Source organism: Piliocolobus tephrosceles, chromosome 3 (assembly GCF_002776525.5).
Source record: "Piliocolobus tephrosceles isolate RC106 chromosome 3, ASM277652v3, whole genome shotgun sequence".
NCBI lineage: Eukaryota > Metazoa > Chordata > Mammalia > Primates > Cercopithecidae > Piliocolobus > Piliocolobus tephrosceles.
In genome coordinates, this window is record NC_045436.1 from 61,090,238 (window position 1) to 61,162,326 (window position 72,089).

The window sequence follows — 72,089 nt, forward strand, 5'->3', positions numbered from 1 at the left end:
GGACTTTGTGAAAACCCTGTTTCTGTCTTTAAGGAAGTACACAGACACACTAAGGTGTGTCTCTGTTGGGAATTGTAAACTGTGTGAATATATAGAAAATGTAAGCACTTGAATTATTACCAGTGCACATGAATGGGCAAGGCAAAATTTTCAAAGAGATGCCTAGCACAAGAGAACATTCAGGAGTAATGGAAATGATCTATATCTTAGCTCTGGAGTTGGTTATGTGTATACATGCTTTTGTTGAAACTCTCAGACTTTTCACTTAAGATCTGTAAGTCTTTCTCCAAGGTATTACATTGAAAAGTGCAGCAGAAGCACACAAAGTTGGGCAGCAGCAGACCTGTTCTATCACTAGTTCTGTGAGTTTAAGCAAATCATGTAACTTCAGTTTCCTCATTTGAAAAACAAGGAGATTATGATAAATGATTTCCTAGTTCCCTGCCAGCTTTAAGAGTCTCAATGAAAAATTTTTTTAAATAGTAATGGTTTTATGGAAATTATTAATCTGATTTAGGACTTCGGCAATTTTAAAAGTTTGCATTATATTAAGTAATACATGGATACATTATAATTATAAAAAGAAATTCAAATGATATAGATAAGGTCAAAGTTTTCCCTGGCACCCTTCCCGTGATCCTAGAGGAAACCTGTCTTACCAGCTTGCAGTGTATTCTTGTAGGTTTCTTTGTTGTTATTGCTGGAGAGGTATTATGGCTCTGTGGCTCTTAGCCTTCGCTTTAGTCTCTGTGACTCTTTAGTCTTAAAGACTGAAGAGTAATTCTACCCAGATCCAGAACCCAGTGAAACCATTAGCCAGTGTAGAACCCTGCTGAAGTCATCCAAACTCCCTATGCTTCAGTTCTGAACTATAAACAGCAACAAAAATGAAAACCACTAAGGAGGTTGTTGTGCCAATTAGATATGGTACATATAAAACACAGAACAGGCCTGGCGTGGTGGCTCACGCCTGTAATCCCAGCACTTTGGGAGGCCGAGGCGGGTGGATCACGAGGTCAGGAGATCGAGACCATCCTGGCAAACACGGTGAAACCCTGTCTCTACTGAAAATACAAAAAAATTAGCCGGGTGTGGTGGCGGGCGCCTGTAGTCCCAGCTTCTAGGGAGGCTGAGGCAGGAGAATGGCATTAACCTGGGAGGTGGCGGAGCTTGCAGTGAGCGGAGATCGCACCACTGCACTCCAGCCTAGGCAACAGAGTGAGACTCCATCTCAAAAAAAAAAAAAAAAAAACACAGAAGAGAGCCTGGCAACCAGGAAGTATCAGTTATTACTGATAAACTTTTAGCTATTTTGTAATAAAATATCTATACTTACTTCTTCCCCAATTCATTTGAAGAATAAGTAATTTAAACACATATCCTAACTCAAGAAAGTCACTCAAAGAGCAACATGAAATACAAATGCACTCAGGAAAATAGATCTCTTCTCTTGGAATATTTAATCATTGATCTTGAGACCAAAGTCTTCTTTAATATCATCTGATACACCTTGCAGATGAGGGAAGTTACGCTCATCAGGTTATGTTACTAACATTTCAGATTTTTATTTAATATGGAAAGTATTTAGTAGGTGGGGGGAGGGATGAAAAATAAAATTCAAGAGAGTTATGTCCAGCCTTGTCTCTACAGTTGTGTCCCATCACTGAAAATCATTAAGCAGTCATGATATCTAGGGACCCGAGGACACTGAGAGCCTAACATGGCTAAACACACTGTGATGAATATCTGAGCTTTGTTTCTAACTTATGAATGAGGGTTCAATGTGCTTGCTTTATATTCATTTAGCATTTATTCTATAATAGATTTTCCTTTCTTAATTAAGAATCCTTTAATCAAGGAGGCCGAGACAGGAGAATCGCTTGAACCCAGGAGGCAGAGGTTGCAGTGAGCCGAGATACTGGAGCTCTGCACTCCAGCCTGGGTGACAGAGCAAGACTGTGTCTCTGGCTGGGCATGGTGGCTCACGCCTGTAATCCCAGCACTTTGGGAGGCCAAGGCGGGCGGATCACGAGGTCAGGAGATCGAGACCATCCTGGCTAACAAGGTGAAACCCCGTCTCTACTAAACATACAAAAAATTAGCCGGGCATGGTGGCGGGCGCCTGTAGTCCCAGCTACTCGGGAGGCTGAGGCAGGAGAATGGCGTGAACCCGGGAGGTGGAGCTTGCAGTGAGCCAAGATGGCGCCACTGCACTCCAGTCTGGGAGACACAGGGAGACTCCATCTCAAAAAAAAAAAAAAAAAAAAAAAAGACTGTGTCTCAAAAAAAAACACAAAAAAATCCTTTAATCAAGGCGGTGGAAAAGCCTGCCTGGTTACATTTGGATTTTACTATTTTCTTGAGACAGAAAGACACAGAGACTAAAGTTTCAAATGAGAAAGAATAAAGTATCACATTTTCTTCCACTTGAGCCTAATCAAGTTTTTACCTTTACACACAGTGATAAGAACCTGTGCCAAAGGTTCTTGATTCTGTCTACGTGAAAGGGCTATACCTGACAGCCACTTAGTCCACAAGTCAACAGCCTTCAATAATGAAAAATCAAGGGCCCTGACTCCGGGTTTGCACCATTCCTGCACTGCTCCAGGACAGATGCTCCCTCTGCTGGGGTTGCCCCTACTCTGGCAGATGATCCGTTTGCTCCCATGACAACCCACCGTGCAGAGAGCACACCCATGCAGTGCCCTGTTGGAGATGAGAGAGATGAAGGGCAGAGTGAAAGGCCGGGGCTTGACCTTTAACCAGACCCAAGTGTTTCCCTGGCCTTCTTGGCTGAATGCTGTTATCAACACATTTCCAAGAGCAACAGCTGGCCTCAAGAAGCAGTGAACTATGGCCCTTGTGTGATTTAAAGATCCCTCTGCCCCACACTTCACCTCACTTTCCTTTTAAACTGTCTGATACACTGTATTTGAGACTTATTCCTTTAGTTTAACAATCACATCTTAAGATATAAATGTCCTTGAGACCATTTGCTAATGCAGTAAGATCCATCAGTCATTCCTTCTATGGCATGAATTTGTTTCATCCATCCCTTTCTTTCTACCAGCTAAGATTATCAAATCTAAAGGAAGAGAGTTGGGTTATGCTTTATTGTTCTTATTTTATCTTTTGACTCAAAAGATGAACTTACGAGGGAAGGAAGGGTGATTCGGGAGAACACGGCCCTGCTGGGAAGAGTGGGGAGGTGAGTAAAAAGGCTGGGCTTCTGGCAGACAGCAGGAGGGCCTGGATCAATCTGGGTGAGTGGGGAATCCAGCAAGGAAGCATACATCTAAAACAAACCCCATTATTTCACAATTATGGGACTAGCCTACTTCAGGGAATATCACTCCAGATCTTGGCCATGACCTAGAGTTGCATAAAATCTGCTTATCTTTCAAATTAATACCACAATGATTGATGAGACAGCATTTTTTCAGTAAACTGAATTTAAAACCCAGTGATCACATGAAAAAAAGCATAACAAAAAATTACACACACACACACACACCCCGTCATGTACAAATTATAATTTAGATAAGGAATAGAATTCCCAATTACAAAGTGAAGGCTGTGGCAGTATTATGTATGATGACCTTGATAGAGAAGATCATCTTCCCACATTGGCCTGCCGCCCCGTCCTACATTTTGTATAGCCATGGCCATGCCGTATTTAGGATGGAATAAAGACAAAGGCCTACACAACCGTCAATCCCCCGAAGATGGAACGACTGGCCACTTTTCCTCAAAAGTGTGCTAAGCACATGTGTGAGCTGGTAGCTATGGACTGCCTTCAAATAAACAACTGTTTCCAAATCTGCCTGGATTGTAAAAATCACCCAAGGTGCCTGTTTAAACCAAGCCATTCCTCAGAATTCTGATTCAATAGGCCTGGAAAGGCCCCAGGAAATTGTGTTTTTCATCAACACTTCAGATTACTTTTGTAATCAGGCAAATGCTATAAATACCAAGATAAGACGTCTACAATTTCAGGAAAACTAGAAAGGGAGAGAGGCCAGAGGGAGTCATTTCTTTCTTGAGCTTGGAAATATGCAATGCTGCCCCGTTTAGAAGATAGAGTATGATTTCAGGCCCAATTCATTGCCTGTCTTGAGCTAAGAACTTTCCACGATGTCAACAGAATGTAAGAATTCCAGATAAAGAGGGAATTCAGCTCTTACGTATGAAGGCCTATTAATATCCATAAACTCACTAACTTTTTGGAAATATGCAATTAAGATCTAGTGTTGACCAGGCACAGTAGCTCACGCCTGCAATCCCAGCACTTTGCGAGGCCGAGGCAGGCAGATTACTTGAGGCCAGGAGTTCAAAACCAACCTGGCCAACATGGCAAAACACCATCTCTACTAAAAATACAAAAAAAAAAAAAAAAGCCAGATGTGCTAGCACACACCTGTAATCGCAGCTGCTCGAGAGGCAAGAACCGCTTGAACCTGGGGGGCAGATGTTGCAGTGGGCCAAGATCATGCCACTGCACTCCAGCCTAGATGATAGAGCAAGACTCCATCTCAAAAAAAAAAAAAAATCTAGTGTCGTGCAGCTTATTGTGATATTCCTTGATATGCTGGTGGTAAAGGCCCCACCACTGACAAAAAAAGATGAATGTTGATACTATAATGGTGCAGAGTTCTGAGATAATAAACTAAAGCTGGTTAACACAGCAAGTTAAAACGTGGGTAGTGCCCAGAGCTAGTTTAAAGTACAATACACAAATGGAACACAACTTTTCACAAGAATTCCTTTACCACAGAGCTGTATTTGGAGCTCCATTCAGTAGCCTCCTCATACATGGCCTAGGCCTGAAAGGGAACACAGGAAAACAAAAACAGTAATTATGTGGAGCGATAGGATTGTAAGTGAAGCTTTTCTATATTTATTTTCTGTATTGTTATTTTAATATGAATGAGTACAATAAATAAGAAATCAGCAGTTGTTAATGCATTACTTGCTATTCACTCATGACTATTTTGTCAAAAAGCAAATGGAAGTATTTCTTAATGACAATTGAGCCAGTTTACTAATGCTTCTATTCATGAAGACATTATATTCCATCAACACATTTTTCTGTCATAAACTTCATTTTCAGACATGAAAACAATATAAGAGGCACTGAGAATCATGTCCCAATTTTGGAAAAAGCATTTCATACAGTATGAAAACAGTTCAATGTTTATTAAAATAGCACTGGACATTCTGGAAAACTTAAAATATGCCACAGAAGCTTCTGTGGTAAAAAGAAGGGAGAAGTTAGGGTTGAGAGGGTGAGGAAGTAAGAGCACGGTAGAAGAGACCAGCAGCCCAGGAATTTCCTTGGTACAGGTAGGCTGTGGTCTTTTTCACTGCCTAAGGCTGGGGCCAGAGCCTCCGGGAAAGGCATTGTAGTTAGTCCCAGGCACCCCAGGACAGAAAGGCTCTCTGGTGGAAACAGAAATGTACACTGGAACTATTGCATCTGGGCCTCATGGTCCTTTCATGCTTTGATAGAGAGAAGGGGTAGAACAACTGTCTAATGGTGGGACTGGGAGAATGATCACAAAAAGGATGCCAGGCTCCTGAAAGTGGAGTGGGAACGGCTGATATCAGAGGGAGGGGCTAAGACCAGCCTTGTGATGGTTGGAGGAATCCTGGCTAAGTGAGGGAAAAGGAAAAGATAAAAGCCCCAAGGAGAAACCACGAGGACTTGCAGCCCCACTGCTCTGTAGCTGATTGCAGGCAGTTAGGCACCCAGACAGACAGACAGACTAAGGCTGTTCTCAGGCATCGTGGCTGAGCTCAGGCTACCCTGCTTTGCGTATCTCATGAGCATTTTTGTGTTTGACCACAGCTGACTAAAGTATCTTTGCTTCCAGAGGATTTGCTAACAGAGATACAACTGCAAGAGAAAGGCAGATATTTCAGTCCAGGCCAATGGGAAAAGCTGAACTTTCACCTTTCTCTTAGAGTTTATGATGAGGTTTGGAATTCAGACTTATGTTCAGAAGATTTTTTCTTTCTTTTTTCATTTGAGTTTCCAAAGGATGGCAGGGACCTTAGATGACAATTTTCAAACTAATATTTTCACCAAAAAGGATTAAATAAAAAATAACTAGTAATCTTTCTTTTTATATTTTGGTTTAAAGTTTAGTATTCTCCTTCATGTGGAGGATGACCAGTTTTACACTTTACTGGAAAAAAAACAAAATATGTTTTAATTTTATAATTTGCTTTCCCAAGAGCCCATCAGATTTCTCCAAATACTCATCTAGAATATATCCTTCAATTTTTCATGAGACTCTGGACATCAACAGGTAAGATTGCTCCATGACATCATGACACCTTAGCCCAAATACCCTCTCCCGTGGTTGTATTTCCTTCTACAGTCATGTGCTGCCACATCACGTTCCAGTAAAACAACAGATCGCACATATAACAGTGGTTTCATAAGAGTATAATGGGCCAGGTGCGGTGGCTCATGTCTGTAATCTCAGCACTTTGGGAGGCTGAGGCAGGTGGATCACCTGAGGTCAGGAGTTCAAGACCAGCCTAGCCAACATGGTAAAAACCCTTCTCTACTAAAAATACAAAAATTAACCAGGTGTGGTGGTGAGCATCTATAATCCCAGCTACTTGGGAGGCTGAGGCAAGACAATTACTTGAACTCAGGAGGTGGAGGCTGCGGAGAGCCAAAATCACACCACTGTACTCCAGCCCAGGCAACAAGAGCAAAACTCCATCTCAAAAAAATAAAGTACAATGGAGCTGAGAAACTGCAACACCAGAGTAAACAAACTTAACTGCAAACAAGAGAGCCAGGATTTGAACATCCCTGACTCCAGAGCCTGTGTGCTGAGCTACCAAGCCTTTCTGCTCTCACCAGTGTGATATACTAAATGTTCTGGGATCACCTCCTCCAAGCAGCCTTCCTGGCCAGCATCTCCATCCCACCTCCTCTGCTCTGGGTTGCATCTGCCCTTAATGTTCTCATAGCTCTTCATCAATTGTCTCCCAACAGGGACTGCATATCCCTTGAAGACAAGGTCCATGGCTTATTATCTTTATAATCCCAGCACCTCACATGGTGGCTACCAGAGAGTGGGAGCTCAAGGAGTGTTGAAATAAAAGACACCTAGAGAAGATGCCAGAATTAAACATCTATTATTCTCATGTTGAATCTATTATATATATTTATACTTTCATCTTATATAATGGCATTACTATAATTATCCCTTTTATAACATAATATTGATGGCTAATTTAGATGAATTGATTCTATTTTCAAGTAATTCTGCTAGAGCTCTTTGACTATGGTAGGCAGCTAAAATATTCAAGGTATCAACAGTGGCCAAATGAATCAATAAAAGAAAAATAAAGGTCATATATTAAATAAAGTAGAATCAAACGATAATTGTTAAGAGTGAAGGCCAAAATGTAACCAACCATGATGAATATTTAAGAGCTCCCATTTTAGCAATCGATGCCTTTCCCCCACAGGAACTCACTATAACGCACTGCACAGATCCCATTGAAGGGAAGAGTTCCTGTCACCTCTCTTCCAGACTCCCTGTCAAGCCAGGCTTTCTCCTCTTGAAAGCACCCTTAACTCTTGACTTCAGGAGGCTGCTAGCAAAAGTCATGACACAGAGAAAATGTGCACTAGCAGAGTCCTTACTAGGAGCACAAAGTTAGGAGCCCAGCTCCTGAGCAAGTGAGCAGAAAATCATAGTGGTAAATCTTGAGCCTATACCTACTAGCATTTATCTTGAGGAGGTTACTTAACTTCTTCAGGTCTCAGTTTCCTCATATGTAAAACAGAGGTAAAACAGCCCCTACTTCATAAGGCTGCTGGGAGGATTTGGTAAGATGATGTATATAAAGTACTTCCCACATTACCTGGCACATCGTAAGTGCTCAGTAAATGTCAGCTACTGTGGTCTAGGCAGATTGGTGAGTGATAGCATCAATGTCTCACACAACAGAACCAGCCTGAGGGATAGCTTTAGCACAGGTGCCAGGACTGGAAAACTTCGATCCTCACTGAGTCCTGCAATAATATGTCAAGGGAACTGATATGGTATAGACTGCCTGGATGCAAATGATCAGCTTCTAGCTGTGTGAGCTTAGAAGAGTTTCTTAACGTCATTGTGCCTCAGTTTCCTCATGTGTAAAATGGTGACAATAATTGTACCTGACCCATACATTATCATGATTAAAGGTATATTTATATGTGTGTGTTGTGTGTGTACGTGTATATCCATATATATATACACATATATACACACATGTGCAGTATGTATGTGTGTGTATATATATGGATATACACGTACACACAACACACAGACAAAAACATATATGAACAGCTTTGGTACAAAACAATATAAATAAGCTGTTATTATTATTATTCCAGGCTACCTTCAGCCTTCACTTTCTACCCAACAGCTCTGTGTTGAAGTAGATAGAGAAATGACATTCTCTGTGGTCACTGAGGGAAATTTAACATATCTTCCTACATTTGTTCAAATAAGCTGAGAAATCCTTGCTACTCAGTATTTCTACTGGACAAAGTTGGAGTCCAATATTTCAATAGGACCCTTTCTGTTTTTAAATTATTTATTAACCAGTTTGTGACAATGCACCGGAATTCATATTTTTCCTATAAAAGTCTGATTCCCCTGCCCCTAAGTGTTTCAGAGAGAAAAAGAAAGAGGTCTGGCTCAGGAGAACAGTTTTGTCGAGTAAAAATGGCCCCAAAACTCTTTACAATTCTCATTTGATTACTCTTACCATAGAAAACAAAACAAAACCAAAAAACCGGTTATGAGGACTTTAAACAAAACTCATTATACGAAAAGGAAATGGCACAAGTCGCACACAAAACTACTGCATAGTTTCTGAATTAAGTCAAATGAAGTAAGGAAGCATCCAAGATAAGGCTGAAACACACCCTTCCCACTAGCGATCTGTTATTCTCTGATTAAAAAAAAAAAAAGCAAACAACTGTAATAGAAGCCAACCCTGGGCTACGTGAGGTCCTTGCAAAAGGTACCTTCTCTATTTCCTCCTACCAATATCCACAGCAGCGCTGTACCAAGACATTTCTGCCCCATAGTGCTTTCATAGTCACTAGATCTCTCTTCCACCCGCAGCAGCACCCCCCTCAACACACAGACAATTACATGGATGGTTTGGGGTGAGGGTGAGGAAAGAGAAGACTGAACAGTTTCTGATTCACTGCACACACAGGGTCCTCTTGTAAACACCTGGATACTCAGCAACCACTAGCTCTCCCCCATTATCCTTCCCCAGCACTTGGTTTCCAAATATGGAAGAAACAGCCCCTCCAAAAGACTGTATCTCAAACTCTCACAATGCCCACCCTATACCCAGCACAATGCAGAATTCATCAAAATCATATTTAACAGGCCCCAGAAATTTCAATCTACTAAAATTTTTCTGGTAGTGCTATCTGGATACATGCCTGTTGCATTTTAAGCTAGATGAGGTAAAATATTTGAAAGAATCCTATATTCTAGCTCTCCTAATATGATAATATATATCATTTATTATCTAAATTTGCCACATGTCAGAAAGCCACTACTCTGGTGGCAGCTCAGCAGCCTATGGAAAATGAGCCAGGACACTCAGTCTAGTTGCAGACAGCAGATGCCTGGGTCACATATCACCCATACAGGGGACAGCTCTAGAACCAGTGTCCCAGTGAGGCTCAGTCGGTGGCAAGACAGGCCAGAACAGGGAAACCTGTGACCCCAAGTAGTCAGAGTCCAGGATCAGAGCTGGTGTGGGAGAAAGATTCCAAGGGAGACAACTGGTACTAAGGAGTTCACAGAAGAAAAAAGGAAGATTTGGGGCCTGAGGCAGCACACCACCCCAGGGAGCAGACCAGCTGAAGCTCAGTCACAAGGAACGGGACAAAAACCAGTCACCAGTGAGCCACACCAGATCCTTTCAGGAATTAGTGGTGTTTGGATATACAAACACACATAAATACACCTAACTATGTATGAGAGAGAAACTCTAGTTAAGAAAGTATAGAATTAGGTATCTAGTCTCAGATTTAAGCCTCACAAGCTATGTGACCTTAGGCAAATCACTTACCCTCTCTCAGCCTATTTCAGCAGCTGTAAATGGAGACTTCATCTTTCACACCTGTTGCACAATGTTGTGAGGACCTGATGAAAGAACAGATGTGAACACAGTTTATAATCCACAGTACTCAAGAGCCATAGCAGGGGCTTCTTTTCTTCCTTATTAACATACCTGAGGGATGCTCTGGAAGGATCAGATTCTGTGCAGCCTTTACAAGCCCCCTTTTGCCTTGCAGTCTACTCTCACTCTCTCTCTCTCTCTCTCTGTCTGAAAAATCATTGCTCTAGACCAGCAGTGAAGCAGACATTTGATTATTCTAAGTTGACACTGGAGGCCTGGATGCCACGAGGCTCACAGATGTGCTTTCTTTAGCCTGTAGTTTGGCCTGCACAGGGTACCTCTTCTACTCCTCATGCTCCCCAAAATTACAAATATCCTGTACAACTTCTAATATTTAAAAATCAGTAGATTTCCATAAGGATATAGCTTTACAGCTTTATAGCTTCCCTTGAAAACATCAAAAGATCTAGCAACAATGGATCTAAATTCCCACACGGCAACACTATGTTACAACAGTGGTTCTCAAATCGCCAAAGCGTATTAAAGCAGAGACTGCAAGGCTCCCACTTTGAGAGTTTCTGAATCAGTGGGCTGAGACGGGGCTGAAAATCTTCCATTTCTAACAGGTTTCCAGGTGATTCTGATGCTGCAGGTCCAGGGACCCATACTTTGAGAACCACTATGCTTGATCATTGTATGGGCTTCTCCCTTTACATAGGGTGTGCAACTCCCATTTGCCATAGCACCCACCACCTCCTATTGTCAGTGAGACAAGTAAGAATCTGATGTCATTTATCTGGCTTACTCTGTTGTTTTTCTTACACATGCAAAGCCATGTGACTGACTGAATCTACCTGGCCTCCTAGGCAATTGAGTTAGCAACCTCTGCTCCTTTGAGGCAAGAACTCTGACTTACCTAATACAGCACTGTCTTCTCTTTCTCCCTCTCTCCTCTCTCTTTCTCTCTCTCTCTCTCACACACACACCATCCCATGCAATGTCTTACACATAGCATTTAAATATAGTAATTGATTTTAATTTCTGCCTACAGTCTAAAACTTTCAAGGCCTGAAGATAAGGGACAGAAAGGCTTTTAAGCAAGGAGTTGGTGTAGTCATCTCCTCTTACCTAATAGATCCAGAGCTAAGAGCAGGGCCATGCTGCCTCAAATTTCACAGAGGCGGGAGGTAAAGAATGAAACAGATCAATGGGTCAGCCATGAGTTCTCCTGAGATCCACTTGTCTAATTAGCGTCTCAATTAGTACTTATCTCAATCCTAGTACTTATCCCCAAATCCCCTAAAATTAGCTACCATCCAAGAGTATTGTCAACTGAGCAATTCAACAAACCGCCTTCACTGATTGGTTTTGTTATTCACCAGCCTGAGGGCATGGGGGACACCTGGGTAATAACTTCATGTCTCCTCTTGCTTTATTTTCTATGAGCTCATTAATGAACCTGGAACAAATTCTGTGTGTGTTCCGAAATCCACTAAGTAAAGCCACTATGGAAAACAATATGGAGGTTCCTCAAAAAACTAAATATAGAGTTACCATTTGATCCAGCAATCCCACTTCTAGGCATGTATCCACAAGAATTGAAACCAGTATGTCAAAGAGATATCTGCACTCCCATGTTCATTGCTGCAGTGTTCACAATAGCCAAGTTATGAAATCAACCTAAGTGACCATCAATGGACAAAAGAAAGTGGACAAATCCAAAAGAAAATATGGGATATAAACACAATGAAATATTATTCAGACTTTCAAAAAAGGAAATTCTACCATTTGAGACAAAAAGGATGAACTTGGAGGACATATACGCTAGGTGAAATAAGCCAGGCAAAAAAAGACAAATACTGAATAATCTTACTTGTATGTGGAATATAAAAATGTTGAACTTATAAAAGGAGAGAATGGTAGTTACCAGAGGCTGGGAGTCTAGGGAGTGGCTGAGGAGATGTTGGTCAAAGTATATACAAAGTTAGACAGGAGGAATAATTTTTTGAAATTCATTATATAATAGCATTATGTATTATTAACCATAGTTATAGCAATGTATTTTATATATCAAATTTGTCAAAAGAATGTATTTTAAATGTTCTCAATAGAAAAAAATGGTAAGTGTGTGAGGTTATGGATATGTTAATTCACTTGGTATAATCATTCCATAACGCATACATATACTGAAACATCACATTGTACCCCATAAAGATATACAACTATTATTTCTCAATTAAATATAAAGATTTAAATTTTTAAAAACCTACCAAAATGCAGGCCAGACTCTTTCCCTTGTCCACTCCCAACTCACAAGATCTATCTCAGTTCCTTGTACCAAAGCCATGGTTTGTGTAAAATGACCCCAAATTTAACTTCCATGAAGAGTTTAAATGTTTCTCTTCTCAACAGTGAAATTGGCAGTTCATTCTAGAAACTCTATAAAAGATACCAGTCATTAAGGCAAACAAATTTTATCCTTCTTTCATGGGCTAAGAGTGAATGAAAAGGGGGTACACCAAGGTAATTTGTGAAGGCTTGAGCACAAGTGTGACCAAAAAGGATGAAACCTCTAAATTAACTGTTAGAGTCCTCTCCTGCACTGTCAAAAAGTAGCTTCAGAGCAGTATTATTATTTTATGGAAAATGGCCCGGAGGCCTATTACAACTTCCCAGGATTATACAGTTACAATCAAAGACAGAGATGAACTCATTCTCAAACCCACAGCCTCAAAACCAATTATCATCACTCTCCATAGGCCTTGTATCAAGGACATACCTTCTCCACAAACTCCAAAAAGCTTAAGGACTCCAAGGCTGAAGATGGCTCAAAAACGAAATGGAGCATGATGATTACTCCTCAAAACAAGGAGAGAGAAACAGAAAATTAAAACATAGTGTATCAGAGAAAAGACATGCAAACACACTTTTACAGTGACAAATCATTCCCAGCCCAGAAAGACTTTGCTTTAATCTAGTTGAAAGTAATAACAAATTCCAAGAAAGAATAGATCTCTCAGAAGGAGATTGGGAAGTAGAAACAAAGGTAAAAGAGTCTGAGACACAAGTTTTCAAAGCCCATCAAGCACCTCCAGGGAGAGCCTTGGCCAAGCATCCCAATCCTTAAAGAACAGAGACGCCTAAAACCTGTGAATTCCAGGAAAGCCAAAAGGAAAAGACTAACAGATTTGACCACATAAAAAGTAAACACTTCTATAAGGTAAAAGATCCCATAACAAATTCAAAAGGTGAATGAATATAGACGAGGAGAAAATATTTGAACCTATGTCAGAAAAAGGGTTAATATTATTTATTGTATTATAAACATCCCTCCACGTACACACATATCATACCCTCCACCAAAAATGATCAAGGACAAACAATCCAACAGATAAAATAGACAGGAGGGTAAATTCATAGACAAATCATGAAACAGGAAATGCAAACATCCCAAAAACATGCAGAAAAATTCACAATCTCACCTGTAGTCAGGAAACATGCAACTCAAAATAAAGATGTATTGTTTTTATTAATCACACAGCTAGGTGGAAAAAAAACAAACTAAAAAACTAAAAATATCAGCATCACTCAGAACTGGTAGGAATATAGGGAAACAGATATGCCTCTATGTTGCTTGGGCTACATAATCCTTGGAATATAATTTAGCCATGGCTAATAAAAATAAGTATGTTCTTTAATCTCAAATCCCTCTTTGGAGAAGTGCATATTGAGGTTATGCAGTGCCAAAAAATAACCTCAACATTCATCAACAAGAGAAATAATTGAATAAATTCCAGACATCCATATGAATATTGTGAAGTTATTAAAAAGAACAAAAATAGCATTAATTTGGGAGATAGTAAAAGGCAGTGGTAGCACTTTGGACTCAAAAGCCAGATTGCCCAAGTTAAAAGCCAGATTGCCCAAGTTCCAGTTGCTGTTCCCACAATCACTAGCTGTGAGACCTTGGGTAAATTAATCACATGTCAGTTCCTTATCTACCCACTGGGGACAATAGTGCCATGGTAGTTGTAGGGTAAATGAGGTGAAGCACAGGGCCTGGCATGCAGCAAGTGCTAGAGTGATGTCCATGAGATTCTGTTGGGAGACAGAAAGACGGCACAAAATGAATAGCATGAATCATTTAAGTTAAAAAAAATTGTTTTATACAGTGGACTCTGTGTGTGTATGGGTATGGTGTTGGTGGTGAGAGGAAAGGATGAAGTTTTAACTTTTTCTTTCCACATCTCTCTGTTCTTTGGCTTGTTACAAAGAACATGTCTTGCTTTTGTCATTTGGAAAAATGATTCAATAACATTTTTTGGAAGTGGGGTAGATGAGCATGCTTCACAAGTACAGAGGATACAAAGGCATAATTAAAGACAGGGAGTGAATCTGGAAACCGACAAGTTTGGTGTGTCTGGAGCACAGACCATGTGATGCAGAGCAGTAGGATATAAGGATGGAGAGTACATATAAAGGGTCGTGTGTTCAAGGGAGGGAGTGTAGACTTTAGCCAGATATTCATGGAAAGTTCTTAGGAAGAAAGGAATGCGAAGTATCAGCTGTGCTTTGGCAACCTGAAAAATAGATTCCACCTCCCCACTGAAACAAAACTTTCAGTGGCTCCTCTTTACTCTGTATGGGGATAAAGTCCAAGCCTAAGTCCACGAGCCTTATCTGCAGCCTTCTCACCTCACCCTCCAGCTCTTCACTACCACTGTGCTCAGCTACCTGTGTTTCTTAGAAAACTCTGCCCTCTCCGCGTCCAGACCTTGGTTCAGGTCACAGCTTCTACACACAGTGCCCTTCCTCCTCATGCTGCGCTAACTCCTCAGAGCTCACCTCAATCCCCTGAGGCTGTTTCCCATCTAGATCCTCCCAGATTACACCAAGATTATCCTCAAAAAATACTTATACATTGATTTATAATTGTCAGCTTATTGTCAGCCTCCCCAACTAGACTGCAAATCTTTAAGAACTGGTACTTGATATGATTCCCTGTTGACTCCTCAATACCCAGCACAGAACACAAAGGATAGAGATCTTGAAATATTTGTGAAATAAATGAATGCTTTTAAATACATGAGCCATCTAACGAATTTCCCTTTCTAGTATTCAATGTTTTTCAAAAAGCTTTCTGATTTAATTCACTATCCTATATATGTTAGCCCATAGGCAGAAATTTTTCAACACATCGTATCAGTGCAACTCTGAGTCCATGTGACAGTTATATTGCTCATTAGAAACTAATAAATTGGCATAGGGATTTTATATGTCACTCTTGTAACTCAGTTCATGAAAGTTCTTTACTGGAGAAAAAAAATTTCCATGTGCTGGCAAAAGCAGATTTCTTAGCATTCAAAACGAAGGGCCACAACTCTGAACAATGAAAAATTAGTATGATGAAAGGCCTTTTCTGGGTACATCTGGGCCTTGGTTTAATAATTTATTCAGCAAATATTTAGTAATCCCACCAAATGCCAAGCTTTGTTCTAAGCTTTGAGGATAGACCAGGAAACAAGACAGAAAAGCTCTACCACCATGAAATCACATTCCACATTCTACTAGGGGCTAACAGACAAACAGATAACAAACATGTAAAAAATAAGATAATTTCAGGTAGTGCTAAATGCTATGAAGAAAATTAAGCAGGACAGAAAATGATTAAAGTTGGGGGAGAGGAGGTGAGAGCTCTTTAGAGAGGTGGTCAGGATAAGGCTTCTCAGAGGAGAGGATATTTGAGCTGAGACTTGAGGGATGAGAACAAGTCAGCCAAGAGAAATGGGGTAGAGAATTCCAGACCTAGAGGAAGAGCAAATGCAAAATCTCTAAGGTGGGAATGAGGTTAGAGTATTCAAGCAAAGACAGAAAAGCAATATGACTGGATAATAATGAGCAAGGAAGGCAATTTGAAAGCAATCAAAGGGAAGGTATAGAATAGGTCATATAGGCCATGATAAGGAGTTTGGATTTTATTCTAATTGCAAGGCAAAGACATTAGTGAAGTATAGGAAGGGAAGTGATAGGTCTGATTTGTATTGTTAAATGGCTAATAACAGAGAATGAACTCTGAGAAGACAAAAGTGGAAACCAAGACGCCAGTCAAGAAGCTGTTGTCATGGTTCAGATGAGAGCTGCTGATGGCGTGCACTAGGATAGTAGCTATAAACATGGTAGGTGGTCAGTCAGATTTGGGCTAATATCTTGAGGGGCCAACGGAACTTGATAGATTGGATACTGGAAAGAAGAGAAAAAGAAGAATCAAAGTTTTAATCTCTTGGTTCTCTCATCAGAAATTTCTACACCTGCATACCGCTAAAAGTCAATTGTTCTACTGCAGATCTTTCATTCAGCAACCATCACAATGTAAAGCTAGTCAAAATTTCTGCTTCTGCATGACAATACTCGAACTATGTGTGCCAATTTATTATAGAGGATTCAAAAACAGTTTATTTTGCATTAAACTAAGGCTCTTAACTTCTGAGGGTTTTTTTGTTTGTTTGTTTGTTTGTTTGTTTTTTGCAATCTGAAAAGCAGCTCATTTTCTAAAGACCAAGTACTTATAAAACAACATCAATTTGTACCCCCTTTAAAAAGCACCATTTCTATATTAGAGATCTATAGGCACATAGCTTCTATTACAGTAATCACTTCTTCATTTTGCTTTTTAGTCTTATTTTCTCATATGATGGCCGTGTTTCATATCACAGTTTTATGAACATTAAAACCAAGGCTTAGCAAGCCAGACCGCTTACAGCACAAGTAGAAACAGAATGGCAAGCTAGCTTCCTTAGAGTCAACCCTTAATGTATTCATTCATCGTCTGTGAAACTCCAGCAATAGTGAATCTCAAAGAACTGTTCAAGGCTGTAGAGCAATTTTCTTTCTCCTGAACCTAACTCTTTTGATACTTTATATATATTGCCCAGTAACAGACTCTTAGAAAACAATATTTTGAAAATATAATTACTATGTACAAATCTATGAAATGTATATAAAATATTATTAAAGGGAAAAATCAGGATCGAACATACGCTCATAGCCAAAAAGAACTTAGGAAAATTCACAGTACTTATTGTATTAATATGCACAGTACTGTTAAGGACTGAGAGTATTTAGGGCTTGGAAGTAAACCACACTCCTCTTTCCCATCAAGGTATAAACCACCTGAGACACTGCATTGGATACTGGAGAGAAGAGAAAATAAAGAATCAAAGTTATGATCTTTTGGTTCCTCTCATCTGAAATTTCTGCACCTGCATGCTGCTAAAAGTCAGCTGTTCTACTGAAGAACTTTCACTCAGTAATCATAATGAAGTAAAGTTTGTCAATATTTTGTATACGTTTCATAGATTTGTACATAATTCAATCTAACACAAAAGAGTAGACAGCTGAAAACTACTACGCCTACTGATAAAGCTGATGCTGGAGACTGCATGGCAACAATGGGCCTCCCAACATCAAACTGTAGGATGAGGCAGGCTTACACTGAGGTGCTAACCCGCAGTGCAGAGCAATGGCAATCCTCCCCTCCCTCACTCCACAGGCCTATCCTGTAAAATCTGCAGCACAAAGAAATAGGCCAGAAGGCATGATTCCTGAGAGAAGCCTGACCCTAAAAGTAAGACTGGCCAAAGAGGCCAAAGTTTCTCACAGAGTTTCTCACCATCAGGTATCTTACTTCACGGAGAAGAGGAAGGGGTGACCCAAGGGGCCAGGAGTATTAACAGGAACCCCCGTAACTACATCACATTCCCCACTCAATTTTATTCTCTTAGCTTAGTAGTCTTCACACTGGCGTAAGTCTACCCTGGGATTCCATGAGTACTTTCTAAGGAGAATACAGGCATAGGAAATTTTAAGGAAATCTATTCCTTTATTCAACTTTCACCTATTCTTTTCCAAAATTGAGCCGCCTGAAACATGACTGAGGTTGAGATGTCACATCAATTCTATTTTTACAACTCCCTTTAAAAATCATTCTTTAAGCTTCAAGTCAGTGACAAGTTAAAAAAAAAAATCATCTTTTCCCACTTATAAAAGACAGGCATCTTCTTACCCATCCCAGATCCTTCTATAGCAAATTGCCCTAGTGTGCAAAAAAACCTCTAAGGCATACAAAGGAACAATTCCAAATACTGTCTTGAAATCCATATTTGATTTAATCAGGGTATAAGAAACCTACATGAGGATTTCCTGGCTTTCCTCATATATATTTCTGTTAAGAGAAAAGCACGGTGCTAGAAATTGGGTATTTTGGTCTATGTTGAGGTGTTCTGAGTTTAGACACACTGGGGCAGGGCAGGGGCTGTGCTAATTTTTGTCTAATGCCATTTCCTCTTCCATTTCCTGATGATGTCAAAGAACGCGGTTGAGAGAGCAAATAAAAATACTAAAGGAGATTGTACCCTACTTCATCCAGATAACAAACTCACAGTCAGTTTCCAGGCTCCACATATACATCTCAGAATTCGGATATGCAAGATTTGTGAAAATCATTCTGGGAAATACCAATTAGCTACAAGGCACACCTGCTCTGGAATGAGCGTATTTGATGTAAAATCTCATTCTCCTGTGTCTCAGTTGCAAATTCCACATGATTTCAAGGAAAAGAATGTAAAACAATTCCAAATTTCCTTGCAATAGATCAGTGTCACATGAAAAAGGAACATATATAACTAGAAAGTTAATGTTTCTTATTTTCTCGACTAGATATTCAGATCTTAGGAGAAAATATTCTAATTAATTTTTGTCAAAAGATTGAATACAGTAAATCTATATTCACTTTTTTACCCAAATATGTCTGCTCACTGTTATTTGTTAAACATTTCTCACCTCATTATTCATTCCTACCATTCATGTAATAGGCTTAGATTTAGATACATTCTTTTCTATTGTAAACAATACATTTAACAACAATCATTTATTTGCTTTTGTAAGCCCTACACCTAATTATCTTCCATCATATTTTCCCATTTTGTTGCCAAGCAAAAAGTTGTATTTACCTATAAATACATAAACTAATTGAGGAGAGGTGAGCTCCATTCACTTCATTGAAAGATATATTTCCAACAAAATTTTAGTTCTCTTTGTTTGGACAAACGGAGGCAGGATGGCGCACTTCCGGGTTCTTCTTCACCACCAACTCTTCCCCCCGCGCGAAAATGCAGCCGGCACCTGGGAAGGTGCAGATCAACTGGGCATGCGCCAGGTGACGTCAATCCGTCAATCCGAAGATACCAAGATTTACCTGGTCGCACCTGCGGAACGCCCCCCGACACGCCCGTGCCCCACCTATTGCCCTCCCACTCCTAGAAAAGCCGCTCTTGGCCAGGGTCCCACACGGACTTCCCAGCCCTACTCCTGTCGGGATGTCGGGACTGCAGGAACTCCGTCTGAGAGCCCCACCGGGGGACTCTGCCGGCCTTCTTTGCCGGAGGCTGACAGACCTCTTCCCCACACCTTAGGTTACCAAAAATAAACTTGCAGTTTTGCTCCTACACTTGCCTACGGCTGGTTCTTTTGCGCTCGCTCGGCTGGTCTTAGAAAAACAAATCACTCTTTAGTAATTACTTGTAAAAATTTATAATGTAGGTATGATTATTATGTACTAACAATAATTGTAATTATAATTCAAAATAAATTTTTGCCACTTAGAACCTTATAGTCATAGGAATTTTTTTAAATTACAAACTTTTTTTTTTTGAGGCAGTCTCTCTTTTGTCATCCAGGCTGGAGTGCAATGGCATGATCTCAGCTCACTGCAACCTCCACCTCCCAGGTTCAAGCAATTCTCCTGCCTCAGCCTCCCAAGTAGCTGGGATTACAGGTGTCCACCACCACATCCAGCTAATTTCTGTATTATTAGTAGAGACGGGGGTTTCACCATGTTGGCCAGGCTGGTCTCAAACTCCTGAGCTCAGAGGATCCACCCACCTCAGCCTTCCAAAGTGCTGGGATTACAGGCATGAGCCGTTGTACCCGGCCTATAAATAACTTATTATTGTGGAAAAGAATAATAGAGTAAGCAATAAAATACATTTGGGCACAAAATATATTAAAATAAAATTCTGTTAGGGAAGTAGAATGAAAATACAAATTCAAATATGAAAAGGCATAATGTAAAATTTCTGTGAAAATAAATGATGGTGAGTATTCCTTTTCTATGGATTTAGATTTCATTTAGATTGCATTTTAAGTAACAATCTTTTTTATTTTAAAATATTCACATTTATATTATGCAAAAAATTACATGTTTTGCAACTAGGGTCACAATATTTTACATGTCAACTTAAAAACTATTTTAGGGATGTGTCAGCAAAAGTATGAAGACCTTTACCTTAACCCTGTGGGCTTATCCACTGAGATCAGGTTGGGATACGGTTATTTCCTAGAGTGAGAAGTCAGCAGTCAATTGGAGTAATCCTGCTGTCATCTTCATGAGACCACTTCTCCAATACTGATTTCACCTGTTTTGTAGGACTTCCTGGGGTCACTAGTAAACTGTAGAGTCTGTCCCCAAAATGCCCTGAATGGGTCAGAACAATATATCGATTACATCAGCTCCAATGCTATTCTGTCCCCAAGGCTGTAATTCACAATATGTTCTATTGCCATCTCAAACTATGTTCTGTCAGCTTGTCCAACGTTATCAGAATTTCTAAAATGTGATCAAATACTTCAATAACTAAGAACCAAGATGTTCTCAATTTGATTTTGACCCTCTTCCAGTATTAATTTTCCAGAGAGAAATTAAAAGTTCAGAGATTAAATCACTCCATCCTTCGAAATTATGGCCCAAAGTAATCACTACCAACTTCATGTTAAAGTCCAAAATCATTAATGGCCAACACTGAACTCTTTCACTCTGTGAATTAAAGTTCAAACAGGCTTTGTCACTCTCTGGAAGTGAACTTAGCTCCAAACCTGAAATTTCCCTTCCCCCAAGGAGCTGACGCTGTTCGGCTTACCCCAAGCCTCCCTTGGCAGGAGCAAGCTCTTTCAAAACTTGTGTGAGGTAGCAGAGGAGAAAGCACACTTTCCATGATCAGGATGGCTCCCAAAAGAAAGCGGAGAAGAAGAAGGTGGGCTGCCCAGGAGCCAAACTTACATGTCAGTAAACTCACTGGTGGCCCTGGAACAGAGCATCAAGTAATATGTTCACGGCACTCCATGTTTCAAGAAACATGTGATATGGAAAAAAAAAAAGGTTTTTCCCTAAAATAGGGAAAAATTACAAGAAACAATCTCTCTTATTTAAGAATTATTTATTGAATATCATGGTGTAAACTTCTGAGCTAGGTTCACTGGGAAATGCATAAGTGAGTCAAAGCTGGATGCTGCCTAACAACCAACCACTAACATTTCTAACACAATTATTATATAAGTCAGTGACTCATATTTTAGATTTTTGTTATAGCCCCACCCTATTTCCAGTACCAATTTTTATATTAGTGTGCAAAAGTTGATATCAAACAACTCCAAAGAGCTAAGTGACTCAGGACAGCAGAGATGTATATCTTATTCATATACCTATGTATGGGTTAGCAGGGAGCCCTTTTCCACTTTGTCCTGTCTCCGAGACCCTGGCTGAAGGAAGCCCACACAATTTGAAACATCGCTGGAGTAGTGATTAAAGATGGCCACATTTTCTTGGAACTCTGTGGTTGACAAAACTGTCTGTAATAAATAAAGATGCCACAAATTCTTTGTCACTCTCCCTCCACCCCTATCAAGTGTTTATTTCCTCTCCCCTTAAAATTGAGCTGGCCCTGTGACTGCTTTTACCAATACAACATGTCATTTCCAGACCTAAGACTTACAAAACCTGGAAGTTTTTGCTTTTTTGCATTTAAGAATCCTAAGCCACGATGCATGAAGTCAGGCTACTCTGCTGAAGAAGCCATGTGAATCAGAGTATTTGTAACCGCATGGGTAAATAGAGCTCAGCTACTCTATTAACCCACTTGAGCCTCCAAAAACTCCAGCCCCAGACAATACCAGGCTGGAACCATGAGAGACCCTAAGTAAGATTAGACAACTGCCCATGAGCCTAGTCAACCCACAAAACCATTACAGATAATAAAATGGTGACTGCTTTAAACCATTAAGATTTAAGGTGCTTTGTCATGGAACAATAGATAATTAAAATATTTCATCACTGTCGGCAGAAAGAGAGCAGGATAAATGTTCACAGGCTCTTAAAGCTTTTATTTGGAAATGACACAAGTCACTTCCAAACATATTTCATTGGCCACTCTTGAGGTAAAAGGAGTAGGGAAATCCAAATTACTATGTGTGTGGAAAAAGAAATAGAAATATTTTATGGCTAGTACTAATATCTTACAGAGAAGAGATTACAAGTAAATCAGTAAATAGATGAAGTGTCTGGGGGAAAAAGCTAACAATAGGAGAAAAGAACGTAGATGACAGATTCTTGTAGATATCCTCTAGGCAAGGTAGGACGTAAGAGGAAAAGGAAGGTAGAAAGAAGTCCCAAAAAAAAAAATAAAGAAGCATCCACAGAGAAAAGTAGAAACCTTGGGATCTAAAGGACAGTTTCAATAACAGAATAGTCAAGAACCATAAAATGAAAGGCCAAAATGGGTGGTACAGACAAGGAACACATAGAAATTCAAAGAAGATAGGTTAATGTGGGCTGATAGAGACCTCAGGTGGAGGTAGAATTAAAAGAATGGAAAGGCAATGGAATTTGTATGGTTGGAAATAAGAAGGGCATGCTCAGTGAGGAAACAGCATGAGTCAAGTCCTAGAGTGGGGAATGCACATAGCATATATGGGGCAAGGGACTAGGTATTGTAAGGGGAAATGTATCATTTAATAGAGGGTATCCAAGGGATTGTTTGCTGGAGAACGGGAAGGCAGGGAAGGGACTTACGGAGGCCCTTGAGTGCAAACTGAGCTTTCTGAGTTGTCCTCTTTAAATTACAGAGCACCCCTGGAGATTGGTGTCTGAGCAAAGGAAATCAGAACACAGGTCTAGTCTCTTCGTGTGGGAATGAAATAGGAAAAGACTGACAGCAAGTCACCAATCGGAAAGTTATTGCAGTACTCAAAGCAGGAGTATCCTATTGGGACAAGAGCTTGTTACTTACAGTGGAAAATAAGAACTCCCAACTAGTCCAGTTCAAGGGGCTTACGAGAATCAAAAAAGCTGGGGTTTCCGGGAGGCTTCAAGTGTGAAGAAGTTGAGACGCTATTTTATCAAGGGTATAAAGGAAAACTTTTTACTTCACATGGCAGCCAATGTTGGTTAGCTACCCAACATTCCCCACCTCATTTCCTTGACAACAGAACTTTAATACTGTCCAATTCCTCTCTTCCCTCCAAACCAATTGGAAAAGAAACCTACACACACATAATTCAGCCCCAAGGTAAATCTTGAGGTTCTAAGCTAGTGGTTCTCAACCAGTAGCACACATCTGGGGGGTGGGAGGGGAAAGGGTTGCTTTATGGTGTCACAATGCCTGAGGTGTGCTACTGACATTTACTTGGAAGGAACCAGAGATGGTAAATGTCCAGCAATGCTCAACACAGTCCTGAATAAGAACTAGAAAAATCAGATTAAACACTAGGCAATCATGGATGTCCCATGCTTCTTGTCTGTTACTGCTCTAGGGACAGCTAATAGCCCAGTTCTGGTCAATAAGATATAAGGAGTGGTCTGCTTCTGGGGTGCTTTCTTCTTTCCTATCAATGTTGTTCCAACTGTATATGGCTCTTGGGACTGCTATAGCTATCTTCTCCTCAAAACCAGTTTCTTCTTTATCTTCCTATTTCCTTCACTGGCACCTCCCATTTTCTGTTACTAAGTCCTAAAGCAATTTTGACTTCTCCTAACCCTTAACCTTAAGGTGACTATTCCTTTAGGTTTGCCTGGGATAAACTGATTTAACTCCTGTTCTCTAGCTGTAATTATTAATGCCCTACTTTACTTCCAAAAGTGTTCCATATTGAAGGATAGAGTACATGTTTATTCATTACCAATTGTGTCGCTCCCCTCAAGTACCTCTAATGCAGGGCTCAGCAATATGGCTTATAAGTTGTTTCTGCACCTTTCCAGGACTAAAAAATAAAAGCTTTTACATATTTAAATAGTTTTCTAAACATCAAAAGAACAGCTGGGCGCAGTGGCTCACGCCTGTAATCCCAGCACTTTGAGAGGTGGAGACGGGCGGATCACGAGGTCAGGAGATAGAGACTATCCTGGCTAACACGGTGAAACCCCGTCTCTACTGAAAATACAAAAAAAATTAGCCGGGCGTGGTGGCGGGCGCCTGTAGTCCCAGATACTCAGGAGGCCGAGACAGGAGAATCGCTTGAACCCGGGAGGCAGAGCTTGCAGTGAGCCGAGATCGCGCCACTGCACTCCAGCCTGGGCGACAGAGCGAGACTCCGTCTCAAAAAAAAAAAAAAAAAAAAAAATCAAAATAATATTTCATACCTTAAATAATATTAAAAGTTCAACGTCGGCCGGACGCGGTGGCTCAAGCCTGTAATCCCAGCACTTTGGGAGGCCGAGACGGGCTGATCACAAGGTCAGGAGATGGAGACCATCCTGGCTAACACAGTGAAACCCCGTCTCTACTAAAAAAATACAAAAAAAAAAAAACTAGTCGGGCGAGGTGGCGGGCGCCTGTAGTCCCAGCTACTCGGGAGGCTGAGGCAGGAGAATGACATAAACCCGGGAGGCGGAGCCTGCAGTGAGCCAAGATCCAGCCACTGCACTCCAGCCTGGGCGACACAGAGAGACTCCGTCTCAAAAAAAAAAAGTTCAATGTCCATAGTTTTATTGGAACACAGCTGCACTCTTTCAAGTATTGTCTATGGCTGCTTTCTCGTTACAAGGTAGAGTTGAGTAGTTAATGCAGAGACTTAAAATATAATCGGGCCCTTTACAAAAAATGTTTGCCAACCCCTGCTCTAATGTCTCCACTAGCTCTGCGTCTCCTCACCTCACGCACAAATATCCTAGCCTACTAACTGATTTCCCACTCTTTCCCCAGCCTCTAATCCTTCAGACATCTGGCTGCTATATGACCTCTCTACAAGAGTGTCGACCCTGTCACTTGCCCCATCAGTATCCTCAGTGGCTCCTCCACAACCGACAGTGAAAGGTTCAAACCTATTCTATGAGACTCAAGACAACAGACAAGGGCAAGAGAGAACACGTCAAACGAGTCGAGTGCGTGAGACTTCAGAGGTCACTTTTTCACACCAGAATTTTAAGGTGTGAGAGGCTAAAATACGTCCCAAGTACATAAAACAGAACCTGTAAATAAGAGTGAATGACGAATAGAAAGACAACCTCAATCTGTCCACTTCCCTACGGCCGCAGAGATTATGATTCAAGGAATAACGAGACTCTAAATCCTTTAAAATTCTACAAGAGCAGCCTTGGCCAAACCCAGCGGGGAGTGGCTGCTCGGTGCCAGGGCGAGGAGCACGTAGACTGCCGATGCCAGAGAAGCCCGGTGCGGGCTCCGTGCTTTCTCTCCGTTCCAGGAAGACCCAAGCTCGTCGCCAAAACTTCTCGCCGCTTCCCGGTCTGCGCGCCCAAGCTGCCGGTTTCCCGAAAAACGCAAGGGCGCCCTGGGGAAAAGCAGACACCCCTCATGGGTTTGCGCCTTGCAGCTCAACTATGCCCCAGCCTCCCACAAGCCACCTGTCCTCCGCCAGGCGTCCCGCCTGGATCTGCCCCCGCCGCGGCCGCCAAGGCGCACGTGAAGCTCCCGGGTGGAGCGAGTGCAATGAGGCGGGAGTTTGCGGACGCGAACCCAGGCCTGGGAAGCGAAGCGATTCCGGGGCGCACGCGCAGAGCCAGGGGACTGGGAGGGGCGTGATTCCCGTAGGGGTTATAGAGGAGAGGAGAGCGCGTGGCGCTCTGGAGCCCGCGCACGCGCTGTGGTCTCGCCCCGCCCATGAGCGTCCGCGCGGCCGTCGTAGCATCTTCTCTTCAGACCCGCCCCCCTCGTCTACTTAACCTAGCGGAGGCTTGCAGCAAGAGCAGGGAAGTGTGGGGCGAGGTGGGCGGGGCGTCGCACGCGTGCGCGGCCAGCGAAAGAAGGGAGGCGGCGGGAGAGATCCGAGACAACGTTACCCCGTCAACACCCAATCAGGAGCGGTCCTGACCCCGCCCCCTCTCCTCACGTTATTGGCTGGGAGGCCCCCAGGTGGGCGGGGCCGGCCGTGGGGTTGGGGAGGGCAGGGGGCGGGGAGGAGGAGGAAGGCGCTGGCGGGCAGTGATGGCGGCGGGTGATGGGGACGTGAAGCTAGGCACCCTGGGGAGTGGCAGCGAGAGCAGCAGCGACGGCGGCAGCGAGAGTCTGGGCGGCGCGGGAGCGGCAGCGGAAGGGGGCGGCTGGGCGGCGGCGGCGTTGGCGCTTCTGACGGGGGGCGGGGAGATGCTGCTGAACGTGGCGCTGGTGGCGCTGGTGCTGCTGGGGGCCTACCGGCTGTGGGTGCGCTGGGGGCGGCGGGGTCTGGGGGCCGGGGCCGGGGCGGGCGAGGAGAGCCCCGCTGCCTCTCTGCCTCGCATGAAGAAGCGGGACTTCAGTTTGGAGCAGCTGCGCCAGTACGACGGGTCCCGCAACCCGCGCATCCTGCTCGCGGTCAATGGGAAAGTCTTCGACGTGACCAAAGGCAGCAAGTTCTACGGCCCGGGTGAGGAGTTGGAAGGGGAGGGGAAGGACCCCCTGCAGCTCAAGCACGACCCCCTTCGGACGGGGAGGCCTCTGGGCACCGGGTTAGTTTGCCCAGCCTTCTCGTCGCCTGGACCCCCGCGCCTCGGCCGCCGCACCTGGGACGGCCCGCCCCGCCCCTGCGCACACACCGCCCCCCCGCAGCTGCGGGCACCTCCAGCTCTTCTCCCGAAACCAGGGTCCCCGCTGGCGCCCCAGCGACCAGCTCTCAGCATTCATCTTTCTTCCATGCCATTTCTCTTCGCAGTCTTTTTTTTTTTGGCTGGATTTTTCAAAATCGTTATATTTGTCACCGGTCAACGCTGGCCCTTAACCTTTTTTGAGTCTCCTGATTCCTGGGTTGGTTGGGGCACCAAGGAAGGGAGATTTCTGAAGTTGGGACCTAAACTAAAGTTTTACGCTCTGTAATTCAGTTTTTTCTTCCCCCCCCCCCCCCCCCCGTCTTTTTTTTTTTTTTTTTGGCCACTGATCTCCTTTTTCTCTCGCTGTATTGCTCTCCGTAAGGCCACGTTTAGGGGCATGTAAAGTCCCAATCCTCCAGTCTCTGAAGTCCCGACGAATAAGCAACACCTCGAACTCTTTTTAAACCAGTTTTAGTTCGGAGTTGCTTTCCATGATTAACAAGGTATGTGGGATGAGGACAGACCAGAATGCAGAGCTTATTAAAGACTGGTAAGGATATTCGCCCTGAGTTTTGGGGGTGGAGCTCCTATACCCAGCAGGCGTGTCTCTCGTTTCTTTTTTCTTTTTTTTTTTTTTTCTGCTTTTCAAGTACACGTTGATAATGACTTGTGTTTTCACTTAGCAGAACTGAGAAGAAAAACTTAGAAGAGTTGTAGATTCATACCCCATGTGCCAGTTATGCAAGTTAAAGATTTTTAGACTTTGTTTTCAGAGAACTTTGTGTAGGGTAGTTGATTTAGAAGCCCTTGTTTTACAGTGTGGTTGTAGCATACATTTTGGATTATGTTAATAAACTCCAGACTCATGGAACCTGTTGGTATATCATAGAGTTGAGCAACACTGTACATCCTGGTTGTGCACTGATTAGTACTAAGCTTTACAAAAAGAAAAGTGACTACAATAAGAATAAATAATTAAATTAGAAATCTAAAGTGACCTGGTATTGGAGAGAGTACATCCAAGCCTTAAAGTCATAGGATTGGCAGTCTGGAAATAAGCTGGTTTTCTCCTTAATTTAATCTCTAAGTGTTTGAGATTTATTGACACTTAAAAATATATATTTCTGATTTCAGTGGTTGGTAGCTGGAAGATATTTTAGAAGTGCTTTGGTTTGTAGTTTGTTCATTGGACTAGGATAAGAAATAGGAGATTTTTGGTGTTGAATTACGTAATTTATTTCTTAGTTGTTTGTACTTCTGTGTATATATACACATTTAGTCCAACCAAGTGAATACATAGCTTACAGAGTTTTTGCTTCTAGTTATATAAATGTGAGCACACGGTGTCTACTGAAGTCTTATATCAGCTGAAATGGTTAATACATTTTTGTTTACTTAAGCACACGTGGGACAAGAGAACAGGGCCAAAGTACAGTATTTAAACAGGCCAAGTGAAGTAAACTTTTTTTAAATCAAGGATTTACACAGCATTTTATACCTAGTTCAAGCTTTTTCCCCATTAGTATTAAAATGTGTGTTAAGTGATTAGAAATCCTGTACAGGTTTAAATTTTTAATATAGACCTTACCCAGCTGAAAGATCAGCTTTTGTACCCTCTGTCTGAACTACCACTGAAGAAAACAAAGTATTAATACAAAGAATTGTATTAGTCCTCACACATTATGCCTTGGCAGTATCTGAAAATAGCTAGGAGAGACAGTCATAGAAACAGTTTGGCAGCCTCCAGTGGCAAATGTTTGTTCTGTGATAGAAATTAAAAATTAAAGCCAGGCGCGGTGGCTCACGCCTGTAATCCCAGCGCTTTGGGAGGCCGAGGCAGGTGGATCACCAGAGGTCAGGAGTTCGAAACCAGCCTGGCCAACCTGGCAAAACCTCATCTCTACGAAAAATACAAGAAAATCAGCCAGCGTGGTGGCAGGTGCCCGTAATCCCAGCTACTCAGGAGGTGGAGGCAGGGAGAATTGCTGGAACCCAGGAGGTAGGGGTTGCAGTGAGCTGACATTGCCCTATTGCACTCCAGCCTGGGTGACAGAGAGAGACTCTGTATAAAATAAATAAATAAAAATTAAGAGTCATAGGTGGTAGATTGCTTTTTTATGGTAAGTGCACTGAGGGAGGCTCTTGAGATTACAATGGAGAAGTTTTAGATTAGTTTCTGCCAGTTCCTAGGTTCTGATGAACAGCCTAAGAGTGATACACAGTTAGTATTCTACAGTTAATCAACAGCCTAACAGATATTTGAATATTTTATTATTGAAAGGAACCTTAAAGAAAGCCAGATCATTTTATGGGCTCAGAATATGTTGATATTGCATATTAATAGAAAATGTAATAAGTAGTACTTTTCAAAAAATCTTAAAGCCAAATTTCTGGCTGTAAAACAGATACAAGTTCAGTTTTGCTTTTAATTTTTATTTTCGGCCGGGCGCGGTGGCTCAAGCCTGTAATCCCAGCACTTTGGGAGGCCGAGACGGGCGGATCACGAGGTCAGGAGATCGAGACCATCCTGGCTAACATGGTGAAACCCCGTCTCTACTAAAAATACAAAAAATTAGCCGGGCGAGGTGGCCGGCGCCTGTGGTCCCAGCTACTCGGGAGGCTGAGGCAGGAGAATGGCGTGAACCCAGGAGGCGGAGGTTGCAGTGAGCTGAGATCCAGCCACTGCACTCCAGCCTGGGCGACACAGAGAGACTCCGTCTCAAAAAAAAAAAAAATTTTATTTTCATCTTCATAAATTAAGTAGTTTTGTAGCAGAATAATTCAGAAGCAATAATTGTTAGTTTCTATGCCTAACCAATATCTACTCTAATTTCACAGTAATGGTTTTAGGATTAAATTTTGTAAGATTTTTCCATAATGCTGAACATACGTTTATTTTTAGACATACGTTTTTAAAGTTCAGACTCTTAATTAAATATTGACAATATAATTTGGTGGAGTATACACATTTTGGCAAACAGTTGGCATTAACTGTATTTGCCAGTATTAAATTTGGTAACAGATCAGGCGCTTGGCCAGCATGTGAGGAAAGTTTGGTTATGTAAAACTGAATATTCAAGGAGAAAGAAAACCAGATTTGTGAAGCACCTACTATATCAGATCCATTAATTTTTTTATCTCCATAATTCCTCAGTGAAGTTGGTAAATATTGCTGCTCTACAGATGGGGAGTCTGAGGTTTAGGTATTTTAGGTAAATTGGCTTGGATCACATGTATGTCTGATAAATCCAGATGGATATTACCACAAAGCTTACCTATACTATTTCTAGTAAACTGCATCATGTGATAAACTTGTAGAGAATCTTTTATTTTTCTAACTCACCAAGCATAATTTGTAGAGAATCTTACTGTTGTTTTTCTTCATACCTTTCCCTGGTTCCTATAAATCCAAGGATATAAAGCCTCAAAAAAACATGCTTTCGGCCAGGCACGGTGGCTCACATGTGTAATCCCAGCACTTCGGGAAGCTGAGGCAAGCGGATCACATGAGGTCAGGAGTTTGAGACCAGACTGGAAAACATGATGAGACCCTATCTCTACTTTAAAAAAAAAATTTTTTTTTAATAAATAAATAAAGGCCAGGCACGGTGGCTAATACCTTAATCCCAGAACTTTGAGAGGCCAAGGCGGGCAGATCACCTGAGGTCAGAAGTTCGAGACCAGCGTGGCCGACATGGTGAAACCCTGTTTCTAATTAGCCGGGCACGATGGTGGGTGCCTGTAATCCCAGCTACTCGGGAGGCAGAGGCAAGAGAATCGGTCGAACCCAGGAGGCAGAGGTTGCAGTGAGCTGAGATCGTGCCATTGCACTCCAGCCTGGATGACAGAATGAGACTCAAAAAAAAAAAAAAAAATGCTTTTATGGCTTTATGTTATACTGCCCAAAATGGTGGCCCCAAGTGGTTAATTAAATGTAAATTAATTAAAATTAGATATAATTAAAAATTGAGTTCTTTAGTAACACGAGCCACATATAAAGTGCTCAGCCCCCCATGGCTACCGTTTTGGACAGTGCACTTAGCTTTTTTTCAGATTGTGAGACTGGCGTGCCACCTATTGCACTAACAAGGCACCTTTTAGAGTATTTCTGTCTTCCCAGAGAGTTGTTGAAAACACTGATTCTAAAGGTCGGAGGAGGAGGAGGAAACTTCATTTATTGAGCTTAGTATCTCTGATTTTCAAACAGCCCTATGAGATTGCCCAAAGCCACATATCTGGTAGGTGGCAACATAAGAATTAATTCCAAGTTTTCATAGCTTCAGTCCTTCCCATTGTATCACAACATAGTCTATTCAGTTTCACATGTTTACAGAATCATAAGTGTTGAAGACTCAAACAGCTAATATAATTTTTAACACTTTGATTTAATATTACTGCTGTGGAACTTTACCAAAACAGTGCTTTTATTTTTTTGTAATGGCAAAAAATTATACACTTGACCTTTTTGATAGTTTATCTCACGTTGTTGAAACTTATAATACTGCTGCTCCCTTATTCCAGGTAGAATATTCTTTGACATATACCAAAGCTATATTTTTTCCAACTTACCTTTTAAGTTCCACTGAAAGAAAAAAGTCACATAAGAAGAACCCCATGAGATGCCTAATATTTAGGAGGTTGGGGAAAAGAACACATGTACCTTGAAGTGTTTTTCCTCCATTTTAAACTTTATCTTCAATATGTTCACTTTTATTTAATACTTTAGTTTACAGAATTGGAAACTCTATGTTTGCAGAGTTGCATCATAAAAACCGGACCCAATCTTACCTATTTCTTCATGGATGTCCTAAAGTTGACACTACCCACCTCTCGTCCCAGCTTCTTGCTTTGAAGCCAACTGGCTTTGTTGTTTGGGCTAATGCCCGTATGCTTCTATTACCTACCAGTAAGATAAAAGGATTAGCTAGGTTTTCTGATGGTTTTTTTATATTCTGCTCAAATTTCTACTAGTTATTTCTATTTTAACTACTTAATTGGCTCTGAATTCAACATCATCCCATTGCTTTTAATCTTTGAGGGCATTGTATTTGTGTTAAATACTAAAGTATATTATAAAAGGATAGCTTGAAACTGGAAGCTATTATTCAGGGTGGAAGAAAGGAGTAGATTTAATAACATCTGGAATTAGCCATTCAGATTCTTTTAATTATTTTTTCAACACTCTGACATAGACCACTCCTTTCCCTGTGCACGCATGACAGACCTGACTGTATAACTCCTGTATTCTTTTGGAGCCTATATCCAGTCTCAGGATCTTTAATAATAGGATTTCAGCTCCATTTTTAAATACTGAGAAAGACTTGCCTGGATTTCATTACAGTAAAACCTTAAGATATGAGAAATGGAGTTAACTGAGTCTTCAAAACAGATGTTTTCCTATCCTCATGGAGTTAATAGTCTATTAAGGAAGACAGGCAGTAAACAAGGATTTCAGTATGTAATTATAATCTGTAATTAAACATGCTGTAAAAGAAATTAATAGAATGGGAATAGAGGATAACAAAGGACTTTATTTAGATTAAGTGGCTAAGCAAGGTTACCTTTTTTATGTTAAATTGTCAAGAAAAAGGACTTGACATTTAAGCAAAATCCTAACAGAGCCAGCCATACAAAGACTGGATATGAGAATGTTCTGAAGTGAGATTATTACTATGCCTACTATACTGAGCAAAGCCATCTAGCAGTAGATCTAGAGCTGATCATATTAAAAACACCTTTAATACTGTTGATTTTCAGATTTGCCTTCAGCCTTTAGCTGATTAGTATTAACACAGTATTTCATTTTCCATCCCTTTACTTTTAGTCAGTCTGTGTTGTTTTATTTTTCTCACATTAATGACATAGCTGGATTTTTTTCATTAAATCTAATATTAGCACTGTGTCCTTTAATAGCTTAATTAGTGTATATGTTTTGTGATTACTGGTATATTTAGGTTTATTTCTATCGTCTTATTTTGTGATTTCTCTTCACCTTTTCTTTGCCTCTTTTCCCACTATTTTTCCTTCTCAGACTGATTTATTTCTTCCATTTTCTTCCCTCTACTGATGTAGATGTATTCTATTTCTATCCTTTTGGTGATTTCCTTAAGTTTTTGCTGTAGATGACTATCCTATGCTTCTGAATAATATAAGAATTTTAGCCAAACATCATTATAGTGTGAATTAGAAAAAGCTGCCTCTTTAAGATACTTTACTGACATTTGACAGATTATTTCTTAATAAATAAGCAAAACTGCCATGACTACAAATATAGATAGTATCCCCTGCATTGTACATAGTCTTATGTTGAGGCCCTGGTTAGAAAGCTTTAACTCTGATTCCTCCCCCATCCCGTTTTCCACAGTATCACTATTAGACTTTAGTTTCACTATATTTTTTCAAAGTCCACCCCAAAATTGATGAAATTATCTTTTTAAAATAGTTCTTGTTTAAATTTACCAGCATGGTTATCATTTTTTAATTTGCTGTTGTTTCTTGCATCTCATTTCTTTGTTTGGAGTTCACTTTTTAGTGAGGTATGTCCTATAGTTTTTCACTGGCAGGAAAAATTTTTTTGTTCGTCCTCACTCAGGAATAATAGTTTGGGTTTAGAATATACAATTGGAGAGTGGGCCAGGCACAGTGGCTCATGCCTATAATCCTACCATTTTTGGGAGACCAAGGTGGGAAGACTGCTTGAGCCCAGCAGTTCAAGACTAGCCTGGGCAATATGGCAAGACCCTCTCTCTTACAAAAATATAAAAAATTGGCCAAGGCATAGTGGCGTGCACCTGTGGTCCCAGCTACTCAAGAGTCTGAGGTAGTAAGATCGCTTGAGCCCAGAAGATCAGTGAGCCTTCATCACACCACTGCATTCAACCTGGGTGACACAGCGAGACCCTGTCTCGAAAAAAAGTGTACATTGACCTTATTTTACCTCAGCTCTTCCGTAGCGTTAGGCCACTGTCTTCCACTTGTTGGTGGGGAGTCGGCTTGTAGTTTGTCTTTACTTTTATTAATCTGTTTCTTCCCTTTGGTTGTAGTTGAGATCTTTCTGTCTTTGGGGTTTTCTTCTTTTACTAGGATTTGTCCAGGTGTGGTTTTTTATTTACCACGTACCAAGCTCTACTCAAGTCTGTGGATATATTGTCGTTTTTTTTTTTTTTTTTTTCCAGAAAATTTGCTGTTACTTGTTGCCTCCTCCATTATCTCTGTTCCTTCCTCTGGAACTGTTAGTAGATATATGTTAGGTTTTCATCTATTCTTAATGTCTCTTAATCTTTCCTTATGTACCGTTTCTTAATAATTTTAAGCAAATTTACTTTAGTTCGTTAATCTGCTTCTGTTTATTCTTAGGATGCCAGTTCTCCTATCTGTTATATGTGCTCACTCCTCTATGATGGTTTGTTTCTTCATGTAGTTTATATTTTTTATTGTGAACTTACTATCTTCAGTAGTTACTTTTTTTAATTTTGGAGTGTTTCCTGTAAAATTCCATGAGCCCTAAGTTGTGAAAGTGGTCCTGTAAAGTGGTTTGGGTGTGTTGTGAAATAGGGCCTCACGTAAGTTAAAACAATGATTTTTTTAATTAAGTAATACATGCTCAAAATAGAAAATTCAAAAGGATATACAGTGAAAAATAAGTCTGTTTCCCACAACTACTCCCAGCCACCAGGTTCCCTTCCAAAGAGGCAAAGGACCAGGATACGTATTGTTCTAGAGCTATTTTGGGTGCAAGTACGAGCATGTGGATATCTTCCTTTCCCCTTACGCTAATTGTAGTATACTATACATACACTTCACAATATTTTAATATCACAAGAGCCTTTCACATCAGTATAGAGAACCATCTTATTCTTTTAAAAACATGCATAACGTTCTTAACGTTCTGTTATATGAATAAGTCATAATTTAACAGTCCACTGTTAACATTTGTTTTCAATCTCCTGTTGCATGATGCAATAAATATGTACATGTCATTTTACACATGTGTGTAAAATTATGATTATAAAGTAAATTCCTGGAAATAAAATTACTGAGGCTTGGGATATGGACATTTTTAATTTGGATTCTTGTTTCCGAACTGCCCTTCAGAGAGGTCGGACCAATTTACACTTGATGAAAATGCCTGTTTCTAACTTCTTGCCAAAAACGTGATATTAAGCTTCTTGGTCTTTGTCAATCTGGGTTAAAATGGTATCTCAATATTTGTTTAAATTTACACTTCTCATTTACTTAGTGAGGTTGGACTTCTTTTTAAAAAGTTGAGTCATTTATGATTCCTTTTCTACAAATTGCTTATTCATATATTCTTTGCCACAGTTTTTCTTTTTTTTTTTTTTTTTTTTGAGACGGAGTTTCACTATTGTTGCCCAGGCTGGAGTGCAATGACGTGATCTTGGCTCACTGCAACCTCTGCCTTCTGGGTTTGAGCGATTCTGCTGCCTCAGCCTCCTGAGTAGCTGGGATTACAAGCATGCGCCACCACACCCAGCTAATTTTGTATTTTTATTAGAGATGGGGTTTCTCCATGTTGGTCAGGCTGGTCTCGAACTCCTGACCTCAGGTGATCTGCCCACCTCACCCTCCCAAAGTGCTGAGATTATAGGCATGAGCCATCGCGCCCAGTCTTGCCACAGTTTTTCAATCATGTAGATCTTACAAATTTTAGGTGTTCTTTGTAAAGTAAATCAGCCTTTGCTGCAAATATTTTTCTAGTTTAGTTGTCTTTTTACTTATTTATGGTGGTTTTTTTGAACCACACAAATTTTTGGTTTTATATATTCAAATTTATCTGTTATGGCTGCTAAGTTATGTAGTATATTTAAAGACTTTATGCACTTAAAAATTGTTTTTAAAAATGTGTAGTTTTTTTAGTACCTCTATGTTTTCAGTTTTTTAGTTCCATTTGAAATTGATTTTGCTTTAAGATGTGAAATTAGAGTCCAAATTTGGTGGGATGGTGTTTTGTTTGTTTGTTTGTTTTTGAGAAGGAGTCTTGCTCTGCCGCCCAGGCTAGAGTGCAGTGGCACCATCTCAGCTCACTGCAACCTCCATCTCCCGGGTTCAGGCGATTCTCCTGCCTCAGCCTCTTGAGTAACCAGTATTACAGGTGCCCACCACTGCACCCAGCTCATTTTTGTAATTTTAGTATAAGAGATGGGGTTTCACCATCTTGGCCAGGTTGGTCTCAAGCTCCTGACCTCGTGATCCACCCACCTTGGCCTCCCAAGAGGTTGTGTTTTTTAACAGAAGGTTATCTAGTTGTCCCAACATGTTTCCCCAAAAGGGGAGTAATCCCTTTTTCCCAATACTTGAAGTCATCTTGAGTGCTCATTAATTCCTGTAGATATCTGCCTTCATATTATTTTTTCACCTTGGAATTTTCATTCTACATGTGTTGGATAAACTCAGGCCCCACTCCCATAAGTGGCATGGGCCTGGGGTTTTAATTTTTCCGTCTTTACCCCAACCTACCCAAGGACCCTGGAGTTAAGGCCATATGCTCAGTTCACAATGTTGCTGAGAGCTTTTGACAGTAGCTCACATTTCAGAAGCAAGATTACATTTTCAGTCCCTTATAGAATCATACTATTCAAGAGATTATTTAGTTTGGCCTCAACTTTAGGCAGGTAAGATAATTTTCCTAATTTATATCTGAGGGATCTAAGGACTACGGAAATTGAGACTTGCCCATTGTTACTTGTTGAGTGGATCCTCTAGAACCCAAGTATCTGTCTTCTTGAGAGGTTTTATTTCAGTTTTACCATACTGCATTCTCTCTAAAAGTCTTGGGACTTACTGGACCTAAGCATAAAAAAAATTTGTTAGTTCAGTTAATCACTTTTACATATTGCCTTATTTGTTGATAGGCTCATTATAATCTTATTTGGAATAAATTACACAATACTAAGTGTTATTAAATGTTACTCAATTTATAATCACAAAAGACTTGTCAAAACAGGCCTGAAAACTGCACTATTGATAAACTTTAATTAATTAAAGTTCATCTCTGAGAGCTGTGATTTTTAAACTGAGAATAACTAAAATATCCCCTTAGAAACACTAAGGTAGCGCCGGGCGTGGTGGCTCAAGCCTGTAATCCCAGCACTTTGGGAGGCCGAGACGGGCGGATCACTAGGTCAGGAGATCGAGACCATCCTGGCTAACACAGTGAAACCCCGTCTCTACTAAAAAATACAAAAAAATTAGCCAGTCGAGGTGGCAGGCGCCTGTAGTCCCAGCTACTCGGGAGGCTAAGGCAGGAGAATGGCGTGAACCCGGGAGGCAGAGCTTGCAGTGAGCTGAGATCCGGCCACTGCACTCCAGCATGGGCGACAGAGCAAGACTCCGTCTCAAAAAAAAAAAAAAAGAGAAACACTAAGGTAGCTATATAATCATCCTAATAATCACAGAATTATCTGTTACTACATATTTTATTTACTTCCTCCTGGAATTTTCTATTTATTAAAGTAATATTTAGAACATTTTACAATGAACATATATTGTTGCTATTTCAAGAATATGTCACCTCATTCCAACTGATTATATTAAAGTAAGCAGTTTTAGGATACGGTAACTAATAGGTTTATTGAACTTTAAAATACATTTACCACAAGTTGGATTGACTCTAAAAACTAAATGAAATCTGAATTCTGACTAGTATACTATCATGTTGGTTTTTGGGTTTTTTTGTGTTTTTTTTTTGAGACAGAGTCTGGCTCTGTCTCCCAGGCTGGAGTGCAGTGGCGAGATCTCAGGTCACTGCAAGCTCCGCCTCCCAGGTTCATGCCATTCTCCTGCCTCAGCCTCCCAAGTAGCTGGGACTACAAGGCGCCTGCCACCATGCCCAGCTAATTTTTTGTATTTTTTAATAGAGGCAGGGTTTCACCAAGCATTAGCCAGGATGGTCATGATCTCCTGACCTCGTGATCCCCCTGCCTCATGGTGGTATATTTAACAATAGCTTTGAAATAAAATTTATCTTTAAAATAATGTCCTTGAATATTTATGTAGGTACATTTCAGAGTATCTGCTTTGACTGAATAATGCTGTTCATTTTTTGTAGCAAGAATTTGCTTAAAATTGGGAGGCTATTTTTGGATCAGCATTATATTTTAATATTTGATAAAGCAACAGAATTTAATTCTTCTAGTTATTACTGAACTGTTAGTGTCTAAATGAGCCTTAATAATAAAAAATAACCAGATCAGTTAATGTAAACTAGCCTTTTTAGAAATAAATTAGGCTGGGCACAGGGAGGTTGAGGCAGGCAAGATCACCTGAGGTCAGGAGCTCAAGACCAGCCTAGTCACCATACATGGTGAAACCCCCTCTCTACCAACAATATTAAAATTCGCCGGGTGTGGTGCCACACCCAGTAATCCCAGCTACTTGGGAGGCTGAGTGAGGCAGGAGAATCACTTGAACCTAGGAGGCAGAGGTTACAGTGAGCTGAGATCACACCACTGCACTCCAGCCTGGGTGACAGAGTGTGACTGTCTCAAAAAAAAATACTAATATAAATAAATAAATTATACCATGCAAATTTGCTTTATTTGGGTAGCTCCCTAGTGTTTTAGTATTATGAATAGCCAAGTATACTTACCAAAATATTAGAATTGGTAAATATTTAAGTTTGTTAGGTAAGGGGGTAATGGAATAGGAAGGTATGGCTGACTTTTCAGATAAGCTCTTGATTGTATTATGAATGCAAGGAAATATCCTTTTATTAGACCTCAAATCCTCCTTCCTCAGATTAACCTATCCAGTTCCAACTTTAGTTCCTAATGTTACATTCTTTAATGACCTTACAGAAGACTGGGCATGGTGGCTTAGTCCTGTAATTCTAACACTTAGGGAGGCAAAGGCAGGAGGATTGCTTGAGGCCAGGAGTTCAAGATCAGCTGGGCGACATAGTGAGACCTTGTCTCTACAAAAAATAAAAGAAATTAGGCAGGCCTGGTGGCCCATGCCTCTAGTCCCAGCTATTTGGGAGGTTAGGGCAGGAGGATCACTTGAGCCCAGGAAGTAGAGGATACAGTGAAATATGATTGAGCCATGATTGAGCCATTGTACTCCAGCCTGGGTGACAGAGTAAGACCCTGTCTCAAAAAACAAAAAACAAAAAATTTTGTTAATGGTCTTACAGGAAAGAGCATAGAAAACTATTACCAGAAAGACCTTTGCAGAAGTTAAATGCTTCCTGAGGGAAATTCTAAACATCTGGAGAAGACAGCTTAATATAGTTTAGGCAGTGGGGGAATATGTTTATCACTGAATTATTCTTTTCTGTTCAAGAGTCAACAGAACATCATTTGTCTAGAATTTGGCTTGGATTATTAACTGTTGACTCAAGTTCACTCTTACCAAGTCAATGATTCCCCACCCCCCGTACCCCAGAAAGAGCATATTTTATGAAATTTTTTTTTATTCATTCAGTGTTGAAGCTTTCTTAGGGAAGTTGGTAGAGAAATTTATTAGAGAATGCACTGGTATATATTAATATACTCAAAGATGGAGGACTTTCTGATTGCTGTTTTTATAATGATTTTATCTTCTTTGTATCATTTAAATGTGTTTTATGGCTTATACTCTGAAGTACCTGAAGTATATTAATGTTTGCAGGCCATGGAGATAAATACTATAATAGAATGCTAAGAAGAGCTATTAAGTAGAGCTTTTTTGTTACTTCTCTTCCATTTTGATTTAATAAATATTCGAAAATCTTCATTCTCTTGAAATTTTGTAAATAGTAAAATGCTCCAGTTTTCATGGTGGTTACTCCATCTTTGGACTTGTGAGTCTTCTGTTTGTTTTCTTGAGGTACACTGCTTGGAGGATTTAGGAAAGTGGAAGTAGTACTCCCAGTTCTGTCTGTAATTTTAGGCAAATCACACTGAATGCCTCTGCTCAGGTTTTTTATCTGCCAAGTGGGGAAGGCAAAGTCTGTCCCTTCCACTTTGGGAAACTCTAAGAGAGGAAAGCGAGGTTGCTGGAAAATTCTTTCAAAAATCGAAACTATCATTTTCCATTTGTAGATTGTTATGGCCTTTATTAATTTTATTTTTCCTTTTGTGTGTTTCACTTTTTGCTTTTCAAGTTTGTAAGCATTGGTCTAGTCAGCATTAAGGGTAAACATAATGTTTATATTTTTTTTGTCATTGTTTCTCAGGAAATTTTATTTTTAAACACACTAGTTCTCTGTCTCTGTCTCTCTCCTTGTCCTCCTGAAAGCACCCATTGCCACAAAGCGTGTAGAATTTTGCACACACATGTGCGTGCACACACACAGACATAACTGGTTAATACCTTTTTTTTTTTTTTTTTGAGAAAGAGTCTTGCTCTGTCAGCCCAGCTGTAGTGCAGTGGCGTGATCTCAACTCACTGCAACCTCCATCTCCTGGATTCAAGCAATTCTTCTGCCTCAGACTCCCAAGTAGCTGGGATTACAGGCGTACGCCACCACAGCTGGCTAATTTTTGTAGTTTTAGTAGAGGCGAGGTTTCACCATGTTGACCAGTCTGGTCTCAAACTGCTGACCTCAGGTAATCCACCCGCCTCCACCTCCCACTGTGTTAGTGTGAGCCACTACACCCGGCCTGGTTGATACCCTTTTGAACGTCAGTTGAGATGATAGAAAAAGTTTGAAGGTTACGAATATTGGCCAGTGGTAAATTGTATTCCATATTCTTATATAGAAGACACATTTGAAAGTATAAAATGGTAGCCTATGTTAATAGACAGATTAAATTAATTACAGGTACACATCCATTCAGTGGGATAATGTATGACCATTCAATGATTAAATAATTGTTGATAGTCATGTGATACAAGTAGCAGTATGGAAAATGCAATAAGAATAAGAAAAGCAGAATAAAAATGTACTTTACTGGAACTGTTAGCTTTACTTTCATGTTACTGTATCAATACCTATTAATGTTACTCTTAAAATTATTGCTAATGCTACTTCTAGTTCCCTGCAGTAAACTTTTCAGGGAATGATTTCACATTTGGTTAACTTTATAGTACAGTGCTGTTTGCAACTCAAGTTAATACTCATAAATGCTTAAATACCTAATTTAAGTGAAACCTCGATTTCTACTCTCAGAAGGTACAGAGACTTTTTGACACATAACTTTCAATTTCCTAAATGCTTTTACATATGAAGATAATCATTTCGCTCATTTAAAAATCAAGGAAGTTCTAGCTTTTTTTCTGCTTGTTTGCTTATCAGAACATACTTTGTTCTTTTATTTATAAGCCCTCTTTTTCACCACTCTGTTGTTGTTAATAATAGTGTCTTTGCCTACCATAAATGAATCTGTTTGAAGGGTCGGAATCTTGAGTTTGTTTTTATTTGGAACTACAGCTAAGTCATTTGGAAGAAAATTATTACATTCCTACTTTATGCCAGGCACAGTGCTAGGCATTGAGGATACAGAGATGAACGAATTGCTTTTCTCAAGGACAGAACTTGGGAATGGTTTTTGTCAACACATCAGTCATGCCATTTCTCCTCAGAGAGAACGGTACCTAATTCCTTGGGTAAAATGCTAATTATTGCTTAATGTGTCAGTCCAGAAGAATTATTCCTTATAGCTACTTCCTCTATTTCTCAAAAGTCATGACAAGTAAGAGCTATTATTTTCCCTAATGACTTTTCTTAGTTTATATAGATCATTGTATATATATTATGGTAGTCAGGTGATTTATTTTGAATATGAGTCTTTTTTTATTAAACCACTCAGCAAAGATGTATTAAATGCGTGTTGAGCACTGAACTAGTCCCTGGGACCACAAAGATGATACAGTCTGTTTTCTCATAGAATTGCAAACTTCATAAGGATAGCAAAGAGAAAATTGTTACAGATTCACAGTTCAGCTGAGTCTTTACATAATACATGATGTTCTGTTGATTATTTTTATTTTTTTTTGGATGCCACTATTAATTAACAGCAACCAGTAAACATTATTTCCTCTGAAGCAAACTGGCTTCTAAACCTAACCACTTAAGTTTCTTCTTCTTTTTTTTTTTTTTTTTTTTTTTTTTTTTTTTAGAGACGGAGTCTTGCTCTGTCGCCCAGGCTGGAGTGCAGTGGCCGGATCTCAGCTCACTGCAAGCTCCGCCTCCCAGGTTTACGCCATTCTCCTGCCTCAGCCTCCCGAGTAGCTGGGACTACAGCCGCCGGCCACCTCGCCTGGCTAGTTTTTTTTTTGTATTTTTTAGTAGAGACGGAGTTTCACCGGGTTAGCCAGGATGGTCTCGATCTCCTGACCTCGTGATCCACCCGTCTCGGCCTCCCAAAGTGCTGGGATTACAGGCTTGAGCCACCGCACCTGGCCAAGTTTCTTCTTCTCCCTCATTACCTCACAGTCTTCATTTTGAATATAAGTTTGGGGATATCTGAAGTAATTGAAATTGAAGGTTTTAAGATCTAAGTGAAAAGCTTTACTTTGGTCAAAAGGCAAAAATTTCCAAGAAATTTCTTCTCTTACTCCATCTAGTATCTGTGCGTGTTTTGAAATTAAGGATATATACAAATGTGAATTATGAGGGATTTTTTGTTTGTTTGTTGTTTTTTTTTCGTTTTGTTTTTGTTTTTTACTTTTTCCTTTGAGACATTCTAAAATATTGTTAGGTGATCTAAATAATTTCTTTTCTTTTTTCCAGCGGGTCCATATGGAATATTTGCTGGTAGGGATGCCTCCAGAGGACTGGCCACATTTTGCCTAGATAAAGATGCACTTAGAGATGAATATGATGATCTCTCAGATTTGAATGCAGTACAAATGGAGAGTGTTCGAGAATGGGAAATGCAGTTTAAAGGTATTTTTATTTTGTTTGATTCTTTGGAAAATTAAATATTTGTTCAAAGAAAATATATACTATTTCACATGCTTTAAGAGCCTAAAGATGTCATCTGTTTTCATTGCCATCATTATTTGATAATATTTTTAAAGATAGCTAAAGCTGAGTGGAGTGGTACACGTCTGTGGTCCCAGCTGCTGATGGGAATCCCTTGAGCTCATGAGTATAAGTACTAACCTGGGCAGCATAGTGAGACTTGTCCAAAAAAAGAAATTGCAAAAAATAGCTAAATAAAAATATGGTTGTTACATGTGATACTTATTTTGAAAATCCATATTTAAAAAATGATTTGTTACAAACTGTAAGCCTCATAAAAATTGTGATACTTGTAGTCCTTTAAAGCTTGTTCATTAAGGTTTAGTTTTTTAAAAATACAGGCTTATATTTAAAACTGAATTGATTACTGATTTCAATATTATAATTTATTCTAAAATGATTTTACAGGTCTTAACACTCGAAATGTAGGTAAAAAATATCGTTCCCCTTTATTATGCCCTCATAACATCAGTTTTTACTACTTGTGTGACGCTGTCCCAGCTGTTTATCTGACCCCTGGGTCCCTTGGAACAACTGTACTGGTTTGGCTGGGTACTGAGATGGGTCCTGGACTTAACTCATTTTTACAAAAGATCTCCAAATGATTCTAATGCAGTATCCAACTAAGAATCACTGGTACAGACCACCCTCTTGAAAGAATTCCCAAGCCTTGTAAGTTCCCTGATCCTGTTTTCTTTTGTTGAAGCTTTACATGTGTATAAAGACCAGCCATGGTGAAGCAATTTTAGAATATTTAGATAATATTCTAATATCATATTTTATATGATTCTAAAACAGACAAATGCCTTTTCTCTGTGTAATGGAATAATGAAACAAATTTGATCACCACTGATTTTCTTTTGATGTATCTTTCAGAAAAATATGATTATGTAGGCAGACTCCTAAAACCAGGAGAAGAACCATCAGAATATACAGATGAAGAAGATACTAAGGATCACAATAAACAGGATTGAACTTTGTAAACAACCAAAGTCAGGGGCCTTCAGAGCTGCAATTCTTACTCCCTTTCACAGAATGTCCAGCGTCTGGGTTTGATTCACCTGCTGCGAAAAACATTCAACAAATTGTGTACAAGATAAATGAATATCACTATGAAGATTTGATTACTAGACATTATTTATGCTGCCAAACTCATTTGTTGCAGTTGTTTGTAATGTCTAGTGGGGCTTCATCATCCTGAAAAGAAGGAGACAGGGATTTTTTTTAAAGAGCAAGAAAGTCACAATATTACTTCTTTTCTTTCCTTCCTTATTTCCTTCTTTCCTTTCTTCTTTTTCTTTCTTTTTAAAATGTATTGAAGACAACCAGATATGTATTTGCTACTCAAGTGTACAAATCTCCTCAAGAAATGTCAAGGGACTCCTCTGTCACATACTGTGTTTTTATTTTACCATTGGTGAGGGAGGCGACCTGATCGGGGAGGTGGGGATACACGTCAATTTGAGTAGTTTAGGCTACTGGAACATTAAAATGTGAATTCCCAAATTTTGTTTTTGGCTTTGTCAGGGAAAAGAAAAATACCTTTATAAATCTTTGGAAATTAGAAGAAGAAATTTCAGGTGGATTTAAGTCAGAGCTAGTTCCCCAACAGAAAGATCATTTGAAACCGGTTTTTATCCCTTCTCTTTCCTTCCCTTTCCCTAAATCAAATCAATATTAATTGTGCCTTATTTCACTTAACATAGACTTGAATTATTTTTAGGGAAAGCCCCTATAATGAATTCAGAAGTCACTACAAGCAGCATTAAGACTGAAGTTGGAATATTCTGTTGAACGTAAAACCTTGATATCATTCTGTGTATATAGAATGTAAAAGGAATATTCAGTGTTAACTGCCATGTATGTAATATACACAAACTCAATTAGCATTGTGATGGCCAAATGCATTCCCCTGTGCTTTTGTGTTTTAAAAAAAATTGAAAAATCAACTCTTATCCCCAACAGCTGCCTAATTTTAGGAGTCTGACCCTCCACATCTCACTGGTGTGGGTGCATGGGGCTGTGGAGTGGATATCTGTATGGGTGTGTCTGAATGTGTGTGTGAGCGCCTTGGAAGGGACTCTTCCTGCAGATACTGTAAATACAAGTACCATTTTAATAAAGCATGTACAATAAACCAAAATAAGCTTGAGTTGGACTTTATATACAGAACTGTAAGCCAGTGCAATATGATAACAGTTGTAAGATTGTGCATTTGATTCAAGAAAAAATCTTGGAAATGAAAAGCAGGCACTGGGTAACCAAGTTGTACACATTGTACCACATTCAGTATAACTTTAGGAATAAATTCCACTTTGTAGAACATTCTCCAGAAATCTGAGATTATTCAGGTAAGAATTGGTGTATTAAATGTACATCTTTTTACTTTATATTTGATGCCAACTGATTATACTAGATGTAATAGCACTCCAGGTGGTCGTTATTGAACACAAAGCATTAAAAGAATATCGCACTGATAGATACTAAATTATTCTTTTAATAGGCTGAAAAAGCCCTTACTAAAAGCCCCACATATTTCAATTATTTTATTTCATTATGACTATTTAGGTTCTGAGCTGGGGACAAGTTCACTTAAAACAATTTTATTTTAACAAGTTGCCAGTTAAAAGACTTCTGCTTTGTAGCTATATGCAGAAGCCATCAAACAAGGGGGAACTTTTAACTGCAACAATAAGCTAAAGTATGTAAAATGCTACATTCTATTCAGTCTTGGAGTGCTTTGTAGAAAGTTATCTTCAGCCAAATCTTTGCTGAAGACAGGTGTGGAGTGCTGGTAAATGCTTTGTGTTTTTATGTAAAATATTTCCTAAACAAAAAATGTTAAAAGTACATGTCCTCTGTAGTGAACTGATATCTATATATATGAATCATTCGAGCCTAAAATCTAGTAATAAACTGTACTTATGAATAGAGAAACCCTATATATTCATGCAGTAAAAGTTATGTGGTCTGTTAAGAAAAATGAGTAATTTATGTTTTGGACTTGAAATAAACAGTGTTCTGTAGATAATTCCTCAACTTCAGTTTGAATGTTTCTCATTCTCAGGTAGTTTTTCAGGTAGTGTTTGAATGAGGGGACCAGACAGTGCTGGTATTGTTCCTGTTCCTGCCCCCCCCATCCCTCCCCCCACACACACTCCTGCTTTTCCAAACTTGCCTGATAATTAGAATTGCTTAAGGTACAGATTCTTAGCCTTCAATCCAGACCTACCACCTGCTAAGCCAGAATCTAAAGAGAATGGGCCTCAGAATTTATTTGTAAGGAATGCCTCAGGTAATTGTTACGAACAGGAACTCTTAGGAAACACTAATTTTTCAAGTTAATATTGACCATCTTTGTCAGGCACTTGAAATGGCCTTACTCAGGTAATTTTGATCTGATTCCCTTCATTTGGTTTTGTGTCATTCACGAGACTTCACAAAATTCTAATGTATGATTTTAGAAAACAGCAAATTTTGATAGTCTTTAGATTTTTATCTTTGGGTAGCATTTCCAAGTTGGCATATCTCCCACATTAAAGCTATACTCTGTGTGCCAGCCAGTTTCTCTGCATTAGGAAATGAACCCATAACAGTTACAGATCAGGTTTTTAAAACCTTTACCATGGTGCTAAGGCTGCTTGTGTTTCCTAACAGTAATTCTACCTGCCTTTCTGCAGGTAGATCTGTTTCTGCAGGTAATCTGCAGAATCCAACATTACACATACCTTTACCCACATTCTCGAAGCTAATTTGCTGAATTACCACTGGGAGATACTTTGTTCTGTAGAAAACTCGATATTGAATCGGGCTGTCCTTATCCAAGTATTTTACATAACCTCTACTGATAACTGGGAAGTGCAGCAAGTTGCTAGTAAGATGTGCCATTAACATGTTAACAGCGTGTAACTACAGAGCTTTTATGGATCAGAATAAGCGGGTAATACTGTAGCAAAGAATTTGTAAAACTTGCAAGTTGCTTTGAGCATATTGAAAATAAGAGTCATGGAATATTGTAACAATGATATTGAATGAATTGTTCAAATTCTAATTAAAGTAGCAAATGCTTAAAAGATAACTTTTGAGTATCTATGTTCTAAGGTCAGCTATCAATTTGTTAGATGATATTCATCACAGATTATTGTCTATTTGACTATGGCAAGAAAGTTCCAATAAAGACCTCCCAGTTTTCCTGTTTTTAGGCAAAAAGCATCATTCCTAGGCATTATCAGAAAAGCATGTACAGAAAAATTGTCATACTCCTGAGTCACTTTGAGTACCAGCTTTGCATTTGTTCTACCACCACTAGTGGTTGAGAGAACATTTGGGCTGCCTGCAATTACTCCATTCAAGAGAGCACTTGACATGCTGTGAACACTGGCTTATTCCCACAATTTTTCTTTTACTGTATCCACATAAGAAAACCATATCATGATGTTTAGTGTAAGAAGACTGATCAATATTTGCATATGCCTTTAAATACTCTGAAAGCATGATTTTGGTGGCTGCATAGTATTGTTCCCAAATAATAAAGTTTTTAATGAAACTGCAGGAAGCTCTGTAGCAGGACGAGAACCCCTCAGACACCAAGTTGTGGAAGGAAAGGGCTTTATTCAGCTGGGAGCATCGACAGACTCATGTCTCCAAACACCGAGCTCCTTGAGTGAGCAATTCCTGTCCCTTTTAAGGGCTTGCAACTCTAAGGGGGTCCACGTGAGAGGGTCATGATCGACTGAGCAAGCAGTGGGTACGTGACTGGGAGCTGCATGCACTGGTAATCAGAACAGAATAGGACAGGGATTTTTCACAGTGGTTTTCCATGCAATGTCTGGAATCTATAGATAACATAACTGGTTAGATCGGGGTCAATCTTTAACTACCAGGCCTGGAATGCAGTGCTGGGCTGTCTTACTGATTTCACTTCTGTCTTTTCTTTAACTCCTACTTTTCCTTTGAGGCAGAAATGAGGGGTGGTCTCCTTCCTTATTCCCCCACATTAAGAACCTCACTCATGGAGCTTGCAGTGAGCTGAGATCCGGCCACTGTACTTCAGCCTGGGCGACAGAGCGAGACTCCGTCTCAAAAAAAAAAAAAAAGAACCTCACTCATTAGTGGGAGTTCTCACTTTCATCCTCACTACCCATGTCTTCTTGCAAGACAGATCGATAGTGATTGATAGAGTACACTTGTGCTGAAGCATTTTGGTGAACTAAGGTAATGATGAAGCTTTTTATTTGAAGAAGTACAGGTAGCAAGTAAGGGAGCAGTAAGCAGGTTCCTATTACTATTATAACTCCTATTAGAAGAGTTTTAAATCCTCCTAGCGCTGGGAACCATTTTCCAAACATGGCCCCAGGATCAAATCCATGCCACACTTGCATGGGCACATCTGCCAGTTTTGTCATATTTCTAACTATGTCTTCAACTACTTGCCCTTGATCATCTAAGTGTAGACAGCAATTAGTAAGGTTAAATTTCCTACAGACCCCTCCTTCAGCTGCTAGCAAGTAGTTGAGAGCCGAGCTATTTTGATAGCATTTCTCATCTGAGGTTCTTGCTGAGCCAGAATAGTCAAGGCTCTGCTGGTTTTATTAGTGATTATTTCTAAGACAGCTTGTAACCGCATGATTTGGTAGAGCATGCAAATGGGGATCTGGTATCCCCACAAGCCATCTTGTGCCCAAGTAGCAGGCCCATAGTACTGTATGATTCTTTCAAGGGGCCACTCATCATATTTCCAGTCACCTATAGATATGTTTCTCTTTTCTTGGAAAGCATAGACTGGGAAAACTAGAAGTTTGCCTGTTTTTATGGGCGCTAGGAAAAAGGATGGGTTATAGCACACATCAGGCTGGTCACTTCCTGGGCTACATACCTTGTATAGTATAGCATTATACAGACAAGTTCCTTTTAGAGTCCCGGTACACTTATAATAACCATAAAATAATAGGACTGTAGCAACCTTTCATCCTACCTTAGTGACTTGATGTATATACTGGGAATAGTCCTCAGTCTGAGGACTCCAAGGTTCCAGATTCAAGATACCTATCCAGTCTTACTGGGTATCTCTACCTGACTGTTCCTGAAACTTCAAGATAACTTGCTTCTGCTATTATAGTCTGTTAGTGAGCTTCTATACTCTCCTGACAGGTCTTCCTGCATTTCATTGTTCTCATTAAATGTATGATTCCTGTTCATCTAAAACTCTAATTTGGCCTTGTTGCTTCCCTCCTTAAAGGCCTTCAGTAATAACCAATCTTCTAAACAATCAAGACAACGCTCAGGGCCTTCTATACCCACCTCTTCACCAGTTCCCACTTCACAGTGTGCTACATAAAACCACTTCCAACTTGGTTCTGGGGTAGCTTCCAGAATATACCCTTAGCTACTTACTCCATTCTTCAGTCTGGATTATACTCTTCCCCACACTCAAGGAGAGGACGCCCAATTGTTTTTCTTTTAACAAAGCACTATTCAATGCCTTTGAAATTCTACCTGGGGAGCCCTTTGCTCCCTTCCACTGTGTCCCTGGCCTCCAGCCCCACCTCCCCCATCACACAATTCATTGCTAATTTGCTTAGTCTTAGAGACTCAGTCTCAGACTCAATGTCCCCCGACTGAATTAGGGAGCCCTCATTCTGTACTTTCATAATATCACAGGGCTACTTTTGTGTCATTGAATTTACTATGTTGTAATTATCTATCTCCTCTGATAAGCTAGGGACGGGATTTATACTCATTTTAGGTGCAGTGTTTTTCCCAAACTTAATATACTGCTGGCTACACAGTGTTTGATAAAAATATTTTTGTTAAATGAATTGATAAAATGAGAGGGTAGACCAGTAACAGTAGTTTTTACACCAACCTCCAAGGAAACATCAATGTCTGAGAAGAGAGCCTAGGGGCTGCATTAGAGCAGTACCTCTTTTCCTGTTTGTTTTTTATTGGATTTACAATTAAGAATTTTAAGAGTTTTTATGCTACCAAAAAAAAAAGTTAGAAAGCCACGAAACTCAATGACCTCTGATACCTTTTCAGTTACAATTTTTGTTTTTGTTTTGTTTTGAAACGGAGTCTTGCTCTTTTTGCCCAGATCAGAGTGCAATGGCTCGATCTTGGCTCATCGCAACCTCTGCCTCCCGGGTTCAAGAGATTCTTCTGCCTCAGCCTCCCGAGTAGCTGGATTACAGGCATGCACCACCATTCCTGGCAAATTTTGTATTTTCAGTAGAGGCGGGGTTTCTCCATGTCGGTCAGGCTGGTCTCAAACTCCCAACCTTAGGTGATCTGCCCACCTCGGTCTCCCAAAGTGTTGGGATTAGAGGCGTGAGCCACTGCACCTGGCACCTTTTTGGCTTATGAGTACTATTCAAGGGCAGACCCATGCAGTCATAAATATCTAGCATAGCTCAATGACTGCAAAATACAGATTTGTCTTCCTGACAACTTGATGAAGGTGGAAACCACAGTGCAACCCTGACCTGAGTGCCTATGTAGTCAAAATTGTTCTGCAGCAACTGCAGCTTAGGCATCATTGCAGGAGGGGAGAGGACGCCCAATTGTTTTTCTTTTAACAAAACACTATTCGATGCCTTTGAAATCCTACCTGGGGAGCCCTTTGCTCTCTTCCACTGTGTCCCTGGCCTCCAGCCCCACTACCCCCAACACAGAGGCACTCCTTGTTGTTCCTATTCTATTCCAGTTGCAATTTAGAAAAAGACTAGTTAAAATGAGAAGAAGATTTAAATTTGATCTTCCCAAAGACAAACTGCAATGTAGTGAGAGTACAATGAAAATGGCCCAACCTGACAGGCTTTCCTGGGAAGCAACGCCTTTTTAGTAGGGAAAGACTTTTCGCCTTTAAAATAGTGCTAACAATGAGAAAGGAAAACAAAAGCAAGATAAGGTAGACAAGGTAGGAATAAGTAACCATTGTTATGTAAAAAAAAATGTAAGAGCAAGCATTTTAATTCCTTCTGTGTTTCAGAATCTGTAGTGAAAAGCAGGCCCTGGAGGGGATCTGCTGCTTTGAGCAAGTTCTTAACTTGGCTGAGCCTAATTTTCCACATGCATGGAAAAGGACTAGTTCTAAGTATTTTTAGATAATATATAATTGTCTTATTTAAAATAATCTGAATAACCCTTTGTTAATTATACTGATAGTCCTAAATCTGAAAAATAATCACTAGCTTTCCCACAGTTAATCTATCAGCAACATAGTAGTGATGTGTTTACATTTAGTCCCACAGCATCGATGCAATATTAAAGTTTAGCAACAATGCCAGGAGTCACCGTTTCCACATTTATTAATATTCTTACATGCCCAACTCACAACTCATTAGGACTATGGACTCGTGGGGTGGGGGTTATCCTGAAATCATTTGCATGACTTGATTCATTTGTAAATGAAATATCAGAGATGGAAGTGAGAGATTACATTGAATTGTGAAAACACCTCATTACTGACCATCTTCACTGTAGAACAGTAGAGTACATTGTGCATGTTAGCTATTTTTAAATTGGAAGCAAAATTGAAAATGCCAGATGATGGCAATGAGTTCACCAGTGTGTTTCCTGTTTAGCTTCACTAATTTGTTTGCGTTGTTTTATTATAGTTGGCCTTCTTTCAACCATCACGAAATAATTCAGAATGACTTCACAAGCCACCTTGTGTTAGGCAAAACTAGTGATTAGAATGGCTAAATACATTGCAAATATACTGCTGAAAGATTTTCCTCAAATGACTGGTCAACTGAGTCTTAAAGCAAATTAAAACTTCAGTCATCCTAAATTTTTAAAATCAGTGCTCTTTGGAAATAGGAAAAAAATCAATCACTAGACTCATTCTTGAGCAGACAGAATTTAGTTCAAATTGGAATCTGCTCATGCTGGTTATTTTTCTATCAACTTGACCAGTCTAGGGTGCCCAAGGGTTTTGTCAAACACTAGTCTAGATGTCTCTGTAAAGATATTTGTAGATGTGGTTACAATTTATAATCATTTGACTTCAGGTAAAATAGATCACCCTCCATAATGTGGATGGGCCTGATCCAATCACTTGAAGAACTTAAGAGCAAACAGGTTTCCTGAAAAAAAAAAAAAAAAGCTGTTCTTCCTCAGTATTTCAACACAGAAGCCCTGCCTGAGTTTTCAGCCTGTTGGCCTGCCCTGCAGATTTTGGACTCAAGACTGCAACATCAGCTCTTACCTGAATTTCTGGCCAACCAACTCTACAGATTTCAAACTTGACAATCACGTGAGCCAATTCCTTTAAACAAATATAGACAGAGACATATTTAGATATCTATCATCTCCTCTTAGTTCTGTTTCTCTGAATACCCTAATACACTATTACGTTAGTAGTACACTATAAGATTTTTTAAAGTTCTACTTCATTTTTGTAATAAAATAACAAAACCCTCTTCCTTCAATACTTAATACTTGATCTGATATGGCCACCTGGGCTTCAATTTCTGCACTATGAAAGACATTTCAGCCCTAAACTGTAAAACATTTACCAGTATACCTCCCAATATTCCAGATAAAATCTGAAATATCTTCTCATCTAATTATCTAAAATAAGATTTCATAAGATGTCATGAGACTGACCAAGAGGAAAGATGAAATGATTAATACTTCTGATCTCAATGACACCAAAGTCCCTGTGACATATAGGTTGGGGAGCATAATATAATAATTTTATTTAGAACCACTTATATTGACCTCAAGATTGATTTTTTAAAAATATTTTAAAAAGTAATTGTAAATATATTTAACAACAGAAGTAACATGAATTCCTTCTCTTTGGGGATGCAGGGACCAAAACACCTCAAACATTGCAGCTAATGGAATGTTTAAATTAACCGTGCCTCATCTCCAATTCCTGATTGCTCTCCAAAGATGACCATGATTTTCAGTTTAGTCTGTATCTTTCTGACCTTGTTTTTCTTTTTTTAAAAACCGTTTTGATCTTTTAACATGAATTTGAATTGCATTTTATGAATAATAAATGATTCCTTACATCCCACACCAAATATATTTCATTATTACTGTTCATTCCTTCAAATCCTTTCCCCATATACAGAAGCAAATGCCACAATTAATTATGTGTGTGTGTGTGTGTGTGTGTGTAATAGAAATGACATATATATATATGTCTGTATGTTACCTGTGGCAAATCTGTACAAGTCTGCAGCATCCTCAATTCTTGTTTCCTCAGAAGAAAGAATTCAACTGAGGGACATAAGGCAGAGAAAGAGAACAAGGTCAAGTTTTAGAGCAGGAGTGAAAGTTGATTAGAAAGCTCTAAAGCAGGAACAAAAGGAAGGAAAGTACACCTGGAAGAGGGCCAAGCGGGCAACTTGACATTTTTGTTTGTTTGACATTTTGACTTGGGGTTTTATATGTTGGCATATGTTTAGGGTCTTCTATCCCTTCTCGCGTAATTCTTCCCTTGGAGAGGAATGGGTGGGCTGTCCGCATGCACAGTGGCTGCCAGCACTTGGGAGGGGAGCATGCACAGTGTGTTTACTGCAAATGTATGCATGCTTACTTGAGGCATTCTTCCCTTTCCAGCCAAATGTCCCTAGGAAGTCATATACCAGTTAAACTCTGCTATTTTGCCTCTTAATGCACATGCTTGAGCTCACTCGCCCAACTCCTGAGATCTTATCGGGAAGCTGCTGATCACCAGTTTCAGGTTTTTTGTCTACAGGAAGACTGACTTTCCCTGGTGCTAAGACCAATTATTATTTTAGAGAGACTGTTAACAACCACCTGACCATAACCTGATGGTCACCTGACATTCCTGGTGTGTGTGTGTGCCTGGTGCGGGAGTGCAGGGGAGCCCTTTCCTGCCCTGCTCATGTCTGACTTGCTACATACTGTAACATGAATATATAAAAAACACTCAATTGTTAAGTTTAATAACAAGCCAAATTATAAACATTGCATCACTATACAGAACAAATCTATCTGATGTTTGTTAAGGAACATATGAACTCCTGAAATCTGGGATATTGGATAAATATAGTAAGAAGAAGCACAGCTGAGAACCAAAAAGGTGACAATTCAAATTTCAAAGAAAATTACAGGTTAGTCTTGTGAAAGGAAAATAAATTCTTGGGGCCCCAGAATCACTAAGCTAAAGGAAAAAGTCAAACTGGGAACTGCTTAGGGCAAACCTGCCTCCCATGCTATTCAAAGTCACCCCTCTGCTCACTGAGATAAATGCATATCTCATTGCCTCGTTTGGAGAGGCTCATCAGAAACTCAAAAGAATGCAGCCACTTTTCTGTTATCTACCTATGACCTGGAAGCCCCTCCCCATTTCAGGTTGTCCTGCCTTCACCTCGAGTTGTCCCACCTTTCCAGACTGAACCAATATGCCAATGTACATCTTACACATATTGACTGATGTCTTATGTCTCCCTAAAAATGTATAAACTCAAGCTATGCCCCTACCATCTTGGGGACATGTCATCAGGATCTCCTGAGGCTGTGTCACAGGCATGCGTCCTCAACCTTGGCAAAATATACTTTCTGAATTAACTCAGACCTGTCTCAGGTTTTCGGGGTTCACATTTTGGTAACCATGAAGGGATTCTGAGTGGAGATGCCCCTGACCTTTGATGAATCTCCTATCAGTGCTTGGCACCATCACGAGCTAACTTTATGGCTCAAACAAATAGGACAATTTGCTGAGGTCTGTGGGTACCCCCTCCATTGAATCCCTGGTCTCCTAAAATCTGGTCGAGATATAAAGTTTATTTTGCTGCACAACTCCCTTCTTTTGGAGTTTTACTTGCTTCCAAGAAGGAAGGCAAGATTTCTTGTTTCGATGATGATGAAAGCCAGGTAACTTGTTTCTGGAGTTTGAGCTTGCTCCCAGCAGGGAAGACGAGTTTGAGGATTTTTTTGTTTTTGCTTTTGTTTTTTTTCTGCTTCTAGGATAATAGAAAGCAGTCTTCAGCCTGAGACCCATTCCTAGGTAAGTAGCTGAGTTGGAGTTTTGTCTTGGCTAAAGTTTAACAACCAGCTGGTTTTAATTTCTCCTTAACATTAGAGCACTAGGTGACCATATTGTTGAGTGTTGTTGTTGTTGTTGTTCATTTCATTCTTTCTTCTATCAGATTTGACCAAATCTAGCTGATTTGGCCAAATCCAAGTGAGAATTCCAAATTATGGGTAACAAAGCCTCTCAATTTGGCCAAAATTTCTCACAGCTGCAAAAGGGGGGGGAAAAAATCCCCCAAAAAACCACGCACTTGGTTTCTGTGTTTGCTTCCTATTTTAGAAAAAAAAAAAGAAAGAAAATAAATGTTTGTTTACTTTTCTTCCACCCTATACCTCCTTCCGCCTTTGCCATCTGCAGTACCAAAAAAATCTAGAGAAGGCTTCTAATTACTTGAACCCCTTTAAAGAATTCAGAACAAAGGTGCCACTCAACCCTTTGGGGTGTTCTGTTATCTTTGTGGAGTTTCAAGAGTCATGGGCAGATTCTTCTTAGGTCTAAAGCTCTGTTTTCCTATATTGCATGACTTGACCTCTTTGGCTCTAGGGGTACCAGAGATGACCTTATACTGTGAGAGGAATTGACCTTGGCATATGTAATAGCGGACAAGAGCTACCAAACTGAACACAGTTTACAGGAAGTGGTCTTGGCTGACCTTTTTTCTCTCCCAAGAAGTTGTTCTTTAAGCATCCTAATTCTAGGTCAGAGACATGTTCTAAAGGGTCTTCTCTGTTGCTTTTTCTCCCAAAATAAATCTCTGTTCAGCTTGTCTGTGCACATTTGCATGAGGAACTAAACTGTTGTTCATAGGTAAATGAGAGACTGAGTTTTTTCAGCTCCAAAAGGAAAGGGCATTTGCTCTTCCCAGCCAAAAGGCATTCCCTGGGTAACCGAGGGCCTCATGGGAGGCCTGGGGGTTGACCTCCTGTGACATGCAGCAGCCCCACAGGGAAATTCCAGTAAAAATTAATGTTAAAAAAAGAGTCATCCAGGAAACACATATAAGAGTTGATCACCTCGCACTTTGAGACCTTTCAGAGGTGATAGACCTTTGGAGAGAGAAACTGAGACATGTAAGAGGGCAGAAACGGCTCAGTGGTGACACACTGTGTGTGTCTACAAACAGAACACATTGATCCACCACACAAAAACCCTAGGCCACCCCTCAGTTCTTCCTTTTTTTTTTTTTTTTTTTGAGACAGAGTCTAGCTCTGTCACCAGGCTGGAGTTCAGTGGCATGATCTTGGCTCACTGCAACCTCCTCCTCCCAGGTTCAAGCTATTCTCCTGCCTCAGCCTCCCAAGTAGCTGGGATTACAGGCATGTGCCACCACGCCCAGCTAATTTTTGTATTTTTAGTAGAGACGGGGTTTCACCATGTTAGGCAGGGTGATCTCCATCTCCTGACCTCATGATCCACCCACCTCGGCCTCCCAAAGTGCTGGGATTACAGACATGAGCCACCGTGCCCAGCATCAGTTCTTCCTTTTAAGAAAAAAAAGTGGGAAACAAATAATCTAAGAATGAGAAGAAAGCAAGGAGAATGACCCCCTTTCAAGCACTCTGTAGGTTTTATGGCAACTCTACTTGCCAGAGTTTATGTAAAATGGAAGTAATATGGTCTTTGTGCACCTTTACATTAAGGAAAAAGAGCCCTGAGGTTGACCTAAGTTCTCTTTTTCTGTATTTTTCTTTTCTGCCTGCTTTAAATCTGTTGTTATTTTTCTATTAAGATAAAAACCACTGTTTGGATCCAACAGGTTCTTTTTGCAAGCCAGTGAATTTGATTTATCTCATGGCTAAAGTTCTGAAGTAAAAGCCGTAGGATCTTTGTGTGTGTGTATTTGTGTGTTTGTGTATATATTAAAAGGCCTTTATAATTTCTGTAATTTTATGTTTAATTGGCAATTAAATCCATTTTAGTTTTTCTCTAGCACATGATACTTTTTCTCTTTGTACTTTATGAGGTATATTTTGCTATTTGATTTTCACCTGAGTTGTTTCCTTCAATATGCAAATTTCAGGCTATTTAGCTGACAACTGCCTAGGGTAGTAAAGCAGGTTATCAATAATTTGAAAGTCTAAGATAGAATAAAAAGGTTTTTATGACTCTATAAGATGTACTTCTATTGGCATGCCTAATATGTCCACGTATTTACATGCTGTGTACACAATGTTTAACTACTGAATATATACAAAAGACCTCTAATTAATTGGCTTAAGAAAATAAAACTGTCTGAATAAAATACTTTATCAGGAAAAAAGAAAAAACTAGTCAAATGCTTTTTCAAATTTAAATAACTTAAGTAAAATCTTTAATAAATAAGCTATCTTTGAAATTATTGGTAAAGTAATATTAGAAATGTCTTAAGAATTGCCAGCATACATTTTTGTTTGCATTTATTAAACAAACAATTTCATCTTTATACCTGCCAAATCATCTAAGGTGTCAAAATTTGGCATAGGGGTTACAAAACTATAAACCCAGCCCAAAACAGAATGATCTCTGCTTGTGTTATCTTTAATAAATAAGGCATTGATATTCATTTAAGAAAAATAGCTACATCTTGAATTTAGTAAAATTACCACAACTTCTAATCTTGTGGCTTTAGGCAATTTAGTCCATAGGTAGTAAGGTTTGTTTTGGGAAGGGACTATTACCATTTGTTTCAAAACTAAACTATAAAAAAAGTTCCTCATCATAATTTAGAATCTACAGTTATATTAAATTAAATAATATATATTTTATTATTTGAGTATTTTTTCCAATAAAAATATATTTGTAAGGAAACATTCTTTCTAAAAAAAGTGTGTTCATTTTAAAAAGGTTAACAATTTTTGTCTAAATCAAAGCTTATATAAGTTTTATGTATAAGACAAGGTAAAAGGAACCAGGAAATAAGAGAGATGTAAAGAAAGTTATAAAAATAAAGAGGTGGTTTTTTGGGGAGGGGAAGAAAACTTAAAGAGAAATAATTTTATGTGAGAAAGAATCTTGTATGGTAGATTTAGTCCTAGAATAAAATGACTACTGTTGAAGAAAGAAGGATGTTCAGGACAAACCAGAAAGTCCAAGCATGTCATGAATGGTCTGTGTAAGTCACAAGAGGATTTATTTTTAAAAAGCAAAAACTTTTATCAAGCTGTCTATTAATTAAAGAGAAATTATAATGGTCTTTCTAGGGATTATGCTTGAGGTAAAAAAAAAAAAACTTACACACTAAATAATTTGTTGGAACAATTCATTTTTTTTAATCCAAAGTTCAACTTTCATTGCATCTCTCCATTTTTAGTTTTCTCTCCCCTTTTAAAGGGTACAAAATAGTAACACTCTCCTTCAACTCATTTTCAGTTCATATAAGTTTTTTTCCTCTAGTTCTGTTTTTTGTGGCCTGATGGTAAAGGTCTAAAGGAAATGTTTTCTTCCAACATAATATACTGTGCAGTGCAGAGGTCTTTTCTTTTTTCTTTTGGTAACTGGCCCAACAGATTTAACGGTTTACCAAAACAATTCCTATACCATCATTATTAAGTTTTGGTTTGCTTGGGAAGAAAAGAGATTTAATTTTTTTTTTTTTTTTTTGAGACAGAGCGCCCAGGCCAGAGTGTAGTGGTGAGATCTTGGCTCACTGCAAGCTCCGCCTCCAAGGTTCATGCCATTTCCCTCCCTCAGCCTCCTGAGTATCTGGGACTACAGGCGCCTGCCACCACACCCAGCTAATATTTTTTGTGTTTTTAGTAGAGTCGGGGTTTCACCATGTTAGCCAGGATGGTCTCGATCTCCTGACCTCATGATCTGCCCACCCTGGCCTCCCAAAACACTGGGATTACAGGTGTAAACTACCTAAAAAAAATTTTTTTTTTTAATTAAAGTTATGATGTCTGTGTATTTTTTTGTTTGTGCTTTTAAAGTACTTGTGACATTGAGTTACAGGGCTTTGACTCCTGGATCTAAAATGGACCCCAATTCCTGTTAAATCTTAAACACTAACAGCAGTTAGAGCCTCATCTTCAGACCCAGTAGAAGATGCCAATCAAAATATACTGCAGGCCAGGCGCGGTGGCTCACACCTGTAATCCCAGCACTTTGGGAGGCCGAGGCGGGCAGATCATGAGGTCAGGAGATCGAGACCATCCTGGCAAACACGGTGAAACCCCATCTCTACTAAAAATACAAAAAAAAAATTAGCCGGGCATGGTGGCGGGCACCTGTAGTCCGAGCTTCTCGGGAGGCTGAGGCAGTAGAATGGCATGAACCTGGGAGGCAGAGGAGCTTGCAGTGAGTGGAGATTGCACCACTACACTCCAGCCTGGGCGACAGAGCAAGACTCCATCTCCAAAAAAAAAAAGTGTGTGTGTGTGTGTATATATATACATATATATATTTATACACACACACACATATATACACATATTTTTTTTAATTAAGGTTAAAAAATTTAATATGTATATGTATATATATATGTATATATATGTGTGTATATATATATACACACACACACACACACTGCATTCCTGAGACACAGGGCCAGAAAATAAAGCTATTCAACTCCTCAAGGCCCCAGGACTATCACAGAACAGATGGACATGTGAGATTGTAAATGCCAATTTTGAGAGAGAAAATAAGTTCAGTTTCCCTATAAATTAATCATTGATGTCAAAGGCACACTGATACAGGATCAGCATATGGGCCCCTATGTCAGATTAACAAGGTTTTCTTGAAGCATTAACCAACTCTTTAATAAAGGTTATAAAGATTATAAAAGGCTTATAGCAGTTATATCTTACAATCAAGATTAACATTTTATAGATTGTTTATAAAATTTTGAAAAACAAATTTAATTGGCTTCATGCTGTTTTTATTAGGGCTTATTGTTTAGAAAATTAAGTCCCCTCTCTCAAAGAGTGAAGGTTTTTTTGTTTGTTTTTTTTTTTTGTTTTTTTTAATCCTCGAGTTAGCACTTTGGTCAAATTAATGACTTGTTTTACAGTGACCTGTGATATTAGATGTTTTAAACCTTTGATATTTGACAAACTTTTCAAAACCAAATTATAAATTATGTCTTTTTCTGACCTAATTAAACCTTTAAGCTACTAGTTTCCCTAAAGTCCAAAAATGACATAATTTGGCTTATTTGGTATAAAAATTATACAGGAAACATTGTCAAATATGAAATGGTGTTTGATTTCTTTGGGCTGTGTTTGTATAAATATGCCATTGGTATGTGCTCCAAAATTATGGGAAACTCCTATAATTCTGATATGACTTAGTATACATTATTAGTAATAATTACAATTATTACTAATTGTAATTACAATAATTACAATTACAAATTTTTGTGTGCCATAGAGGTAAAAATTTCCTTGTCAATTGCGTTCTCAACTATGGCTGCCCTAAAACACTTTGTCATCCATGGACAATCATTGTCTTGTTTTGGTCCTTTTTAGAAGGTGGTTTTATAAGCAGCTATAAAACTCTAACAGGTGCTTTGGAATACAAGTGTTTGAAAACTTTGGAGATTGTGACATCAGAATAGAAGAAAAACTTTTAGGACTCATAGAGAACAAAAATGTTCATGAATATCAAGCAGAACAGAAATTAACTACATGGACTGAACTAATAGCAGACAGAAGTAATCTTTTTGACTTTTTGCTTAAGACATTGTTGATCGTTTGTTTTATTTTTTCAGAGTAAAGGAACTTTCCTTTTGAGCTATTGACAGCTTTTAATAATTTAGTATGCTCCTGTGAACAAAATTTAGAACATATTGATTTCTCTCTACCTGATTTCTCCAGAATTTGGGAACTATTTTTGAGTATTCTTAACTAATGGTAATATGGTTATTTGCATAAATGCAGTAAAAATCTGTTTTCATTTATAACAGAACACAACTGGGGAAACTGGTTATTTTACCAAGGCTTTGACTGGAAGCTGTGCCTTCCTTTAAGGAATCAAACTTGACTTATGGAAAAACTGGCCTCATATCTTGTATATCCAGTCCCTGTACAGGGTTTCTGACCTGTGGTAAGTGAAGAATGTCACTTTCTGACAGGTACAGGAGCCCCAAGTTTATCTTGGAATCTCAAGAGGAGAGGAATTCACCCAACTTATAGGTATTTGATGGTACAAATCCATGGCTGGACTCGGCTTTAAAAAAAAGTATTCTCCAAGTTTCCTTCTATGAAAGAAAGTTCCATCAAAGCCAATTTAAAAGCCTATGTAAGAAAATAATTATTCCTGCTGCACTGTATACAAATAATCAGGCCAAGTATAATAAAGCAAACCAATCCTACCATGCTTTGTCTTTACTAAAAATGGAAAACTGGAGAGAGAAAAATTATTTTTCAAAAACTACAGTACACCTGCTGTTAGATTCTAGTCTTGCCTAATGTTTTTCAATGTTAATTATTTTCTGCAGTTTGGACTGAATTCTAATTTTTCTTGGCTATAAGTCTTCAAAATAATGTTTTCCATTTTTTTCCTTCTTTTTTCCTCATTTTTCCTAATTTGGAGTCACTGAAAACTAAGCTGTGCTTTCATAAAGCCCTGTGAACTGAAGCTAGGCAACTTAACCTTCAGAAGAAAATAATAGCAACTGATTTACATACATAAGCCACTTTAATACCTACCTACTGATGTATGGACTTCAGAGTAATATGGCCTATACTGATTTTCCAGGATTGTCCTTTTTTTGTTTGTTTTGCTTTGTTTTATTGAAACAGAATTCAGCTCTGTTGCCCAGGCTGGAGTACAGTGGTGTGATCTCAGCTCACTGCATCCTTCACCTCCAGGTCCAAGCAATTCTCCTACCTCAGCCTCCTGATTCGCTGGGATTGCAGGCATGTGCCACTGTGTGTGGCTGATTTTTTGTATTTTTAGTAAAGACGGGGTTTCACTGATCTCAAACTCCTGACCTCAAATGATCCGCCCACCTTGGCTCCCAAAGTTCTGGGATTACAGGCATGAGGCACCACATCTGGCCTTCCAGAATTGTTCTTTGGCTTGTTGTTTTTCTTCCTTCCTACCCATCTAGGAATAAACCATCCCAGCCATGACAGATCAGAAGAAACCTAAGACCAGAGACTCATTTTCTCCTAAAATGCTTTCTCCAAAAGATTTTTTAAAAGAAAAAGGGGGAAATGTGAAAGGAAAATAAATTTTGCGGCCCAAAATCACTAAGCTAAAGGGAAAAGTCAAACTGGGAACTGCTTAAGGCAAACCTGCCTCCCATTCTATTCAAAGTTACCCTGCTGCTCATTGAAACAAATGCGTATCTGATAGCCTTATTTGGAGAGGCTAATCAGAAACTCAAAAGAATGCAACCATTTGCCTCTTATCTACCTATGACCTGGGAGCTCCCTCCCTGCTTCAAGTTGTCCTACCTTCACCTCGAGTTGTCCCACCTTTCCAAACTGAACAAAAGTGCATCTTACACATATTGATTGATGGCTTATGTCTCCCTAAAATGTATAAACCCAAGCTATGCCCCTACCACCTTAAGCATATGTCATCAGGACCTCCTGAGGCTGTGTCACAAGTGCATGACCTCAACCTTGGCAAAATAAACTTCCTGAATTAACTGAGACCTGTCTCAGATTTTCAGGGTTCATAGTCTCTAATTCACTTATATTTTATTCTGTAGGATTTTAGTAACCAAAGTAAACTACAAAAATGTAGAAAAGTAGACTTTAGCCACTATATTTGAAAAGTGTATGAAATAACAGCTAGTATTTAATTTTACTCTTAAATGTTTAAGAACATTCGGAATTTCATCTCATCAATCACAATTCATTGTTCGGCATTTGAATTTTCCTCCCTATCTCATCACTTTATAACCTGACTGAGGAAAATTTAAAAAACAACAACTTGATTTGAAAGTCTGGGTCACATGTATTTAACTCTTCCCCAAATATAGTTATTTCTCATATCCCAACTTAGAAAGGTAGCATCACAGAAAATTGCATTGACTTCAACATGAAGTGGTCTTAGGTTAACTGCTTTGGAGAGGAAAGGAAGAGAGAGAGAGAGACTAAGGATTTATCAGCTGCAAAAGCTGAATAGTCATTTGAATACCAGTGGTGTTGCATTTGCCTAACATCTGGGACATGACTGACCTTTTTTCTAACCATTTGTATTAGTCCATTTTCATGCTGCTGATTAAGACATAACCCAGACTGGGAAGAAAAAGAGGCTTAATTGGACTTACAGTTCCACATGGCTGAGGAGGCCTCAGAATCATGGTAGGAAGCAAAAGGTACTTCTTACATGGCAGCAGCAAGAGAAAATGAGGAAGAAGAAACTCCTGTTAAACCCATCAGATCTTGTGAGACTTATTCACTACCATGAGAATAGCACGGGAAAGATTGGCCTCCATGATTCAATTACCTCCCCCTGGGTCCCTCCCACAACACATGGGAATTCTGGGAGATACAATTCAAGTTGAGATTTGGGTGGGGACACAGCCAAACCCTATCAGCATTTGTATTCATATAGCTATACCTATGAAAAATATTGGTCCAGAATCTGTAGGCAAACTGCCTGGGTTTAAATCCTTGCTCCATCACTTATTAGCTGTATGACTGAGCAAGTCACTTAACCTCTCTGTGCCCTAGTTCTCAAATTTGTAAAATGAAGATAATAATAGTGCCAGATTTGTAGTGTTGCTTAGAGGATCAAATGCGTTCATGCATGTGAAGCACTTAGAACAGTCTCAAGCACATCGTAAGCACTATAAAGTATTAGCTATTATCATCCTCCTCTTTTTTTCCTAACATCCATGTCATCCTACTGTGTGTTATTCTGCAGACTTATTTGTTTAATTCATTAATGTATTTTGGAAATAGTTCTAAAGTATTACAGGTAAAATCTGCCTCTTTTTTTTTTTAACTACTTCAAGTCTAATTTTCCATATAATGATTTCAAACAGCTCCTTAGTACCTAAAAGAAATGTCTACATTTACCACAATAGCTTACCTCTTTTGATTCAGTGAACTAAAGTAGGGGGGAAAGTTCTTGATAAACTAAAGCGTGTTATGGAAATGTTAAGTGTATGTCTGTCTTCACCAGGTGTCCAATGGAAAAGAAGGTGAGAAGAGTCTCCTATGCCTGGGACGGACCCATTATCACTCATAGTAGCCTCCATTCATCTTTGAGTCCTGCCTACATTTCCTAAAGACAGTGACTCACCAGAGATGTACAGCAGAATAGTTGGCAAAGTTGCCATTCTCTGACTATCCTACCTCTCCCTGCCAGCAACTTAAGTTGCTGTTTCACTACTTTGAATGAACCTTCATGTGTAGGGTTATTTTGTTTTTTGTTTGGTTGTTTTTTGCTTGTTTGTTTCTTACAAGCTCAGAGTGGAAGCTATGTGTGTGTTTAAAGAAAGGCAAAGGGAGCTCTATGATTGACATGGTAAGGTGACTGGCACAGTGGGGACCTGCTTTCAGAGTCCACTTCCAGGGCGTAGTCTCCTCTGGACTCAGAAAGTATTAGGAACTGTGCCACCTCATCTCGTGCTCTTGGCCTCCACGCTGTATGGGTCTTCCACACCTCAAACACTAGGGAGGACAAAATAAAAGGGCACCGTGGCAAAGGAGAGTGAGAGAGGGCTTCCTCTGATCTTCCTGGCATTCATTCCCCTCAAGCTATCTCTCAGGTGGTCTTTCTGCTGCCACAGCACCTGGTACACACCTGGTACCAAGCAGGCATGCCGCAAATGTTTACTGATTAGAGCAATGAATTGATTGAACCTTCACTTGCCATAGCAGGACAAAGTGTGTTTCACATTTTAAAAAGGTTGGGGAAAGGATTCTGCTAGCAACATAGACATTTAAAAGCAGAAAAACAACTAAGATAAGAGAATTATGTGAGGAAAAATGAAATTTTTTTGTGTGTTTTTAAATGTAGCAGGAAAGGAATACACTGGAAGGAAAAAATAACCTGGAAAGGATAGCGATTTGCTGGCGGGCACTCTAACAACCCAAAAAGACATGACTCGCTCCCAGCACCTTTTGGCCTTGGAAGCTTCTGACAAAATGCAGCACGCCTTGGGTAGAAATCCTGCTGGGGGCCAATTCCTGGAGGAGAGTGAGCAGGGCTCCAGAAAGGGATCCAGAGGCTGCTGAAGGGAGACCCACCCAGAGGGCCAGAATTTCCAGCCCCTGTTCCTTTTCAGAGTAGGCTCCGGGGACCTACAATTCCTTTTATGATTCATTCTCAGAAAAACTCTTCTGCCCTCATTTTGCCACATGGCCACCACTGCATTCTCCTTGACTTTGACAGCAGGACTCCACCCCACCCTGGACTTGTACCTCAGGACTCATAGTTTCTTCCTCAGCCAATGCAAAAGTGGCTGCCCCCAACATTCGTGGGCCTCTTTCCTCACTCCCATACACACCTGAGCAATCTCTGCCACTCCCCTGCCTGTCACCTCCATCTTTGAACTGATGACTCTGTCCCGGGCACCGACCTTAGTGCCCTTTGCCCACTGAGTCCCTCCTTGTGATGGCCCACAGGTTCCCCCAGTTTGGTGTGTTCAAGACATTCATCAGCTTCTCTGCTAAAAAAGAAAACAAACCATCCATCCTCTGGCCTTCCCGTTTGCCAACAGCACTGTCCTCAGTCACCCACGCCAGAAACCTGGAGTCTTCCTTGGCCCATGCTCTCTCCTCCACATCCACCCACCCGCCCAGCTCTGCCAAATATAACTCCTCATCATCTTAGAAGGCCTCTGCATTTCTTCACCTCCCACTCCCTCTCAGGGATTTGTCCCCACAGTTCCATATATTCTCTTAAACACACATTTAAGATTGCTCCACTGACAAAATGGCTCTCTTTCCAGTGGTTCCCTGTCCCCAGAGGACAAACTGCAAGCTGTTAGCATTACATTCATGGCCCTTCATCACTGGGCCTCCACTGCCATCTTCAACCTAATCTCTCATCCTGCACTCCAGGTGGTACAGCGCCCTAGGCCTTCTCTTGCCTCTGCACCTTTGCACATCTCATCTCATCTTCTAGGAACTCTCTCGCCCTTTGCCTAGTGAATTCCGATTTTTTTTCTTCAAGACTGAGTCCAAGGATCCTTCTCTTTAAAAAGCCTTTACTAACACCACTCCCATGAGTCCTCTGGGGTGAGGTGTGCCTCCTCTGTGCTCCCTTGCTATGCTCACATACCTTTGTCATAGCATGGCCACCCTGTGTCATCAGCATCTAATCGATTGTCTCTTTCCTCCCTCTCTTAGACCCTCCCCGCGTTGCCTGGTCTGTTAAGAGCAGAAATTGGCTATCTTTGTGCCTGCTATGGTTTGAATGTTTGTGTCCCCTCCTAATTTCATGTTGAAACTTAATTCACAATGCAACAGCATTAAAATGTGGGGTTATAAGGAGGTGATTAGGCCATGGGGGTAGAGCCCTCATGAATGGATTAGTGCCTTATAAAGGGCTTGCAGGGGCAAGTTTGCTCTTCCACTCTTCTGCCCATGAGGACACAGTGTTTGTCCCCTTTTTGCTCTTCTGTCCCTTCTGCCAAGTAACGACATCTAGATGGTACCGTCTATGAACAACTGGCCTACACCAGACACTGAACCTGCCTTGATCTTGGACTTCCCAGCCTCCAGAACTGTGAGAAAATAAATTTCTGTTTTACATAAATTATTCAGTCTCATGTTTCTGGTTATAGCAGCACAGGGAGACTAAAACAGTATCTGTACCCCCTAGGACAGTATCTGCTCATAATTATTAGTGAGTGAATCAATAAATTTGGCTGAATTATGACTGTCCTAAAACAACACTTATTCCTTAGATTAGCTCCAGAAACACAGAAGCCCCTGATGGTGCTCCAAAAGACATAGAACCTGAGGGCAGGATCACTTCAGCTTCTGCCAGGGGAAGCCCCCCTTTTTGAGGCTGGGTCAGAACCAGTCAGCCTGTTAATATTTTAAGAATGAGAGATGAGGCAGATTCCCCTGGGGCGTTTTGAAAATTCTGGCATTTTGCCATCCACCAAGCTGGGAAGTATGCCTCATTCTTAACCAGATGGTCTTTGAGCTGATATTTCTGCCCAGTCACATGTCTGAGTTGATGCAATTGTGTTCCAGAGGTCATAAGAGAAAAGTTGCTGGCAAATGTATCTGAAAGAGCCAGCGCCTTGTTTTTGTTTCTATGGCAAAGGTTTTCACAACAATCAGCCTTCTCAAGAAGTGTACACACAGCTTGCCTGACCATGGTGGGAGACAGAGCATGAGCTGTGGTCAGGTGGAAAACATCACAGACAGCTCAGAGGATGACACACGTACACTGTGCCTTATGAGAAATAAGAACAGAAATCTGAGTCCTGGAGAGTTCTCAAGTGGATCCCAAGACTAAATGGTGTGGTTCTTCATCCAAATGTAAAGAGTAAAGAAACAAGATGGACTCTTCCACTGGGCCCATCTTGTTTCTTTACAACAGAGGGATATTTGAACTTTTCATTTTTGTAAGAGGTTTTGTAAATGTGTCAGTTAAGAGTTCAGAATGAAAGTGGAAATGGTGCACTATCGATGATGGCTTCCCTTGCTTACACCTTGCAGTGCTCACATTGGTCTAGTCTAATGAGTTTGCAGAAAGGAGGTTGGCAGCAGATTAGGGATCCTATCTGTCCCCTACACCACATCTCAGCGTTTCCAGAGAATCCTGGGGACGACAGGGCTGGTCTGATGTTTTAGCAGAGACAAAAGCAAGGCAACTCCAAGAGAGGCCAAAAAAGCATTTTTCAAATGAATTTTTTCCCCTGCCTTCATTCCCCGCCCACAGCCTTGTCCCTGAAGTGGTAAGTAAGTTCCACAAGGTTTCTGTGGGCTCGTGGTATCAGTGCCATGGCTCTGTCATCAACCCCTTCATGTTAGCATCCACCAAAATAAATTCCTATTTGGTTCTCCACTGTTACTATCTCTTCAATAGTATCTCCAGCCACACAGCCTCTGCTGCAGCCACTGATATAATAGTCTCCCCTCTTTCTAGCTGTGAGGGCCCTCCAGATCTCCTGCTTCTTAAGGTTTTGCCAGCCACTCTTCCAAGCATGCTGAGCATACAGGACATCCCTCAGGCTGCCAGAGCCCCACCTGATCTTCCCTGCTACAATGGCCTCAGGAATGCCCTGTGGGGCTTGCTACTTCCCATGGCAAGAGGACCCTCCCAGCTTGTCCCTACAAGCTGATCTGACTTGGTAGGAAGATGAAGGGGCACAAGGGTAACATAGGACCCTTTCTTTGGGACCCCAACCAATAGCTCACTTTCTTTCCTATTGAACTCTCCTCTGCATTCCCCAGCCTAGTAAGTTTTTTGATAAAGTTGGGCTGCTAGGGGTAACGAGGCTACGCTCTTGTTCTATGTTCCATGTTCGACGCCTATTGTTTTTTGTTTTGTTGATTTATTTTTTTGGAGACATAGTCTCACTCTGTTGCCCAGACTGCAGTGCAGTGGTGTGATCTTAGTGTTCACTGCAGCCTCAACCTTCCAGGCTCAGGCAATCCTCCTGCCTCAACCTCTGAAATAGCTGGGACCACAGGAAAGTGCCACCACACCTGGCTAATTTTTAAATTATTTGTAGAAGGCCGGGCGCGGTGGCTCAAGCCTGTAATCCCAGCACTTTGGGAGGCCGAGACGGGCGGATCACGAGGTCAGGAGATCGAGACCATCCTGGCTAACACGGTGAAACCCCGTCTCTACTAAAAATACAAAAACTACCCGGGCGAGGTGGCGGGAGCCTGTAGTCCCAGCTACTCTGGAGGCTGAGGCAGGAGAATGGCATAAACCCGGGAGGCAGAGCTTGCAGTGAGCTGAGATCCGGCCACTGCACCCCAGTCCGGGCGACAGAGCGAGACTCCGCCTCAAAAAAAAAAAAAAAAAAAATTATTTGTAGAAATGGAATCTCACTATGTTACCCAGGCTGGTTTTGAACTCCTGGGCTCAAGTGATCCTCCCACCTTGGTCTCCTAAAGTACTGGGATTAAAGGAATGAGCCACTGCACCCAGTCTGATGTTGATTGTTTAGACCAGGATTTCAGCTCAGGACTGAAAACATCTTGGCTCTTAGAACTCAAAGATTCTTTTTATTTCCAGTCAACTAACTCTGTCTTGAGTTTCAAAATTCAGTATCTTTAAATCGGCTTTTTTGATATATAATTAACATACAACAAATACATTCATTTTAAGAATATAGTTCAATGACTTTTGACAATTATCTATACTCATGCAATAATTAACACAGCAAAGGTAATGAACTTCTTTCTCACTCCAAAAAGTTCCCTCTTGCCTAGGTTGCCTGATCTTTTCCTTTTTTTTAATTTATACTTAAAGTTCTAGGGTACATGTGCACAATGTGCAGGTTTGTTACATATGTATACATGTGCCATGTTAGTGTGCTGCACCCATTAACTCATCATTTACATTAGGTATATCTCCTAATGATATCCCTTCCCCCTCCTCCCACCCCATGACAGGCCCCGGTGTGTGATGTTCCCCTTCCTGTGTCCAAGTGTTCTCATTGTTCAGTTCCCACCTATGAGTGAGAACATGTGGTGTTTGGTTTTTTGTCCTTACGATAGTTTGCTGAGAATGATGGTTTCCAGCTTCATCCATGTCCCTGCAAAGAACATGAACTCATCCTTTTTTTATGGCTACATAGTATTCCATGATATATATGTGCCACATTTTCTTAATCCAGTCTGTCACCGATGGACATTTGGGTTGGTTCCAAGTCTTTGCTATTGTGAATAGTGCCACAATAAACATACGTGTGCAAGTGTCTTTATAGCTGCATGATTTATAATCCTTTGGGTATATACCCAGTAATGACATGGCTGGGTCACATGGTATTTCTAGTTCTAGATCCTTGAGGAATTGCCACACTGTCTTCCACAATGGGTAAACTAGTTTACAGTCCCACCAACAGTATAAAAGTGTTCCTATTTCTCCATATCCTCTCCAGCACCTGTTGTTTCCTGACTTTTTAATGATCGCCATTCTAACTGCTATGAGATGGTATCTCATAGCAATTTTGATTGCATTTCTCTGATGGTCAGTGATGATGAGCATTTTTTCATGTGTCTGTTGGCTGCATAAATGTCTTCTTTCGAGAAGTGTCTATTCATATCCTTTGCCCACTTTTTGATGGGGTTGTTGGTTTTTTCTTGTAAATTTGTTTGAGTTCTTTGTAGATTTTGGATATTAGCCCTTTGTCAGATGAGGAGATTGTAAAAATTTTCTCCCATTTGGTAGGTTGCCTGTTCACTCAGATGGTAGTTTCTTTTGCTGTGCAGAAGCTTTTTAGTTTAATTAGATCCCATTTGTCAATTTTGGCTTTTGTTGCCATTGCTTTTGGTGTTTTAGATATGAAGTCCTTGCCCATGCCTATGTCCTGAATGGTATTGCCTAGATTTTCTTCTAGGGTTTTTATGGTTTTAGGTCTAACATTTAAGTCTCTAATCCATCTTGAATTAATTATCCCCTTTATGATTTTTTATTGTGTCTATTTGATTCTTCTCTCTTTTCTTCTTTATTAGTCTTGCTAGTGGCGTATCAATTTTGTTGATCTTTTCAAAAAACCAGCTCCTGGATTCATTGATTTTTTGAAGGGCTTTTTGTGTCTCTATGTCCTTCAGTTCTGCTCTCATCTTAGTTATTTCTTGCCTTCTGCCAGCATTTGCATGTGTTTGCTCTTGCTTCTCTAGTTCTTTTAATTGTGATGTTAGGGTGTCAATTTTAGATCTTTCCTGCTTTCTCTTGTGGGCCTTTAGTGCTATAAATTTCCTTCTACACACTGCTTTAAATGTGTCCCAGAGATTCTGGTATGTTGTGTCTTTCTTCTCATTGGTTTCAAAGAACATGCTTATTTCTGCCTTCATTTCATTATGTACCCAGTAGTCATTCAGGAGCCAGTTGTTCAGTTCCATGTAGTTGAGCAGTTTTGAGTGAGTTTCTTAATCCTGAGTTCTAGTTTGATTGCACTGTGGTCTGAGAGACAGTTAGTTATAATTTCTGTTCTTTTACATTTGCTAAGGAGTGCTTTACTTCCAACTATGTGGTCAATTTTGGAATAAGTGTGATGTGGCACTGAGAAGAATGTATATTCTGTTGATTTGGGGTGGAGAGTTCTGTAGATGTCTATTAGGTCTGCTTGGTGCAGAGCTGAGTTCAATTCCTGGATATCCTTCTAAACTTTCTGTCTCGTTGATCTGTCTAATGTTGACAGCGTGGTGTTAAAGTCTCCCATTATTATTGTGTGGGAGTCTAAGTCTCTATGTAGGTCTCTAACGACTTGTTTTATGAATCTGGGTGCTCCTGTATCATGTTTGTATATACTTAGGATAGTTAACTCTTCTTGTTGAATTGATCCCTTTACCATTATGTAATGGCCTTCTTTGTCTCTTTTTGATCTTTGTTTGTTTAAAGTCTGTTTTATCAGAGACTAGGACTGCAACCCCTGCCTTTTTTTGTTTTCATTTCCTTGGCAGATCTTCCTCCATCCCTTTATTTTGAGCCTATGTGTGTCACTGCACATGAAATGGGTCTCCTGAATACAGCACACTGATGAGTCTTGACTCTTTATCCAATTTGCTAGTCTGTGTCTTTTAATTGGAGAATTTAGCCCATTTACATTTAAGGTTAATATTGTTATGTGTGAATTTGGTCCTGTCTTTATGATGTTAGCTGGTTATTTTGCTCGTTAGTTGATGCAGTTTCTTGCTAGCATCGATGGTTTTTAAAATTTGGCATGTTTTTGCAGTGGCTAGTACCGGTTGTTCCTTTCCATGTTTACTGCTTCCTTTAGGAGCTCTTGTAGGGCAGGCCTGGTGGTGACAAAATCTCTCAGCATTTGCTTGTCTGTAAAGGATTTTATTTCTCCTTCACTTATGAAGCTTAGTTTGGCTGGATATGAAATTCTGGTTTGAGAAATTATTTAAGAATGTTGAATATTGGTCCCCACTCTCTTCTGGCTTGTAGACTTTCTGTAGAGAGATCCGCTGTTAGTCTGATGGGCTTCTCTTTGTGGGTAACCTGACCTTTCTCTCTGGCTGCACTTAACATTATTTTTTTCTTTTTCCAGAGTCTCACTCTGTCGCCCAGGCTGGAGTGCAGTGGTGCGATCTCAGCTCACTGAAACCTCTGCCTCCTGGGGT

The 72,089-nt window shown here is 40.0% G+C and overlaps 1 protein-coding gene across 1 annotated transcript; it reads left to right on the forward strand.

Annotated features, from left to right (window-relative positions):
• The first annotated feature begins 25,396 nt into the window (after positions 1-25,396).
• PGRMC2 (progesterone receptor membrane component 2) lies at positions 25,397-45,951 on the forward strand. The gene is made up of 3 exons (XM_023217587.2): positions 25,397-26,853; positions 42,687-42,842; positions 43,797-45,951. The coding sequence occupies exons 1-3, from the start codon at positions 26,436-26,438 to the stop codon at positions 43,892-43,894; spliced, it is 672 nt and encodes a 223-aa protein (XP_023073355.1). The 5' UTR covers positions 25,397-26,435; the 3' UTR covers positions 43,895-45,951.
• Positions 45,952-72,089: the final 26,138 nt, after the last annotated feature.

What these genes read in the sequence shown, in the direction of transcription:
- PGRMC2 (XM_023217587.2), top strand. Translation starts at nt 26,436, where the DNA reads ATGGCGGCGGGTGATGGGGACGTGAAGCTAGGCACCCTGGGGAGTGGC. An exon ending in CAGCAAGTTCTACGGCCCGG is followed by an intron (nt 26,854 to 42,686) that starts GTGAGGAGTTGG and finishes TCTTTTTTCCAG; the next exon opens with CGGGTCCATATGGAATATTT. An exon ending in ATGGGAAATGCAGTTTAAAG is followed by an intron (nt 42,843 to 43,796) that starts GTATTTTTATTT and finishes TGTATCTTTCAG; the next exon opens with AAAAATATGATTATGTAGGC.